Source organism: Boeremia exigua (genome assembly GCF_020726555.1).
Source record: "Boeremia exigua strain MPI-SDFR-AT-0100 chromosome Unknown C7974scaffold_8, whole genome shotgun sequence".
NCBI classification, from domain to species: Eukaryota; Fungi; Ascomycota; class Dothideomycetes; order Pleosporales; family Didymellaceae; genus Boeremia; species Boeremia exigua.
Genome location: NW_025763525.1, coordinates 2,064,585 through 2,117,275, shown reverse-complemented (window position 1 = coordinate 2,117,275; position 52,691 = coordinate 2,064,585). Strand labels below are relative to the sequence as shown.

General features: G+C 44.1%; 12 protein-coding genes across 12 annotated transcripts; 5 read left to right on the top strand and 7 right to left on the bottom strand.

Moving 5' to 3' along the window:
• The first annotated feature begins 26,880 nt into the window (after positions 1-26,880).
• On the top strand, positions 26,881-28,570 carry C7974DRAFT_222780 (uncharacterized protein). Its single transcript, XM_046137199.1, has 3 exons — positions 26,881-27,484; positions 27,539-27,668; positions 27,746-28,570. Exons 1-3 carry the CDS (start codon positions 27,217-27,219, stop codon positions 28,497-28,499), a joined length of 1,152 nt encoding a protein of 383 aa, XP_045995875.1. The 5' UTR covers positions 26,881-27,216; the 3' UTR covers positions 28,500-28,570.
• Positions 28,571-28,938: 368 nt separating this feature from the next.
• C7974DRAFT_398392 (uncharacterized protein) lies at positions 28,939-30,270 on the bottom strand. Its single transcript, XM_046142309.1, has 4 exons — positions 29,889-30,270; positions 29,756-29,833; positions 29,377-29,700; positions 28,939-29,320 (listed from the first exon to the last, which is right to left on the bottom strand). The coding sequence occupies exons 1-4, from the start codon at positions 30,134-30,136 to the stop codon at positions 29,116-29,118; spliced, it is 855 nt and encodes a 284-aa protein (XP_045995874.1). The 5' UTR covers positions 30,137-30,270; the 3' UTR covers positions 28,939-29,115.
• A 306-nt stretch (positions 30,271-30,576) lies between these two features.
• C7974DRAFT_426139 (chaperonin 10-like protein) lies at positions 30,577-31,807 on the bottom strand (the record flags this gene model as incomplete). Its single annotated transcript, XM_046144509.1, has 1 exon — positions 30,577-31,807. The coding sequence occupies exon 1, from the start codon at positions 31,678-31,680 to the stop codon at positions 30,577-30,579; it is 1,104 nt and encodes a 367-aa protein (XP_045995873.1). The 5' UTR covers positions 31,681-31,807.
• A 225-nt stretch (positions 31,808-32,032) lies between these two features.
• Positions 32,033-33,902, bottom strand: C7974DRAFT_435434 (uncharacterized protein; the record flags this gene model as incomplete). Its single annotated transcript, XM_046145061.1, has 2 exons — positions 32,033-32,142; positions 32,369-33,902. The coding sequence occupies 2 exons, from the start codon at positions 33,900-33,902 to the stop codon at positions 32,033-32,035; spliced, it is 1,644 nt and encodes a 547-aa protein (XP_045995872.1).
• Positions 33,903-34,665: 763 nt separating this feature from the next.
• On the bottom strand, positions 34,666-37,202 carry C7974DRAFT_398388 (fungal-specific transcription factor domain-containing protein). Its single transcript, XM_046142308.1, has one exon. It carries the CDS (start codon positions 37,038-37,040, stop codon positions 34,842-34,844), a length of 2,199 nt encoding a protein of 732 aa, XP_045995871.1. The 5' UTR covers positions 37,041-37,202; the 3' UTR covers positions 34,666-34,841.
• A 12-nt stretch (positions 37,203-37,214) lies between these two features.
• Positions 37,215-39,738, bottom strand: C7974DRAFT_457714 (Transketolase, thiamine diphosphate binding domain-containing protein; the record flags this gene model as incomplete). The annotated part of the gene is made up of 2 exons (XM_046146061.1): positions 39,162-39,738; positions 37,215-39,098 (listed from the first exon to the last, which is right to left on the bottom strand). Exons 1-2 carry the CDS (start codon positions 39,369-39,371, stop codon positions 37,215-37,217), a joined length of 2,094 nt encoding a protein of 697 aa, XP_045995870.1. The 5' UTR covers positions 39,372-39,738.
• C7974DRAFT_222757 (succinate-semialdehyde dehydrogenase) lies at positions 39,739-41,447 on the top strand. The gene has a single exon (XM_046137198.1). It carries the CDS (start codon positions 39,857-39,859, stop codon positions 41,333-41,335), a length of 1,479 nt encoding a protein of 492 aa, XP_045995869.1. The 5' UTR covers positions 39,739-39,856; the 3' UTR covers positions 41,336-41,447.
• A 1,059-nt stretch (positions 41,448-42,506) lies between these two features.
• C7974DRAFT_464729 (major facilitator superfamily domain-containing protein) lies at positions 42,507-44,095 on the top strand (the record flags this gene model as incomplete). Its single annotated transcript, XM_046146277.1, has 2 exons — positions 42,507-42,632; positions 42,690-44,095. The coding sequence occupies 2 exons, from the start codon at positions 42,507-42,509 to the stop codon at positions 44,001-44,003; spliced, it is 1,440 nt and encodes a 479-aa protein (XP_045995868.1). The 3' UTR covers positions 44,004-44,095.
• Positions 44,096-46,348: 2,253 nt separating this feature from the next.
• Positions 46,349-47,494, bottom strand: C7974DRAFT_315119 (putative alcohol dehydrogenase; the record flags this gene model as incomplete). The annotated part of the gene is made up of 3 exons (XM_046138493.1): positions 46,349-46,989; positions 47,089-47,383; positions 47,429-47,494. The coding sequence occupies 3 exons, from the start codon at positions 47,492-47,494 to the stop codon at positions 46,349-46,351; spliced, it is 1,002 nt and encodes a 333-aa protein (XP_045995867.1).
• A 3,238-nt stretch (positions 47,495-50,732) lies between these two features.
• On the top strand, positions 50,733-51,506 carry C7974DRAFT_398378 (uncharacterized protein). The gene has a single exon (XM_046142307.1). The coding sequence runs from the start codon at positions 51,123-51,125 to the stop codon at positions 51,465-51,467; it is 345 nt and encodes a 114-aa protein (XP_045995865.1). The 5' UTR covers positions 50,733-51,122; the 3' UTR covers positions 51,468-51,506.
• Positions 50,741-51,059, top strand: C7974DRAFT_415130 (uncharacterized protein; the record flags this gene model as incomplete). The annotated part of the gene is made up of 2 exons (XM_046143864.1): positions 50,741-50,753; positions 50,800-51,059. The coding sequence occupies 2 exons, from the start codon at positions 50,741-50,743 to the stop codon at positions 51,057-51,059; spliced, it is 273 nt and encodes a 90-aa protein (XP_045995866.1).
• A 290-nt stretch (positions 51,507-51,796) lies between the features above and the next one.
• C7974DRAFT_473751 (uncharacterized protein) lies at positions 51,797-52,352 on the bottom strand (the record flags this gene model as incomplete). The annotated part of the gene is made up of 3 exons (XM_046146576.1): positions 52,288-52,352; positions 52,041-52,192; positions 51,797-52,005 (listed from the first exon to the last, which is right to left on the bottom strand). The coding sequence occupies exons 2-3, from the start codon at positions 52,069-52,071 to the stop codon at positions 51,797-51,799; spliced, it is 240 nt and encodes a 79-aa protein (XP_045995864.1). The 5' UTR covers positions 52,072-52,192; positions 52,288-52,352.
• Positions 52,353-52,691: the final 339 nt, after the last annotated feature.

Sequence of the window (52,691 nt, the reverse complement as noted above, 5' to 3'; positions counted from 1 at the left end):
CTAACCCTAACCCTAACCCTAAACCCTAACCCTAACCCATAACCCTAACCCTAACCCTAACCCTAACCCTAACCCTAACCCTAACCCTAACCCTAACCCTAACCCTAACCCAAACCCATCGACGGGTTGCCCTTCGGGCACCCTCCTTTTCCTTCTTACGGGCCCACCCCCCACCCCTTTTAATACCCTCCTGTTTAATACCTTATTATAGTTTTGCTGCGCTTTTTCTTTTCTTTCTGTTTTAATCTTTAATTCTTCTACTACTTAATCTTTTTTTACTCCTAACCCTATACTCTAATAACTTTACCTTTATTTCCCTTCTTTTTAAAAAAACTCTCTATCCTATTTTAATCTTTACCTATTTCTACTGTTTTACTTTCTGTTCTACCTTACTTTATTTTATTTTTTTCTAATTTTATTTTATTTCTCTACTCTATTTTTTTCTTTTTTTCTCTCTTCTCTTTTCTCTCTTTTCTCTCTTTTCTCTCTTTTCTTTTCCCTTCTTCTTTTCTCTCTTTTTTTTCTTTTCTTTTTTTCTCCTTTTCCTCCTTTCTTTCTCTACTTTATTTATTCTTATTCATTCTATTAAAATACTTTACTATATCTTTTGTATTTATACACTCTACAAATCTATTTACTATTTTATATACCTTTCTTCTATCTTCTCTATTCTCTTGTATTGTTTTTTATACTTACTACTTATTTCTTTTTTTAATACTTATTACCTTTTTTTTTCTTTATACCTACTACCTACTTTTTTTTATAACTACTACCTACTCTTCTTTTTTTCTCACTTATAATATATTATTATAGCTTAGCCTTCTACTATATTCTACTATATTCTACTATATTCTACTATGCTTTACTATACTTTACTATGCTATACCTTACTATACTCTACTATACCTTACTATACTCTACTATACCTTACTATACTCTACTATACCTTACTATACTCTACTATACCTTACTATACTCTACTATACATTACTATATCCTGCTATATTTTACTATACTCTGCTACACTCTACTATACTCTACTTCTTACTATGCTTTGCTATACCTTACTATACCTTACTCTACCCTACTATACCTTACTACACCCTGCTATACTCTACTATATCTTGCTATACTTTACTATACCTTACTATACTCTACTATACCCTGCTACACCCTATAATACTCGACTTTTTACTACGCTCTGCAATATCTTACTACACCCTACTACACTCTACTATATCTTGCTATACCTTGCTATACTCTGCTATACCTTGCTACACTCTGCTATGCTCTTCTCTCTTTCCCTTTGCTGCTCTACTTCTTGTAACACCTAAAGCGCCTACTATCTACCCTTCTACTTCTCTCCTATATACTTCCTTCTCTCTCCTATATACTTCCTTCGCTCTCCTATATACTTCCTTCTCTCTCCTATATACTTCCTTCTCTCTCCTATATACTTCCTTTTCTCTCCTATATACTTCCTTCTCTCTCCTATATACTTCCTTTTCTCTCCTATATACTTCCTTCTCTCTCCTATATACTTCCTTCTCTCTCCTATATACTTCCTTTTCTCTCCTATATACTTCCTTCTCTCTCCTATATACTTCCTTCTCTCTCCTATATACTTCCTTCTCTCTCCTATATACTTCCTTCTCTCTCCTATATACTTCCTTCTCTCTCCTATATACTTCCTTCTCTCTCCTATATACTTCCTTCTCTCTCCTATATACTTCCTTCTCTCTCCTCCTATAACTTGCCTGCTTCCTCTTCTTCTGCTGCTTACTGCTCCTGTTCTCCTTTCTTGCCTGCACCTCTATTGCTCTTGCTTCTCTACACAACTTTATTTGCTTCCTACTTTACCCTATCCTATCCTACTCTACTACCCTACTCTACCGCCTTCCTCTTCTCTTCTCTAGCCCTCTACTACCACCCTTTTTTTCTATCAACTTCATCTATTCTAACTTATTCCAATAAACTACTTTACTATACTTCTTTAGTCTATATACTCTACTAACTTGTTTACCACTCCATGTACTCTTCTTCTCTCTCTTGAGTTCTTCTAATTTTCTTTTATATTTACTACCTACTTTTTTTATTATACCTACTAGCTATTTTTTTCTATACTTAATAACTATCTTTTTTTCTTTACCTACTACCTATTCTTTTTTTTCTACTACCTACTTTTTTCTTTACACCTACTACCTATTTTTTTCTTACTACCTACTACCTACTCTCCTCTTCTCTTAACTTGTAATATTTTATTATAGCTTAGCCTTCTACCACACCCTGCTATACCTTACCACGCCCTGCTACACCCTGCTATACCTTACTACACTCTGCTATACCTTACTACACCCTGCTATACCTTGCTACACCCTGCTATACCTTGCTACACCTTGCTACACCTTGCTATGCTCTTCTCTCTTTCCCTTTGCTGCTCCACTCCTTGTGACACCTGAACGGCCCACCACCCACCCCCCCTTCTTCTCCCACTCACCCCAACCGCTCCGCTGCTTGTGACACCTGACGGGCCCACCACCCACCCCCCCTTCTTCTGCCCCGGACGGGCCCACCACCCACCCCCCTGTTACTCTCTTGCCAATACCTTATCACGGCTTTGCTGCGCATATACACCCATTGCTTCATCCATTCCCCTGCTTGCTACTCTACTCTGCTACCCTCCTCTTCCTCTCCCTCTCGTCCCCACCCCTCCAACACTAGCCTAATCGCCATCGCCATTGCGTTGCTAAACATCTGTCCCCAAATCTCCGACCTGTGCGGCTTTCCCAGCCACCCAGCGTACGCCTCGTCTCCCGTCTCTGCAAACCCCAGCTCTCCCATCGCCCGGATCCCACCCCTTGTCAACCGCGATGCAAACGCCAGCGGCACCACCACGTTCGGCCACTGACACCGCTTGTCCATCCCTTCCCCCGTCGCGCAGTACTTCTGACTCACCCAGCACCGTCGACAGTTGTTCCTCACCGTGCGGTCCCGCATCTTCACCCGAAACTGATCTGCCTGCATCCCTGTTCCTCTACTCCATGCCGTGCACTGCATCGCCTTGTGATCTCTCCACTGCTCTTCCCTCGCCGTCTTGAACTGCTGCCCTACCACCCAGCATATCGCGCACCCCTCTCGCAGCTCCCCAAACGCCTCCTCCACCACCCCCCACTCCTGCGACCACTTTTCCTGCTCCTCTATCCATACCTCCTCTCCCTCTCCGCATCGATCGCACCCCGCTGCCCCAATCTGCCCGCAGCTCTGCCCCCGCTCGTCCAGATACGAGCTCATCAGCTCTCGTCGACACCCGCTGCCGATCAGAAACTGCCCCATCGCGAGCACGTCCATCTTCTCTCTCTCTCGCTCCATCACCTGCTCCACCTCCCCGTGCCCCACCAGCACCACCACATCGTATTGCTCTCCTCCTCGTCCCCCGCGTCCGCTTGCCTGAGCAAAGTCGCTCATGCTCCACGGTGTGCCTACGTGCAAGATGTACACGATGCCAGCAAAGTCCACTCCCGTCCCCAGCGCCGACGTCGCCACCATCATTCCGCCCCCCTCCACCCACTCCTGTAGCCGGTCTGCGCGATCTACCACCCCTGCGTGATAGTGTCCGCAGCCCAGCTCCGTCGCGAGTCGCTCGCACTGCACCTTGCTCTTGCAGTACACCACCCCCTTCTGTCTACTCCGCCGCAGCTTCTCTGCCCACCGCTTGCACATGAACAGCGCTGTCTCCTCAAGCTTGTTGCGCTGACACCATGACACAAAGTACCGCGCGTTCGGCCGCACCGTGCTTGCCCTTATGTACGTTGCGTGACGCACAAGCATGCTCGCCTCAAACTCTCCCTCCTGCAGCGGCGGCAGCGTTGCTGTCAGCATCACCATCGGACTACCCAGCAGCCGCAAGTTCTTCATCGCCAGCAGCTTCTCTCGCCAATTCCTCGCCGTGAACACCAGATGACACTCGTCAATCACCACCCTATGCAGCAGCCCCTTTCCTTTCAGCATCCGCGCGTAGCCAAGAAAGTTGCCAGTGCTTGTTATGTCGCCAGCTACGTCTGCACTGACCACCACCACAGATGCCGGGTTGTTCTCGCCGTGCTTCCACTCCATGCACTCGACGCCGCACTGCTGAATCCTCCTGACTAGATCTTCAATCAGCGCCCGGTACGGCACAACGACCACCGTTACCCCCCGGCTCCTCCACGCAAGCCGGCAGCGTGAACAGCAAGCTCTTGCCTCCGCCCGTCGGAAGCACGACGATGAGCGGCGTCTGCTTCTCCAGCACCGCGTGCAAAGCCTGCTCCTGCTCCACCGATCGAAAGCCAACATCTTGCTTGCCTAGCACCTGCTGCAGCCCCCTGTGTATCGCGTCGGCTCGCGGGTCTGCAAACCGCACTTCTTTCTCTTTCGGCAGCCCAACAAGCGCCGACGACGTGCTGTTGCTCATCCGTCGCTTTGTCGTCCTGCTCGGCTCTACGGGCTTCGCTGCGCTCCCATCCACCCCTAAGAAGCGGTGCCATGCTGCGCTAAGCGGCCGGAACGCATCAACGGACCGCACGCTGAGATGCTTCACGATATCCATCGGCACGCTGTAGTTGCCTACCCCCATTGCGGTTGTGCGTGAGTTCTGCAGCTCAAGAACGTCTTCGCCATCATCGTCCACTTCCGCCTCTTCTGTCTCGCCAACGTCGTCCTGATAGCCCCTGCTGAACGACTCTCCCACCTTGACTCGCCCGATACCTACTGCCGTGTGCCGGTAGTCGAGCGTGTGCAGCACCACGCCCAGCCTCTTCCCTGTCTCGCGCTTCAGCACCCTCGTGAGCCGGCTGGTGTCCCACGCGCCCTGCGCGTCGTGCCACACGTAGTCGCTGTAGCTACCGCCCAGCACCTGCAGCGTCAGATACTCGCGGAACGGCTGTACGTAGACCAAGTACAACCGCCATCACCTGCCCCAGCTGCGGCGGCAAGAAGCGCGGCACGATCTTCGGCTTGTCCCACTGCGACTGCGACTTGTGATAGCGGACCACTGTCATCACCTGCCCGTCCACGACGAAGATGTTGCGGTCCTGCAGTACGCCGTTGCGGTGCCGAATCGTCGTGATCTCCGATCCCCTCCCCGGCTGCCCTGACGTGACGTGCACGCTGCAGAGCAGCAGTTCCAAGAAGCGATCCATCTGTCGCATGTACTGCCGCACCGCCTTGACGCTCCACTGCCCGTCCGCACGCGTTAATCGCAGCCCGCCCGCTGTAGTCATCGCTCTCCTAAGCATCCAAGCCAGCCCGCCTTGCAGTTTGTTGCCTGGAGCGTCGACAAACGACGTGCGTCGTTTTGTGAACGTGACGTCGTCGACTACCTGCTTCAAATCAACGGTAACCCGCTCTTCCTCGCCGTCCACCCAGCAAAGCTCCCACAGCATCTGCTCTGTTTCAGCCAACAAGTCCTGCGCCATCTTGCAGAAGCGGCGGATGACGATCGGTCGGCCGTTCAGATAGAACGTCTGCTTGTCCTCTGACCAGTAAGCGTTGCCTGAGTTGCCGGCCGTGAGTCCAATGTGTTTGCCGTACGCCAGCATGCTGATCATCTCGCTCATCGGGCTGAACGTGCCGTCTGCTAGCTGCTTGTGCCGCGTTGCCAGAAAACTGTCGCGGTCTTCTTCTGTCTGCGTGTCGCGCTGCCCTCCTGGGAGCAGCTTCTCCAGAGCGAGCACCCGCACGCAGTACACCATCCCCGCCAGCATGTACGAGTAGTTCTTTGCGGTCCGCAAGCGGCCCGTGTCTACATCAATCCCAAGCACTGCGAGAAACTGAATCAAACCAGTAGACAACGCCACGGGATGATACGTCGTGAAGATGAACGAGCTGATAGACGCAAGAAGCGCCTCCGTCTGAGCGCCTCTGTCGTCGCCATCTAGCGCGTCCCACAGCCTGATCGCATACAACTTCTGCTCAGCTGTCCACGTGAAGAGCTCGCGCGTGTCCTTCATCATGTCTGGTGCCTGTTGACTGCGTGTCCTGCGCCGGGGCCGCGGGCTGTCGTCGTCAGCCTCACTGCCTTCCGCTTCGTCTTCGCTGTCTTCGTCGCTGCTCAACGCCGCACTGCTTTCGGATCGAGCAGCTGTGTCGCGCTGCTGTCGGAAACGCATAATCCGCTGCTCTTCATCTCCTAGCACGCGTAGATAGAAGCAGACAAACCTCACTATATAGCTTGCGTACACAGCCTGACTCTCTGGGTTCTGCAGTCGCCCCAACGGCCGCACGTCGATCTCGCTCTGCTTTGCGCTCCGCAGCCAGCGCCTGAGTTCTTGCGGAAGCGTAGCCAATCCCTTAACGCTTCTCTCAATCAGTCCCTCTGCCAGCTGAGCAGCTCGCTTGAGCTTGTGTTCGCTCCGATCGGGAGCCCGGGCTTGATGGGCCAGATGAACAAGATTTCGATCCTTGAAGAACGCCAACCAGCCTGTCCGCTTGAACCAGCCTGTCTTGTCTGTTTTCGCGGCCTCTTCTAGCGTTTGCAGCTCTTCCTCGACTCCTTGTTGTGTCAGTTTATACTCAGCAAGCTGCCTCTGAACTGCAACCTCGACGTTGTCGTTTAGAGCATTTTCGGCTACCGCTGAATCAACAACAAAGTATCGCTGTAAACCCCCTGTGCGGAAAAAGCTCTGTACTTTGACAGTGTGATAGAGCGCGCCTCTTTCTCCTAGCCAAGCTTGCTGGTGATCTTTCTTACAGTGCATGCGCATTGTGTCCTTGTTGATAGTGATAAAGCTGCATGTCTTGCACTGCAGCCCGTCTAGCGGTTTCCCAAGCTCTTCTATCGGTCGCGCCGGCTCATCTGGAAGCTCAACGTCTGCTGCATCAACTAGCGCGAATTGATTGAAGCGTTCAACAACTTGTTTTCGAGTTGCAGCGGGCACACTGTGATGCTGCAAGAGATGCGTGTTAAGATTAACAACAGCAGTGTAATGCTCCCTGCATACTAAAACACCAAACTCTTGCAAAAAGCAAAGAATCTTATCGCAATTGTCAAGCGATACTTGCAAGCCTCTTTTACGGCGTTGTGCGCTGCTGCTTGTTGTGTTAACTCGCTCTTGCGGTGTTGACAGACGGCTGTCCCACACTAGCTCCATCGTGAGCCCTAAGTTAACCCCAAGTTAACCCTAACCCTGCTGTATCAGTAGATCTGTAATTTGTTGAAAACAACAATACCGGCGCAATATTCAGACGCGTACAAGACGACTTTGTATGAGCGAAATTGCTGTGCAGTGCTTTGTTTCTGATGAGTTGGGTACATGAAGTTTGACGAGTCGCCTCCTTAATTTTAGTGCGAAACCCTAACGCTAAGCGATATTAAGCTAATTTTGCTGCGAGAAGGGCCTCTCTCGTCACCTCATATTGGATAGGGCCTCTCTCGTCACCTCATATTGGATAGGGCCTCTCTCGTCACCTCATAGTGGATAGGGCCTCTCTCGTCACCTCATATTGGATAGGGCCTCTCTCGTCACCTCATATTGGATAGGGCCTCTCTCGTCACCTCATAGTGGATAGGGCCTCTCTCGTCACCTCATATTGGATAGGGCCTCTCTCGTCACCTCATATTGGATAGGGCCTCTCTCGTCACCTCATAGTGGATAGGTAGTAGCTAGCAGCTTTAAAGAAGTTTAGAGTATATAGTAATAGAAAGAAAGTAAAAAAGTAGGTATATACTTAAGAAAGTAAGCTAAGCTAAAAGTACTATAGAAGGTATAATTAGACTAGATATAATATATAAATATATAAGATTAATATAAAAAAAGTCTCTAAATAATATTATATACTATAGTCTACTATAAAGTGCTAAAGTATAGTATTATAAACTATAATAAGTTAGGTTTTAGTAGAGGCTTAGTAAAAGTAAGTAACTTATCTATTAAGTAACTTACCTATAAAGTATATTACTCTTCTTTTCTAGAGTAGTAATTAGGGCTAGTATATATAAGAAGTTTTTAATCTATCTTTAGTAAAATTTTATAAAACCTATAAATAACTTAATATTAGTAATATTTCTTAGTATTTACTATTCTATAATTCTCTTAATTTTTATAGAGTCTATTTTAACTTCTTTAGTTCTAATAATAAATCTAAAGTATATAACTTCTAACTTAAAGAACTTATATTTAAATAGTTTAGTATATAGCTAATTTTTTTATAGTATCTATAGTACTACTCTTATATACTATTATTAAGCTATTAGAACTATACTCTAGTAATCTATAAGATAGATTACTAATTCTATATAACTTAAGATAGAAGAACTATTTATATAAAGAGAATAATTAAGTAAGCCTATAACCTATATATAGGTTACTTATTAGAGCTAGTTTCTTTAGTTCTAAGTTCTAAAGTATATATCTTCTAGCTATACTAAAGTTTAAGCACTATATATATAAGCTATATACTTAATTCTATAATAACTATTTATATTTCTTTTATATTCTACTATAAATTAGAATATTATCTAGATATACTTAGTAGAATAAGTTAATATATAGGTATAGAATATTATTTATAAAGTATTACTATATAGTAGAAGTAGTAGTAAAACTAAAGAGTATTACTAGTAACTTAAAATATTCTAGCTTTATTTAGAAAGTAGTTAGATATTTAAGGCCTTTCTTAATTCTAATATTATTAAATACTACTATAATAGTAATTTTTAAAAAATATTTTATACTCTTTAAGCTATTTAGTATCTTCTTAGTTAGTAGTAATATATATTAATTCTTTTTAGATATACTCTTTAAGCTATAATAGTTTATATATAGATAGAGGCTATTATCTAGCTTTAGTATAAATAATATAAGTAATAAGGTAAAAGAGAAGCTTAAATAGATAAAACCTTTATAGAAGTTTTCTTTAAGCTATTTCTTTAGTATTATAAGTTAAGCTTAAAATATAGGATATAGAAGTCTCTATAGGAGTATTTAACTATCTTTAAGCTTAATATTATAGTTATATAGTTAGTAGAGTAGTAGCTTCTTAGCTTCTTTTAGGCTAAATATATTACTTTAGTTTTTTGGTTTAATAAGAAGCTAGATAGTTTTTTTTTTATTCTCTTCTATATTTCTTAAAGTATTATTTACTTATTTAAGTAATACTTAGTATATAGTTAAGCTATAGTAGGTATATATACTTATAGCTTTAAGTAAGACTAGCCTAATATCTAGTACTATTAGTTTAGATTTAGTAATTTAATAGATAATATTTTTAAAGTAGTTTTTTATAAAGATATTAAGAATAGTATATAACGTAAAGCATCAGCGAGCCGGCCACACCAGCGAGCCGGCCACTTTTCCTTGGCACTGCAACTTCTCCGTACAATACAACATGCAACAACAACACAAGCAGAAATTAACTCAACAAGAAGGTAGACTTACTCTTGCCCTTCAGGCGTACACTAAGGGACAGTTTCAAAGCGTGCGACGCGCTGCTGCAGCCTACAACGTACGTCATCAACGGCTCTCTGACCGGCTCCACAAAATCACATTTCGACAAGAAGCACTACCAAACAGCCAGAAGCTCTCTGTAACTGAAGAGCAAACAATCGTACAATATATACTCGAGCTTGACTCGCGCGGATTTGCCCCTAGGCTCTCTGAGGTGGCAGATATTGCAGATAAACTTCTCGCTGTACGTGGTGGGACACCTGTTGGCAAGAACTGGGCAGAGCGATTCGTCCGGCGAACAGAGAAGCTTAAAATGGCCTTCAATCGAGCAAAGGATCGTCAGAGAATACTCCAGGAGGAGCCAGGAGTTATCAACGCCTGGTTTAAGCTCGTACAGGACACAAAAGACAAGTATGGGGTTCAGGATGCGGACATCCACAACTTTGATGAGACCGGCTTCCAGATGGGAATTATTGGCTCAATGAAGGTTGTTACAGGTTCAGAGAGACGTACAAGACCAAACCTTATCCAGCCAGGTGATCGGGAGTGGGTTACAGCTATACAGAGCATCTGTGCTGCTGGGTATGCTATCCCACCCTTTATTATCTACAAAGGGCGTGTACACATCTCTGCCTGGTATGAGGAGACCAACATACCGTACGACTGGAAGCTCTCTGTCTCTGAGAACGGATGGACAAACAATCAGCTTGGCCTAGAGTGGTTGAAGCACTTTGACCAGCATACAAAGGCGCGTCAAAAGGGCTTGTATAGGCTGCTTATTTTGGACGGCCATGAGAGCCACCTTAACCAAGAGTTTAAGGATTACTGCCTGGAAAACATGATCCTTACCCTTTGTATGCCTGCTCACTCATCACACATCCTCCAGCCACTTGATGTGGTGTGTTTCTCACCGTTGAAACTAAAGTACTCTCAACGCGTACGAGCCTTGGCATCTAAACGCGTCTACCACATTAACAAAGAAGGCTTCCTTCCAGCCTTTAGAGACGCATTTTTCGACGTGTTTACGTACGAGAACTGCAAGAACGCCTTTGAGGCTTCAGGGCTTGTGCCTATTAACGCGCAGCGTGTCTTGGATCGCCTGGATGTTCAGATTCGTACGCCACCACCAGCACCCCTACCAGAAACACCATGGCAATCCCAAACACCAAGCAATTCACATGAATTTGGGTCACAGGCAAGGCTTGTAAGGCAAGCTATTGTACAATCACCAGAAGTAGCAAGAGAGGGGTTTGCACAGCTTGTAAAAGGTGGTGAGCTTATGCTACATGAGAATGTTGTACAAGCAGCTCGCATTCGTGAGCTTGAAGAGCAATTAGCAGTACTTACTAAGCGCAAAACCCGGAAAAGAAAGCAGATCCAGCATGGTGGTACAGTAGAGTATGGTGAAGCAGCAGCTTCTATAGCTGAAAGCGCAGCTGCAGCTCGTACAGTGTTAAAAAGAGCGCGTGTTAGGAGTGGTCATGAAAGAGCCCAACCAGGTCAACGGCACTGTGGCAACTGTGGGAAGACTGGGCACAACGCGCGTACGTGCCAGGAAGATGCAGAAGAAGATTCTGCATCTGATGAAAGTGCGTCGTACGCAGGTTCTGCAAAGGGTAGTGAGTAATTGCTTATCCTGTATGTAGTGTTCGCAGTGCCAAGGAAAAGTGGCCGGCTCGCTGGTGTGGCCGGCTCGCTGATGCTTTACGTTATATATAATAGTTTTACTAGTATATTATAGCGCTATTAGTAGTATTTACTATTAAATAGTATTATTTTCTTTCTAAATTTTAGTTTAGAGTTATATAGCTTTAGCTATAGAATTTCTAGAATAATTAGGTAGTAAGATAAGTTAGTAATAAATAAGAAAGTATTTTTCTCTAGGTAGTTATTTATTCTTAGGTTAGTAACTAGAAAGTATATAATAGTAGTAGAATTCTTTCTTTCTCTATTAAAGTAAAGTAAGAGTATTAGAGTTTTTATTAACTCTAGTCTAAAGCCTTTTAATATAGCCTAGGTTTTATTAATAAAGGCTACTTCTTTAGTACTAGAGCTAGTTAAAGTATAGGTTAGAATAGTATAATCTTCTAATTTAAGTAAGGCCTTCTATACTATTAGTTAGGTATAGTTTCTTTTTTTCTTTTCTAGGTTTTTATTTAAGAAAGTCTTATATAGCTCTATAGTAGTATTAGTAGTAGTAAAGTACTAGTTTAGCTCTTAGTTATAACTTAGATTAAGGCTATACCTTTTACTAAGCTATTTAATAAGGTTAGTAATAGAAAGTAGTAGCCTCTTTAAGATTAAGAGCTATAGCTATAAATAGGGCTAGTTAAGTAGCCTTCTCTTAGCTAGGCTATCTTTATTAGAGTAGATAATAAGTAGGTAGTAATAAAGTATTCTTTCTCTCTATATTAAAAATACTCTTCTTTCTCTTTTTATTCTTAAGAGTTAAATATAGTATAACTCTTATATACTAAGCTAAGGTCTATTAGTTTACTATTTATAGATAAGGTTTAAGTAGATAGAGTATTATTATTAGTATAGTTAGATAGATATTATTTTAGTTTTAAGATATCTATTACTAATATTATTAGTATCTATTATCTAGAGTCTATAAACAGTTTATATAGGTAGTATACTTAGAAGATAGAGTAAAGTTATATAGGAGTATATCTTATAACTTTTAAGAGATTCTCTAAAATAGTAGTAGTACTAGAGTACTATCTAGTATCTCTATCTCTAGAGCTAGATATTAGAATTTAGTATAGTAGGTACTAAAGTCTAGGTACTTTTAGTATAGTTAGAATAATTTATTCTAAGCATTCTAGGTATAGTTAGAGTTTTTAAAAGCTCTCTCTAGATATTTAAGTATTTTAAGATAATTAATAAACTAAGGTATTTTATATTTAATCTTAGAGAGTATTAGAGTATAAGCTTTTCTAGTTAGGTACCTAGCTATATAAGTTATATAACTAGTAGCTATAGAGAAATAGTTAGTATTAGTATTTATCTTACTATAAACTTATTAGATAAACTAGAGAAAGTCTTAGTAAGATCTATTATATTTCTTTAGATTAAGTATCTTTTTACTAAGGCTAGTAGTTTAGAAAAGTAAAGTAGTAGTAAGTATAGTTAGTCTAGTTAGGCTATCTATATATACTTTAGTAGTAGTAGTAAGAGTTAGAGTAGTAGTAGGTTAGAAGAGCTATATAGTAGGTAAGGTAGTAGTAGCTAGTTAGGCCTTCTTAACTTCTAATTAGGTAATCTATTATTAATACTTCTAAAGCTAATCTTTTTAATAGTAAATAACTTTATCTTTTTTAATTATAATAGTCTAGAATAGTTATTTTTAGGTATACTTTTCTTAGTATTTAGATTCTAGATATTATATATACTAGTTACTATTATATAGATATATAAGCTATTTACTAGAGTACTTATTAATACTAGTATAAAGGTCTTTTATTATCTCTAGAGTTATAGGTAGAATTAGGTACTTTATAGTAAGTAGTAGTAAGTAGCTAGTTCTTAGAAAAAAGCTATATAGTATTATAAAGTAGGTTAGGTATTATACTAGTATAGATATAATAGAGTAGAAGAAAAGTAGCTATTAAAGTATTATATTAGTTTAATATAGCTATCTATAATAGATAGTAACTAGGTAGATATTAGGACCCCCTTAGATATAGACTAAGAGAAAAGTTATAGTATAATAGAATAATAGAGTTATTAGCTATAAGGTCTATTTATAGACTATAGACTATTTACTACTAAGTAGTAATAGCTATAGGTAGAGTATATATACTAGTTCTACTCTATAGCACTCTATACCTATTAGTACTAGAGCTAAATAACTAGCTAGGCTAATATTATTCTCTTTCTTAGGTTAAATACTCTATTTAAATAGGTAAGATCTTTAACTATAGTAGAGAGGAACTTACTAGCTAGAATTATTATAAAATAAGCTACTCTACTATATTATAAGCTATTCTAGAGGCTTCTATAACTACTATTAATTTTAAAAGATTTATAAGTAAAAGACTTACTTTTACTTTATTTACTCTCTCTCTCTTACCTTTACTTTAGTATAGGTAGTAGCTATATAGTAGGCCTATAGGTCCCTATATAGTATATAAGAGGTTACCCTCTACTATTCTAGGCCTTTTCTACTATACTCTACTACCTTCTTAGTAAGTTTTTTCTTTTTTTTAGCTTTTTAATATTTATACCTATATAGCCTAGAAAGGTATCTTATAGGCTATTCTAGCCTATTTATACTTAGAAGGGTTTCTTTTAGTAAGTTATTTCTAGAATAATTGCTAACTATTCTAGAAGTAGATTTTATACTCTATAGTCCCCTATTCTAGGCCCTTTTAAGCTCTTCTTATCTATTCTTACTTATTATAGATAAAGATAATGCCTTAAATATCTATATAGACTCTAGCTAGTACTTCTACTATAACTATACTTACTATATTAACTACTATACTTATAATAGTAATAGTAGTTACTTTAATAGTAAAAGAAGCTATTACTTCTCTATTCTTACTACTATAACCTACCTTATCTTTAAGCTCTAGAAAGGTACCTATAAAACTATTACCTAGTAGTATCTAAAGTATAAGTAATACTTCTTTAATAATAATAAGTACTATATAGTATATAACTTTATTTTAGGCTAGAATACTCTAGTTATACCTCTTCTAACCTATTCTAGTGCTCTAATAGCTATAATAATAAGCTTAATACTATAGAGACTTAGTTTACTATTCTTAAGTTTAATACTTCTACTCTTTAGAAGAATACTAATACTACTACTACTTTAAGCATAACTATATACTTTATAGCTAGGAATATTAGCTTATAAGTTATTTAAGCTTATTTTAGGGTATTCTAAAGCATTACTAACTTTTCTAGTAGTTTTTTACTCTTTACTAAGAAGTTATTTCTCTACTCTAGTACTATTAGTATTAATTTTAAGCCTACTACTAGCCTAAGGCCTAAAGTTAAGAGCTATAATACTACTACTACTATTACTAGAGCTAAAAGTAATAAGTATAAGTTAAAGGCTACTATAGCTACTTAGACTAATTCTCTCTATAAGAAAGTAAGTTTAATATATTTTAACTTATTCTACTCTATTCTAGGCTATTCTAACCTCTTTATAAGAAACTATACTTATTAGTACTAAGAAGTATAAAGCTTAAGCTATTATTAATAGGTTAATTACTAAAAAAACTACTCTTAAAAGTACTAGAGCTCCTTTAACTAGTAGGGCCTATAGTACTATTACTAAGTCTATTAAAGCTAAGAATACTAATATTATAGCTACTTAAGCTACTTTAGCTACTCTTAATACTTTTAGAAGTTAGAATAAGAAGTTCTAGGTAGTAATAGGTTATTCTAGGGGGTTCTAAGGTATTATATATAGTTTAGAGTTCTTATAGTTTTTTTTTAATACCTACTCTCTTATAAAGCTTATAGGTTATTCTTAGAGTTTAAAATAGATAATAAATTACTATAATATACTTTTTTTCTCTATTCTAAGGTATTCTAGGCCTAAGTACTATAAAATACTTAAAAAAAAACTCTATAGAAAAAATAATAAAGGTAACTATAGGTTTCTAGGCATATAAATTTTAAGTAAATTTCTTTAAGTCTATTAAGTTCTTTAATTATTTTTCTCTTCTTTTAGTAGTTACTCTAGCTACCTCTTAGCTACTAATAGCTTATTCTTTCTTCTAGAGTAGAGATTCTCTTTTTTCTAGAACTTTTTAAATATATTTACTAAAATATTAACTTCTAGTTTCTAGAAGTTCTTTTTTTTTAAGAAATTTTTATATTTTGCTAGATAAAGCTATTAGCCTTTCTTCTCTTATTTTCTTTTAATAATTCTTTCTATATTCTATATATTATTACTATATATATATAGTATATCTATAATTAGTATATTAAGGTATAGTATTAAGCCTTTTAAGTTAAAAGGTTCTAGTAAAGATATATAAAATACTAGGTAGATATTTCTTACTCTAGAAAGGTCTACTTTAAATAATAATAGGCCCTTAAAGGCTATAATATACCTAGGTTCTATATATTTCTAGTTAAGCTTTCTTTTTAGCCTTATTAACTTTATATATCTTACTAATACTATAACCTAGTCTCTAATACTAAATAGTATAAGTAATTAGCTTTTATTTTAGTATACTTCTTAGTAGGTGTTAGTAGCCTTAATTTTAAGTTTATACTTTTTTTATAAGGCTAACACCTATATAGCTACTTACTTTCTAAGAGGTAATTCTTCTTACCTAAAGAGTATATTAAGCTACTCTACCTCTCTTAGGTTCTTTTATAGTTTACTAAGAAAAGAGTAGTTTTTATATTTATATATATACTATTATTATATATAAACTCTATAATAGAGATTTATAAGGTCTAATTATCTTATTCTAAAGAATAGTAGTATCTTAGGTACTACTCTAATATTTAATTCTACCTTTCTATCTATCTATCTATTTTAGAGTAGTAAGCTAAGAAGAGAACTCTTTTAGAGTTTAAATAGTACTAAAAAGTCTTCTAGTATACTATATTTATAAGTAGTTCTCTATCTAAGATAATTTTTTTTAAAACCTTCTAAAGTTATATAATTTCTCTTATCTAGAATTATACTAGGTTAGTACTATTTTAATTACTCTATACTAGAATATAATAGGCTATTTTAGTTAATTAGTATACTATAACTAGTATAGTATTATATACTACTTTACTAAGTTTACTTAGTAGAAGTTCTATAATAAAGTCTATTATAACTTTTTTCTATACTCTTTCTAGTAGGCTTAGTAAAGCTAGAAGCTTATATAGCTTATGTCTTATAGAAGTAGATCTTCTATAAAAAATATAATCTTTATAGTATTACTCTATATTACCTCTTATCCTCTTCTATTAATAATAGTGCTAGAGTTTTTCTAATATTCTTCTAGCGCTAAAATATCTAGCTATAGAATTATTATAGCACTCTTCTAGTATAACTACTTTCTTCTCTATTATAAGGAGTTCTTTTTAGTTATCTAGACTAGTTTATACCTATTTTAAAGTATTCTAGTCTAATATTAGGCTTAACTCTTTAGATATACTTATTCTACTTAAGTCTATTTCTTTTATATCCTTAATAGCTTAAAGCTCTATAATAATTACTTATTTCTACTAGAGGAAGTCTTATAGCACTTTACTAGTATTCTTTAGTAGTTCTATTAGCCTTATTAACCTTATTAATATAGTAGATACTACTAAGAAGCTATCTCTTCTTTTAAATAGTAGATTCTTTAGTAGTTATATAAAAGCTTTATTATACTTCTATATAGGTCTCTATACTTTAGCTATATAGTCTAGTCTTCTTAATAGACTATTAGCTAGGTTTTTACTCTCTAGCTTATAAAAGAGAATAAAATTATATTAGCTTAATACTAGATATAACGTAAAGCATCAGCGAGCCGGCCACACCAGCGAGCCGGCCACTTTTCCTTGGCACTGCGAACACTACATACAGGATAAGCAATTACTTACTACCCTTTGCAGAACCTGCGTACGACGCACTTTCATCAGATGCAGAATCTTCTTCTGCATCTTCCTGGCACGTACGCGCGTTGTGCCCAGTCTTCCCACAGTTGCCACAGTGCCGTTGACCTGGTTGGGCTCTTTCATGACCACTCCTAACACGCGCTCTTTTTAACACTGTACGAGCTGCAGCTGCGCTTTCAGCTATAGAAGCTGCTGCTTCACCATACTCTACTGTACCACCATGCTGGATCTGCTTTCTTTTCCGGGTTTTGCGCTTAGTAAGTACTGCTAATTGCTCTTCAAGCTCACGAATGCGAGCTGCTTGTACAACATTCTCATGTAGCATAAGCTCACCACCTTTTACAAGCTATGCAAACCCCTCTCTTGCTACTTCTAGTAATTGTACAATAGCTTGCCTTACAAGCCTTGCCTGTGACCCAAATTCATATAAATTGCTTGGTGTTTGGGATTGCCATGGTGTTTCTGGTAGGGGTGCTGGTGGTGGCGTACGAATCTGAACATCCAGGCGATCCAAGACACGCTGCGCGTTAATAGGCACAAGCCCTAAAGCCTTAAAGGCGTTCTTGCAGTTCTCGTACGTAAACACGTCGAAAAATGCGTCTCTAAAGGCTAGAAGGAAGCCTTCTTTATTAATGTGGTAGACGCGTTTAGATGCCAAGGCTCATACGCGTTGAGAGTACTTTAGTTTCAACGGTAAGAAACACACCACATCAAGTAGCTGGAGGATGTGTGATGAGTGAGCAGGCATACAAAGGGTAAGGATCATGTTTTCCAGGCAGTAATCCTTAAACTCTTGGTTAAGGTGGCTCTCATGGCCGTCCAAAATAAGCAGCCTATACAAGCCCTTTTGACGCGCCTTTGTATGCTGGTCAAAGTGCTTCAACCACTCTAGGCCAAGCTGATTGTTTGTCCATCCGTTCTCAGAGACAGAGAGCTTCCAGTCGTACGGTATGTTGGTCTCCTCATACCAGGCAGAGATGTGTACACGCCCTTTGTAGATAATAAAGGGTAGGATAGCATACCCAGCAGCACAGATGCTCTATATAGCTGTAACCCACTCCCAATCACCTGGCTGGATAAGGTTTGGTCTTGTACGTCTCTCTAAACCTGTAACAACCTTTATTGAGCCAATAATTCCCATCTGGAAGCCAGTCTCATCAAAGTTGTGGATGTCCGCATCCTGAACCCCATACTTGTCTTTTGTGTCCTGTACGAGCTTAAACCAGGCGTTAATAACTCCTGGCTCCTCCTGGAGTATTCTCTGACGATCCTTTGCTCGATTAAAGGCCATTTTAAGCTTCTCTGTTCGCCGGACGAATCGCTCTGCCCAGTTCTTGCCAACAGGTGTCCCACCACGTACAGCAAGAAGTTTATCTGCAATATCTGCCACCTCAGAGAGCCTAGGGGCAAATCCGCGCGAGTCAAGCTCAAGTATATATTGTATAATTGTTTGCTCTTCAGTTACAGAGAGCTTCTGGCTGTTTAGTAGTGCTTCTTGTCGAAATGTGATTTTGTGGAGCCGGTCAGAGAGCCGTTGATGACGTACGTTGTAGGCTGCAGCAGCGCGTCGCACGCTTTGAAACTGTCCCTTAGTGTACGCCTGAAGGGCAAGAGTAAGTCTACCTTCTTGTTAAGTTAATTTCTGCTTGTGTTGTTGTTGCATATTGTATTGTACGGAGAAGTTGCAGTGCCAAGGAAAAGTGGCCGGCTCGCTGGTGTGGCCGGCTCGCTGATGCTTTACGTTAATTAAACCTACCTATAGGTTAGAGCCCTAGTTTCTATAAACTATTTTAAGTTTATATAATTAGTAAGAACCTTAAAATAAATCTCTTAGAGGTAATACCTCTAGTATTTTAAGCTCTAGATAATTACTAATAGCTCTTAGTTATTAAGTATTATTATTAGGTTTTATCTTATATAACTTAGGATAGAATAATAATATATACTATACTAAGCAAGGGCTTACTTATTAGAGTAAGTTATAATACCTTTTAGAGGGTTGCCTAGCTTAGTAGCTTAGTACTAAGGCCTAACAATTAACTTACTCTAATACCTAAAGCAAGGGGCATAGGTTTAAGCTATACCTATAAGCCTCTAAGCTCTTACTCTGCACTTAGGTCTAGGTTTTAGCTAAAAGCTAGCACAGGTAACATACGCGTTAACCTTAGTGCTAAGGCACGCTACACAGGTTAGAGGATCCTAGACTAGGCTAGCGTGCCCTAGACTATAGCGTTAAGGCTCGTAGCTAGTTATAGATTTACTACGGGTGCTAAGAGCTGCTAGAAGGTCTAGTATCACGAGCGTGGCTGCGGCGCGCGGCATGCCCTAGGGCGTAGCACCTTAAGAAGGGGGATATTGTCAGGTTTCATCTCATGTGACTTGGGATGGAACAACAATATATACTATACTAAGCAAGGGCTTACTTATTAGAGTAAGTCGTAATACCTTTTAGAGGGTTGCCTAGCTTAGTAGCTTAGTACTAAGGCCTAATAATTATAATTATACTCTACCTAGATAAGCTTATATAAATAGAAGTTAATTAGTCTTTATTAATTTTTTATCTCTAGCTATAGGCTATACTAGCTTAGAATACCTAATATTACCTCTTTTAAAGTATTAACTTCTACTCTTATATCTTTATTTCTTTTAAAATAAGCTAGAATTAAAACTTCTAGAAAGGCTTTCTTTAAATTTTTAAAGGCTTACTATAATTTTTCTAGTAGATTAAGGAGTTAACTTTTATTCTTCCTTATAGCATAGCTACCTCTAGCCTACTCTAGCTTTTTCTTTATTAGTAATATAAGTAGAAGTATAATTTAACTAAATTCTATAATAAACTATTTATAATAGTTTATAAATTTAATAAAAATATATATATTATATATATTAGTTAGTATTAGCTACTTCTAGATTATTCTAACCTATTCTAGGTTAATACTAACCTCTTTAAGTAATATAACATAACTAAGATATTCTATATATCTTATATACTATTTATACTTTAAAGTCTTTATAAAGAGCTTTGCCTATTTTAGTCTTTAAAGTACTTTTCTAATATACTTAATATAATTATCTTTATTATTAAAGAAGATTAAGATATTATTTAAGTATATAATATAAGTAATATTAACTAGGCCTACTAAAGCCTTATTAATATAGGCTTAGAATTATGCTAGTATATTTATAAGGCTAAATAGTATTATTATATACTTATAATAGCTATATCTTATATAGAAAGTAGTTTTCTACTTATCTTTTTCCTTAATTCTAATCCTATAGTAAGTATCTCTAATATTAAGCTTAATATATATCTTTACTTAAGCTAGTCTATCTAGAGATTTTAAAATTAAAGATAAAAAGTAGTAGTTCTTAACTATTACCTTATTAAGGCCTCTAAAATCTATATATAGCTTTAAAGTACTATCCTTTTTCTTTATAAAGAAGATTAAAGCACCTACTAGAGATTTAGACTAATATATCTACTCTCTAGCTATATATTTAGCTAGGTATTTCTAGAGAACTACTAACTTAGCTTTACTTAACTTATAGAGTAGTTAGAATAGTATAATACTCTTTTTAACTAGGTTAATAGCTAGGTTACCTAATCTATAATTAGGTAACTTATTAAACTCTTTTTCTAATATAATATCTATATACTTAGAGTATTATAAGAGTAAGTTACTAATAATAACTTATTTCTACCTCTTTTAGCTTATAAAGCTAATAAGATATATCTAAATATCTATACTAAGGTCTTTTATACTATACTTAAATTCTTTAGTATCTTTTATAGCTATTTTTTTATATCTAGGCCTTCTCTTAGCCTTAATACTTTTAAATAGCATATATTACTTTATAAAGTCTAGTTTTAGTTAATAATAGTTAATCTATAGTATTCTAAAGTATATTTTATACCTATAAAGATTTATAATAATAAATAGAATCTTATAGACTTATTTCTTATCTTTTAAGTTCTTTATTATTATTACTATTATTATAGTACTATATATATAGATACTATATCTATTTACCTCTTTAGCTAAAACCTATAGTAATAGATCTATCTATAGTCTATATTTTTTTACTATTACTATATAAAGTAGATTTAGCTATAAGCCTAGGTCTACTAAAGCTTCTATTATATTAGTACTAACTACTAATACTCTTACTATAAGTAGTTAGGTAGGCTTTAGATATAAGGCTATATATAGTATATCTAGATTTTTACTCTCCTTAAAGTAAGTAATATAGGTAAGAAGGGATAGATCTATACTTTCTATCTCTTATCTTTTCCTAAGTTCTGCCTATCTATAGGCTTTTTAGACTTCTTAGGGTATAGATAGTTCTATTAGATATATCTAACTTTTTTATATCTATAGTAGGTAATATTAGTCTAACTACTCTTAAGGGCCTTACCTTTAAGCTATTTTAGACTCTTATACCTTAGAGGCCTCTCTTTATAGTACTTTAGAGTCCCCTTAAGTCCTCTCTTACCTTTTAAGCTATTTTTCTACTTACTTTACTTCTCTTAAGATTTCTCCTCCTTAGAGGCCTTTAGCTAGCTCCTCTAACGCTAGATTAAGTTTATAGTCTCTTCTACCTAGGTAAGTATTATATAATACTCTTCTAGATATATAAAAAGTTACTTCTATATATCTTTAAGTAATATATAGATATAGCCTATTATCTAGAGCTTAGGTTTATAAGTATTACTTAGTTCTTTTTAGAAAGGCCTTATATAATCTAATAGATCTATTAAGTTTCTTTAAGAGAGTATATAAGCCTTATAAATTACTTTATCTACTCTTTATCTCCTTTCTAAGATAGTGCTTAAGAAGCCTAGTATAACTACTTTTAGGGCTACCTAGGTAGGTTCTTATAATAGAAGAATATAATATTAGTTAGCATAATAAAACTACTAGAGGCTCTTTATAGTCTCTAAGAGGTATTATATACTAAAGTTAACTTTCTAAACTTTCTATAGAAAGTTAGTAGGTAATCTCTAGAAATATCTCTTATAATTATATTTCTAGTAGTTATAGTCTATCTAGCTATACTTTATAAAGATATATAGTAGTTCTAGGTATAGTAGGCTTATAGTAAGAATAATAGAAGCTATAATTATTAGCTAGAGACTATTATATATTATTTAGAGGGTAGTTATATTACCTATAAGGTATCTTACCTAGACTTCTTATAGTATAGCTACCTTTTATAGTTTAGTAGCTCTTTTTTACCTTACTTCTAACTCTTATAATTCTTAGTCTACTTTATCTAATACTAGGCTATTCTAGCCTAGTAAGGGTAAGTAAAGCTTATTAGGCATAGCTATAGTCTATACCTACTAGCTCTAAGTTCTATTAATTATATTACTAGAAAGAGTATATTAAGTGCTACTTAGGTTAGAAGTAAGAGCCTCTATAACTCTTACTATAAAAGAGTTATTCTAAGTCTTAGGAGGTTATACCTTCTAGAGTTTAGAAGTAAGTTTCTCTACTAAAGGACTAGAGTAGGTACTTATAATCTATTTCTATAATATTTTACCTTAGTAAGAGAGTAAATAGAATATTAGAACCTCCTTTAGTATAAACTAAGGGAAAAGTTATAATATAATAAGATAATAGAGTTATTAGCTATAAAGTCTATTTATAGACTATAGACTATTTACTACTAAGTAGTAATAGCTATAAGTAGAGTATATATACTAGTTCTACTCTATAGCGCCTTATACCTATTAGCACTAGAACTAAGTAACTAGCTAAGCTAATAGTAGGTAGGTTTTATAATAGAATATAGCTTAAAGAGCTATATAGTAGTAGATTATAGTAAGAAGAAAGACTTAGTTAGGAATAGTTTAAAAGCTTAGTAGTCTTAGCTAATTAAGAGCTACTAGGTTATACTTAATAGCTTCTAATTAGCTGCAACTATAGTTATACTATAATAAGGTAAGAATACTATATCTATATAACTACTAGTTCTATAAGCCTATAACTTAGATATTTTATATTTATATATATAATAGTATTCTATAAAGCTTTTAAAGTTTATAAGTATAGTTTACCTATAGTTTACTAGAATTAGATAGACCTAAAATAGCTTATATAGAGACTTTAATAGCTTATCTTATATAGCTCTAAGGCTTATATTACTCTAATATATTCTATAGAATATATATAAATATTCTTAAAATAATTTTAAAAGGAAAGTAGCAAGAGACTAGAGAGATAATTAGAGAATACTAGATTTTTAGTAAAAGTAATTAGCTTACCTATTAATTAGCTTACTTATAGAGTATATTAGTTCTTAGAGATAAATATAGTAATAAAAAGCTAAAAAAGTTAGGTTATAGTAAAGTATAATATTATAACTAGTTACTCTTTATATATATATATAACTTATAACTCCTCTAATATACTAGATAGATAAGTTATCTAAATAGGTAAGTTACCTACTCTACTAAGACCCTACTAAAACTTATCTCTCTTATATAATACTATAATAATAATATAAATTAGAACCTTTAAAGAAAGCTAGAATATAGCTTATACTTTAGGCTATTAAATAAGATATAATACTCTCTCTATAATATACTATAGCTCTCTATAATATGCTATATAGAATACTATATAATTAATATACTAGATAACCTATATAAGTAGATTATATGCTTAAATTAAAGAACCTAGATAAGAATAAGAAGAAGGTAATTATTTAGTATATACTTAATCTAGATATAAGAGAGTTTACTTTCTAGCTAGCTATAGTAGCTAATATAGCTAATTCTTTATATAAAAAGTATAATCTAGGCTATATTAGTATAAAATAGCCTAATATATTTATTAAGTACTACTCTAAGCTCTAAGTAAGGTTTAATTATAAGTATAACTATAAGTAAGCTCTCTATAAGAATCTAGAGATTATATAAGGCTAGTTCTACCTTATATAGAATACTAAAGCTAAGTATAGTATCTAGAACTAAAATATATATAACTTTAATATAACTAGGTTTATAATAGGCTAGATATTAATAGTAGTAGTTATTATAGGCTTAGAGTGTTAAAGGTAGCTAAAGGCAGTTTAACAGAGTAATTAGGAGTAGATAATAGCTATCTAGAGTATAAATAGTATAGGATAGGCTATTCTACTCTTTATTATCTTCTAAGGTTATAACTACCTTTCTACCTAGTATAAAGAGAATATAATACCTTATAACTAGGTTATTATAGTCTCTAAGAATAGTTAGACTATAAATAAGCTTAGATTCTAGTAGCTATAGTACTTTAAAGCCTATATAGAGAGGTATGCTGTTAGAGAGTACTAACTACTAATTATTAATAGCTATAAGAGCTATAACTCTCTCTAATTCTAATAATACTATAAGAAGAGAAAGATTGTTATACTCTATATGCCTCTATACTTATTATACTTCTAATAGCTACTTAATATAAGTTATTTTTTACTATTAAAGAAGGTATATAGGCACTAAGCTAAAGATCTTATATATAACTAGATTACCTATATCTTAAAACTTAAGTTTCTGCTATACTTTAAATATATATATAATATAGTAATAACTCTAAGTAATATCTAGGGAGAGTTTGGAGGTACTAGATTAATTCTATTTAACCTAGAATAGGTTATAATAGGCCTTAATATTTTACTATGCACTCTATTACTACTTCCTATCTTTAATAAGCTCTAGTAGTTATTATAATTACCCTTTTATAACTAACTAGATGCTAATACCTAGTAAATACTAACACGCTTAGTATAATATTATATAGGCTATCCTATATAGTATAGTTTTATTATAAGTTATATAATAAGCTTACCTCTTAGTAGTTAAGCCTAAAGTAGGTCTTATATAGAGCTTATGCAGCTTATATTAAGCTTAGTAAGCCTAGCTTATATAGCTTATATTAAGCCTAGTAAGCTACTATACTCTCTATAGTATATAGCAAGTAAGAATATAACTCTTATAGTTTATATTTAACCTAAGTATTAATCTATAATATTAGATCTTAACTTAACCTTTAAGCTAGATAGTCTACTCTATACTACTTATTATTACTTCTTGCCCTTAAGATAGATAGATTATATCTATACTCCTTAGTGCAAGACCCCTTTAGTTTCCCTAATAGTATTTATCCCTAAGAACTAATTAAATAGTGCTTATAAGCTTTACTTAAAGTATAATCTTAATAGTAGTTCTATATACTCTAGAATACTCTAGAATTTAGGTCTTAATTAAAGCTAATTTAATAGAGAATTTAAAAGTATATAGATAGCTTACCTTCCTCTATTATAAATGCGCTAGAAAAGCTCTCTAAAGGTGCTAAGATAATAGCGCATTTGCTAGTATTAGTGTATAAGTAGGTTTCTAAGCTTTAAGATACTAATAAGGCTATAATATAATATAAATTATATAAAAGAAAGCATTTATAGTAGGAGGGGACTCTAATAGTTAAAGAGAGTATATAATTAACTACTCTAGAGGAGTTTACTATATATAGTAATAGAAAATATATAAAGAAGATAGTATATACTAATAAAGATTAATAGACTATAAGACGCTATAAGTAGTACTAGGAGATAGAGTATAAGTTATATATATATTAAAAGAGATTATAGATAGCTCTTCTATACTATAACATATTAAATTACTATTTATAGGCCTATAACAAGGTGTTATAGGCTAAAATAGGGTTAAGTTTTAGTAGGGTCTTAGTAGAGTAGGCAACTTACCTATCTAGGCGACTTACTTATCTAGTATATTAGTACTTTTTTAGAAGCTTTTAGTATATTACTTTATACCTTCTAAGTTTTCTTTATTTATAACTATAACTTCTCTTTTTTATTTACTAGCTATAGTTAGGTCACGTTATCTAAGCTTCTTTTAACGTGTCTAAATAGTGTTGTTGTAAAGATATTAGTATATAAAAGGTAGTCTAGTAGGCGCTTAGCAAGAGTGTTTTACTCGTTTAGTGTTCCATTCGTCTGTGGGGTGCGTTATGGAATTTCATCTTTGTCTTTAAAAGTATCACACTCTGCAAGGGCTTCTTCTAAACCTATGGCGTTGCGGTGTGGTGGAGATGGGGTGAAAGGGGTGTTTTGGTGGTCCGGCGCATCACACGCGCACGGACACGGTAGCGGTAGGAAGGGCGGGGAAGCTCGCATGACGGCCAACCTTTCAGCCATGCTCAGACCTGGGAGTCATCTGGGCGATCTGAAGCTCGCAACAGAGATTTGTGTTGCTAGCGATCCGAATCTTAGAGACGCACTGGGTCCTCCAATCTGGGAACACCAGATCCATGTACGGTATTTGCGGTACCCCTCATCTAGGCGACCGGAGATCACCCTTACTTGCAGCTGTCAACAGCAGCCACGCCTTAGCAGTTTCTATTGTCAGGCCTCAAAAATTCACAGATGCAGAATGTGCTCATTACAGTTACGGTCCATGCTAAAGCCTGGGTCTCTGGCGCCTGACAAACTCGCCCACCGTAAACTTCATGATCTCTACAGTAAGTCCATCGGCTGCTATGATTGATATGCTGAAGATATGAAGGGTCTATCATGCAGCCTGCGTACCTTTGCTATCAATGACGAAGCATTCGGCTCTCGAGTTCACCGAGTAGCGGTCATTCGTGCATAGTTCGGCATATAGCCGGATTTGCCTGAGCACAGGGGAGTATGCTGACAATTTCTTAGTTGATGACATGTTAATGTACCTTTAGAAGCCCATGGAAAGACAGAGACGCAGTTAAACGACAATTCGGAATGCAACTTGCTGGACTATTTTGAGTGCATCGTCCCCTTTTGGGACACATAGCAACAACACGCTTGGTCACTTCAGCACCGTCGCCTGTACAAATCAAGAAGATCACCTGTCGAGAGGTGCGCCAGTCGCAGTTCTGGAAGAGATGCCGTGTCAACACGCGGTTTCTGCTGGTTTTGGCCCGGTCACTTCGGGTTCTTGGCTATAGTAGTCTCGCCATCCGCCGGGCTTGTTTTGGAAAATCAACCAGACCCAATAGGGGACTCTTCCGAATCGATTCCCCGACTGCCTGCTAAAATGCGAACAATACGTCATCTCTTCGTTCCCTGGGCTCTCAGTCAATATAACCATGCTCTCACCACATGTGAAATTTGCCTTACTTCAATCAGCTGACTACGCTTTTACATAGTCTCGAAACCAACAGCTGCATCTCAACACGCCATCATGTCCCACGCCTTAGTTTTGGGAGCCTCTGGAATATCTGGCTGGGCGCTGCTCAACCAGCTCACGCGATATCCTGACCCTACAACATTTTCGCGAATCACTGGTCTCTCAAATAGACCGCTCACCCTTGAGCAAGCCCAGCTTCAAGCGGATCCGAGGCTCAACCTCGTCAACGGTATCGATTTGACGAAATCGGTCTCTGAAGTCTCGCAATTATTAAAGGAGAAGGTAGAAGATGCAGCAAGTATCACGCATGTTTTCTTCACCGGTACGATCTTCTCACGAGCACGACTAAGCACATAGGCTAAACTATAGTCTGCAGCATACATACAGACTGGGGACTTCGAAAGCCTGAAGAAAATCAACACTGACCTGCTAAGAGTGGCCGTTGAAGCCATTGAAAGGGTCTCCAAAAAACTCAAAACAATCATTCTCCAGACTGGCGGCAAAGGGTAAGCTACCTCACTTTGTTCCCCTTCTCCGAACCCTCTGTATCGGCTATGGAAACGTCTGCTGACAGCTTTCGAAGGTATGGTTTAGAATTCCCCAAAGAGGTGGGTGTCCACCCACCCCTCCGCGAGGACATGCCACGCATCCCCGAGCCGTACGCAAGCAAGATCTTCTACTACACCCAATACGATCTCCTCACCGAACTGTCTAAGGGCAAGTCATGGACCTTCTCAGAAATCCGTCCTGATGGCATTGTCGGGTTCACACCTACATCAAACGCGATGAACATGTCACAAGGCATTGGCTTATATCTTTCCATATACCGAGAGGTACATGGCGAGGGTGCCGTTGTGCCGTTCCCTGGAGAAGAGCATGGTTACCAATCTACCCACTCCGACACCTTCCAGGATGTGCTTGCGAAAATGGAAATCTATGCTGCAACGCACATTGAGATGTGCGGCAACGGCGGCGTTTTCAATGTCGCAGACGGACAGACAGTTACATGGGCGCAAGTATGGCCTAAGCTCGCTGCGCACTTTGGTCTCAAGGGCGAAGGCCCTAGATCGAACACCACCCCGATGGAGCAGTTCGTCAAGGACAACCAGGAGACGTGGAAGGCACTTGCGGATAAGTACGGTCTCAAGACCAGGGTGACGGAAGAGCAAAACTGGGGTCACGTACACTTCATGCTTGTGCAGTTTGACTTTGACAGGCAGTATGATTTGAGCCGGGGTCGAGAGGTCGGATTTAAGGAGGAGATTGACACAGCACAAGGTTACTTCCTCTCTTGGGAGAGAATGAGGTCTGCACAAATTCTGCCGCCCTTGCAGTAGACGTCTAGTTTCTCGACAGAAAAGAAGACATGACAGCTTCCAGCTTGCACCAATCGCGTCAGCTAGGACCAATCAGATATGTCCTTGCTCGTAGCTTCTCCTTGTAACGTCGGTGATGCAATAATGTAAGCCGACCATATTATGAGACAACTTCTACAAACTAGGATGTAGCCTAGGTCGATGCTGTTGGTCAGCTTTGAGGAATTATGGGGCATCTTGCGTTCAATGCGTTCTCACTGACGTCTGCGCTCTATAGTGGCATCTTTCTTAGAGCATCATGCTCATATGATATCTAAACCGCAAATCTCTTAACCGCCCTTGCGTAATCTAGTAATGGAGACCAATCCTATGTCAGTCAATGAAGCTGGTCTTCAATCACGGTAGATGATGAACCCTGCAGGCGCACAAGCGCTGCTTGTGAGAAAGCTCTTCCGGGTGTGGCATATGCAGATGCAATGACGAAGTATCTGGCTATTGAACGAATCACCGACTTCAATAACCCACAGCCAACTGTGTCAATGGCAACACTGAGTCGCAAAACTTCCGTTTACATTTACGAAGATCTTACATTGTCGATATTGGGCAGATTCTTCTAAGATACCTTTGCTTGCATCCACTAAACCCTGCCCGCATGCAGCCCTCCGGTGATCAGAACATCAGTGGCGGTCGTGTATGCACTCGCACCGCTCAGCAAGTAAACCAGCGCGCCCTTCAAGTCTGCCCTGTCACCCATCCTCTTCATGGGCGGCTCCGTCTGGAAGATGTGAAACAGCTCAGGTCGCGAATCCGCTATTGAGAGCGTCATGTCTGTTGCTGTGTAGCTATATCTGGCCTCAGCAGGGATCGACTACAACCACCGTTTATGTGAGTAACGTACCCTGGAGAGATGCTGTTCACTCGGATATTCATTGGCGCAAGCTCAACTCCCAATCCCTTTGCCAACGCAACGACGGCTCCTTTACTTGCGCAGTAGTCGCTCAAGAATTGGGCTTTGCTGGCCATGTACGCACAAATAGACCCAATCATGACCACCGAACCGCCACGAGGTGAATGCTGACCTTGATCCTGCTTCTCGATCTGTTTCGTGAACAGCTGAGCGGTAAAGTATGTTCCCAGAACGTTGATGTCGAGGCACTTTCGCACAGAGGCCGGGTCGCGTTTCGTGAAGGGCTGGTCAGGGCAGATGCCGGCCGCGGTTACGCTTTGTTTGCGTCAGAAAGCCCGTTTTGCAGCATCCTCTCCAGAATTTTACCTACAGGCCATCTACTCGACCAAAGTCTTTAACGATGTTGTTGAAGGTCTCTTCCAGAAGTTCGTAACTGGTCACGTCGGTTCTATGAATTCTGTCAGAACTCTGTGTCGTGCAGTCCGGAATACGAGGTACTTGACTGGTAAAGCTTGACTTTCACGCCGTAATCATTCTGTAATCTGGTGAAGTCGTTGTGTGGTGTGCTGCTCACATCCAAGACTGCCACGTGACTTCCCATCTCAGCACACGCGACTGCGAATGCGAGACCGATTCCTCGCGCGCCGCCTGTGATAACAGTGACTCGATCCTTCAAGGAGAATAGATCTATCACCGACCGCTTCAGGTACTGGTCGCACTCACGATCAGGGGCTGAGGGATTGCAACTCATAGTGACGTTGGTCTGGGATTTGGTGGTTTGCTACTGTGCTAAATAGAGCTTGCAAGATGTTGACAATGGATAATTATTATGCGGGTTTTCTGAGGACCAAAAGGTAGACTTTATTGTAATGGCTCGTCTATTTGTCATCGCTAATCACTCAGGGCAAATTCACGTATCGTGGGGAGCATTTGTAGAGGTCGGTAACGCCAACCCTGTCCGCAAGAGCTTGCATCACTGGGTATGCAACGGGCGGGGAATCGGGACTAGCTTCGGCCTCTTGGGGATCATCCCGGCAGTCCACGCGGTTGTATGGTTAGAGGGTCAGAATACCCGGCACACTGGCTTGGCACAATCAGCCATGCCACCGTTAGCGACGCGAAATCAAGACGCGCACGCGGCTGCAGTCAGTTGAAAGAAGATTTTCAACCAAGAAGTCTGACTTGATCTAGCTATTTCGAAGTAACAACGCATTTGATGAGGTTTGCCGGTCTGGACAGCGAGAACTCCAGCGCATCTACTACCTTCTCCACGTCAAACGTGTGCGTGATCATAGGCTTGACATCCACTATGCCGGCAGCGATCAAATCAATCGCCGGCTGGAACGTGTTTGTGTACCTCCAGATGGGCAGAATCTCAATCTCCCTGACTAGCGCCAAGCCCAGATTCAGCTCCTGTCGCGGCGCACCCATCCCCACGACCACAATCTTCGCCCCCGCACCCACGGACCCGATGCAGATGTTCAAGCACGACTCGATGCCCGTGCACTCGAGCGCCAGATCGGCTTCTCCGGCGTGCTCGTTGCGCACGTTGTCCGTCATGCGCGCAATGAAGTCGCCGGCCGACTCGCCCTCCTGCGTGTTGAAAGGAATCTGCACGGTTGCGTTGGCAAGCCCGTGCTCCCTTGCGAATCGTAGCCTGTCGGCGTCGACGTCGACCATGGTGACGGACACGGCCCCGGATATCCTGGCCATGCGCGCGCACAGCAAGCCCACGGCGCCCGCTCCCGTGATCAAGACCGTCTGGCCGGCGTCGAGGCGGCCCTTGCGGACCGAGTGCAGCGCCACGGACAAGGGCTCAACGAGTGCACCTTCATTGAAGCTCAGCTTGTCTGGCAGATGGTAGACCAGAGAAGCCGGGTGGTTCAGCGCTCGCTGCAGCGAGCCCTGAACGGGAGGGTCTGCGCTTGCCGAGCCGTTGAATCGCATCGATTTGCACAGGTTGTAGCGTCCTGAGCGGCACTTCTGGCACTCCTGGCAGGCCAGCTGGGGCTCGAGAACAACGCGGTCGCCAATCTTGAAGTCGGTTACGCCGGAGCCGACGGCGACGATCTCCCCAGAGGCTTCATGTCCAAGCACAAGGGGCTCCTTCACTGTGTAGATGCCATTGCGACCGTTCTGGTAGTAATGAAGATCCGTTCCACAAAGGCCAGTTGCGCGAGGTGCGATGGACACTTCGTGTGGCTGGAGGGTTGGTGTCTCTATTTGTTCAAATGCGAGCGCCTTGGCACCGCGCAGCACGGCTGCACGGTGTGTCGAAGGCTGAGCTTGTGCCATTGTGGTAACGCTGAGGGTTTAGGGGTCTTTTTGATCGAAAATAGCAATGATTGCTGTCCTTCGTCGTTGACAAGCATCCCAGACGATTGACTCTTTCTTTATACCGGCCATCCGGACTTTTGATCGATTAGACCCAAGTTCCATACGTAGCCCCATGTGGTCAATTAGTCGTTCAGCCGCTTCAATGTTGCTAAGTTGTGCATGCAACTTCGCTTATGCCGTCTTCATCTGCGGTGTTTCACTCCGGTTATCCGGCTATAGAATCGGCCAGGGAGAAAGCGACGCACACGTTCAGTGGCATTAATGTAGCGCGTCTTGGTAGCGTGTCTTTCTTCTCTACGTGAGACAAGATTCAATCGTTCTCGCCGATCGTCTGAAAGCCCCGAGTGTGTATGCCTTTGATCAAGCGTTCAGAAGGGACCACGTTCGCCGACGCAATGATTCCACTGAAGATATATACGTCTGTCGTTCACATGCATCGATCCGACCACAGAACATCTGTCACAATTCGAGAGAGAGAGATGACTTGTGCGATGATGAGATTAGGGATTGCGATTAAGGATTGAGAACTATTCAATGCTCTGCAGCTATCTAGACTGTGGCAATGTGTTCATCAGGTACGCTCCAGAGGACCGCGAGCTCTGTACGGCAAGCGCCGCCGTCACCGTGATGCCAACAGTCCACATACTAAGCTTCGTCCATGGTGCCCACGGCAAGGCCTTGTTGCCTCCACTTAGCTCAAAGTCCTTCCACACAGGCCAATACAAATCCCACCAGAACTGAGCTGTTGGTCCGTGATAGTTGGTAGTGTTGCGGCCGTGCGCGTCGAGGTTCCAGTTGGCGCAGCCCTCATTCCACACCATGTTCTTGAGACCAGCTTGCACCTGATTGACGTTGCTATCTTCAGCTGCCTGCTTGACGTTGAGAACCTCGAAGTTGCCGCGCAGTACGGGGTTGATGAGGGTCTTGAGAATGAATTCGACCTGTGTCTCGTTGCTGAAGATGACGGAATTGTGCGCTGGAAACGAATTGGGGCCAAAGACAATGCCAAAGTTGGGAAAGCCATGGACGAAAGTGGCTTTGTAGGCTTGGGCGCCGCGTGTATCTTTCCAGTGCTCGTTGAGAGACTGACCGTTTGCGCCCACGATCTTGATCGGCGAGAGAAATTCCTGGATCTTGAACCCGGTGGATAGCACCACGGCGTCAAAATCCATGGTCCGCTTGGAGGTTCGGAGGCCAGTTTCGGTGAAGCTGACAATGCGTTCGGTAGTCAATTCCACGTTCGGCTTGTGAAGGCACTCGAGATAACCGGGGTCGAAAACGCGACGCTTGCAACCCAGAGGGAACTTGGGCATCAACATATCGAGATAGGCTTTTGGCGCGATGCTTGTCATGTACTCTTCAGCTTCTCTCTGCGCAACTGCGCGTTGTTTTTCGAGCGACTCGGAGCCGGTAATGTAAAGGCTGTGGAGTACGTCTGTAGATCGCCAGAGATAGAAGCGGTAGAGCTTGTTCCAGAATGGAATGTAGCGGAAGCACCATTTCTGGAAGCTCGAAAAGGATGGATTAGGGCGTTCGTTGATCCACTGAGGCGAGCGTTGGAACTGGACCACTTTGGAGGCCTTTTCAGCCACAAAAGGCATCAGCTGTGCCCCGGAGCATCCATTACCGACCACGGCGATCTTCTTGCCCTGCATGTCGAACTTGTGGTTCCACCGTGCAGAGTGGAAAATAGCTCCTTTGTAAGACTCGCTGCTAGGAATGTCACACTCCTTAGGGATGGATATGGTTCCCACGCAGGAGACGAGCATCTCTGCCTCTCGGCGGAATGCATGGCCCGTAATCGTGTCGCGAAGGTTCACGCTCCAGACCTTGTTTGCCACGTCCCATTCTGCTGCTACGACTTCCGTGCGAAGCTGCACGTGAGGTCGCACGCCAAACTTGTCGACTGTACTGTGCATGTATTGCAGGATTTCGGCTTGGTCGGCAAAACGTCGTGACCAGTCGGGGTTGGGATTGAACGAGAACGAGTAGAGATGAGAGTCGACATCGCAGCCGACGCCTGGGTATGTGTTGAGGTACCAAGTGCCGCCGATGCTAGGCTCGCGCTCGTAGATGGTGAAGTTTTGGTAGCCGTACTGGCTACGAAGTCGGCAGGCCAAAGCAATTCCGGCAACGCCGCTGCCAATGATGATAAGGCGCGGTTCTGAAGTTCGTGCCATTCTGTGTTGAGAGGGGGTGGAAGATAGGAGATGTTGGAAGGAACCCAGACGTTTATGGGCGTTGTGAGAAGTTCTCCCATTCGGTGCGAAACATCGACCCGGTGCGTTCGAAGATCCTAGCTATCAAAGTTGTGCCACCAATGGACCACCATACGGTTCGCAAGTCTTGGCATGTAGGCCGGCTATATGGAGATCCGCGAGAGTCGTGGCTCGATCTCTTCAGGAGTTCAAGAAAGCGGCTACACTGGTCCTGAAGTTGATGTGCCGAAGCATGGTCTAACGTTCGGGTCGGAGCGAACTTCCGAATTGCGGGGTGTGAACACAGGGATATCCAGTTCGGTAGGGCTACCCCGCCGCTCTCGGTGTTTACCTGGGCATTGCGTGTACCTCTACACCATATAGCCGCGTCTTCGATACCCTCAGTAGCTTCGTCTACCATTGCCAAGACACATTTAGTGCGCCCCTACTATATATCACACGACACTGCTAGGTACGTGGCGTACATGTGTGTATGCAGCCAATGACTCGCACTGCCTAGGCCATGACCAGCTCGTTCGACAGGTGTATGTGCTGCTTTCGCGATTGCTGCGCATCAGCCGGTCTACGAAGTCAAACCAACGGCGCCACTGTTCAGAGTTAATAGGCTGCATCCGAAGCCTATGTACACGCTAAACCTGGTCTTTGGGGGGGGTGGTGTTATGGCATATAACTTAACAACAGCTCGTGTCAACGACACGTTCGTATGCTTGTAGTGTGTTTGTCACAGGCTTAATCAAGATCGGAAGGCGTATCTTGTACATGGAGAGCACGATTACCATTGCATTACATATATCAATCACACACTTGCCTCACTGCCAAGTCCAATCGCGCACAGCGCTACGTGGTGATGGAGTTCTGCTGCGATCTGAAGAGGAGACGTTATAGCCCCACCGTATCGCCTTAGCCCGATCCTTGGTCAAAAGTGGGAGCCATGTGGATGAATGATGAAGCGTCTAAAGAAATGTCGAAGAAATTGCCCTGGACAGCCCATCCTCCGTAGCTTGGGATAGAGTAGCCGTCCAGATCGAAAGCAGCGAAGTCGTTGGGAGCCATGTCGGCTTCGGCGCTGATACTGCCGACGTCTTCTCCCGCTGCTGGACGGTGTGTGACCAAGCACAGGCTAAGGGCCTTGTCGAATAGTTGCGAGATCCACGGGCTTGCATCCCAAGTATCACGAACAGCATGTAGAGCCATCTTACAATTGGTCAGGCCAGACATGCCGGATCGGGCAACCATTGGGTCGCGGCTATTGGTCTGCATGTAGAACACCACGGCTGCGACAAATAGGCCGTGGAAAAGCTCATGCGGAGGGAGAAGACCATCGGGGGTAATGACGACATCGCAGGAAGCGGAAGCAATCTGCTGGGCAGCATCGCTCATGACCTCTTCTCGTATCGACCTTGGCGAACAGGGTCCGTCCAAGACGCCGGGGTCTGGGTCCATGGAGCCATTGACGTGTGCTAATATCACGTTGTGGTTGTACAAGATGCGTAGAGTGGACACGAAGACGTTGAGTGGGCTCTTGATGCGATCGGGCCATGCCATTTCTGCGGGCAGCTCGTTGCGCCAGGCCGTCATCATTTCTTGCAACAAGGACGAAGCCGAAGTGTTTTGGTGTTGTGGGTGGAAGCGGGCGGCGATGATGTGGCGGAGAATGAGTGACAGCTTGGTTGCGTGGATCTGGTAGAGACCGGAGAGCTGTACTAGCGGGCTCGTCATGCATTCGAAGTACAGGCTCTGGTCGTAGCAAAAGTCGTCTTCGGTCAAGGGGTCGGCATCGCAGTGGTCGAGGTTTACCCTGAATGGGCGTCCGACTAGCGAGGCGCAAGTGGCATCTCGTATGACGAGAATCCACCACAAGCGCTTGATCAGACTTCTGTCTTGTGGCTCGATGGTCGCTCTAGCCATGGACCTATGGAACCCTAGTGTTTCGGCAATGGTGACGCCTGTGCAGATCCAGGTGTAGAAGTTCCAGTAATTGCTGGGGCCGCCACCCCAGAAGCTCATGATGATGGAGACCTGAACGGCTACAATCTTATTCCCTTCGTAGCCAATGTCGAAGAGGGCTTTTGCCTTTTCGTAGAACAGGGATCGGGCTTCGGCGCGGGCATTGAAGCCTGCACGGCGAAGTAGGCGCATGGGGCAGTAGGTGGCGGAGATGAAGCAGAGGGCGTGGAGCAACATCCAGGGAATGCGTCGCGACTTGTGCTGGAGCAGGACTTCGTAGGGGTTCACAATAGGGTATAGAGGAAAGACGCGCTCGAAGAAGATGTTGATGAGGGCATCCACCGTCTCGTCCGAGGGCGCTGTGAAGACGTGCTTTGATTCGAGGAAGGCGAGTTCCTCTGCGCGCATGCCAGGCGGATGGGAAAGACGGGCGTGGTCAGCGGCAGCATCTTGGTCTGCGCAGGGAGGACCGGGATGGTGGAGCAGCGGGCGATTGGCACCGCCTTGAAGATCCTTGAGGACGATGCCAAGGGGAAAGGCCTCGCCTATGTAGGTGATGGAGTGCTTGTTGAGAGTGTCTCCTCCGTTGTGGTAGCGCTCGAGTAGATGGTCAAAGGTGGTCGCCCAGCTGATATCGCGGTACGAGGACAAGGAGGCGTTGCTCGTGCTCTCCACGCTGGAGGGGTCCTTGGGTGCAGGCGGTGGGTGGGGAGGCGTCGCGGTGGGCTGAGTGGCAGCCGCGTCGGCGGCAGCGGCAGCATCAGCATCATCGGCGGCGACAACGACGGCATCTGCTGTGGTTACGTCTCGTTGGATCGTAGTAGATGAGTCGGCAGGCAAGTTGGCGGCGGGCGGGTTGGCGGCGGCGGCGGCGGCGGGGAGTTGCTGGGGCGGTCGGCGTTGCTTGCGGGCGTAGATGCCCCTCCGCGACTGCATCAGTGTGCACTCGGGCTCTCGTCGCTGCTCGCAGCGGGTACAAGGGGTGCCTCGCTCGCTGGCATCGCATTTGACGCGCTTCTGGTGGCAGGTATGACAGGCTTTGGCAGCACGAAAGCGGATGGGGGCGCGTGCATGTGCGTGGACGTGCGCGTGGGCGTGCGCATGGGCGTGAGCGTGAGCGTGAGCCTGTTCGTGCACGGGCGACTGGGTCATGTTTCAAGCGTCGTCGTGAGTGTGAGAGTAGGGTCGCTAGCAGCAGAGAGACACAAGAGTCGCGCGTCGCGCGGGATGTCAACTCGACTAGTCTAGGTAGACGACTAGGCAATAGGTAGTCATGGTAGTATGGTATGCATTCGCACCTAACCCTACTCCAGGTAGTGCCAGAGACTACCGCAACAGCTGCCACCGCCGGCGTGGCCCTGACGTCTTTGCGCCTGCGACTAGCGCCCTGACCTTGCGCACCACCCCCTCGGTGTCAATGCCAAACCGACGCATGTTCTCCCGTCCCGCTCCCGAGTATCCATACGAATCCATGGCCACCGAAGCCGAGCAGAAGCGCGCCCACATGCTCGACACATACGCCTCAACCGATACAACGTGTTTGCTCTCCGACAGCACCGAGTCCTGGTACGCTTCGGGCTGCTCCTCGAACAGCCGGATGCACGGCATGCTGACCACGCGCGTGCGGATCCCCCCCGCGTTCAGCTCCTTGCTCGCCGCAACGGCAAACTCTAGCTCGGAACCACACGACACAAGCGTCACTTCTGCCTCGCCTGTTTCTTCCACCACATAGCCGCCACGCAGAACCCGGTGTCGGTCCGTGCCAGAGATCAGCGAGAGCCCTGGGTCTCGAGCCAGCGAGATGATGCTGGGCGCATGCTCCACCACAATCGCCGCCATCCACGCCCCGATGACCTCTTCACTGTCGGCTGGTCGAATGTATTGCAGCTTGGGCATCGCTCGGAAGAGCGAGTCCAGCTCCACCGGCTGATGCGTAGGTCCGTTTTGGCCCTCGCCAATCGAGTCGTGCGTCGCAATGTGGATCACCTTGAGGTCGCTCAATGCCCCCATCCGCACGCCCGCTGCAGCGTACAGATAGAACATGAAGAACGTTGCCGTCACAGGCAGGAAGCACCCCGGCGAGTACGCAGCGAGCCCGTTGGAGATGGACGCCATGGCATGCTCTCGAATACCATAACGCACCACACGTCCCTCCGGATGCGCTCCATCGAAGATGCGCTCCGACTGATCCCCCATTTGGTTCGAGTTCCACAAGTCTGCGCCGCCCGCGAATAGATTGGGTATCGACTCCATGAGTTTACCAAACACCACCCCGTTGAATTGTCGCGTCGCAGTCGCCGTCCTCGGAATTTCAAGAGACCCCAAAATCGCTTCCACGTCGATCTTGCCCTCGATACGTTGCTGCAGCTGCGCCGCCAATTCCGGGTACGCGGCCGTATACCGGTCAAGCTTTTGTTTCCACTCTTCTTCCTTTCGTCGGCCCTGCTCGCCCGCCTGTTGCCAATACCTTCGAGTAGCCTCGGATAGTGTATGGCTTGTCTCGACTCCAGCTGTAGCGTACTTGGCAGCGTCTTCGTCGCTATAGGTCCCGTGGTGCGACTTGAAAGTTCCCGCTGTCGAGGTACCGTGGCCAATGGTTGTGCGAATGTTGATGAATGTCGGCTTGCCTTTGTATTCTTTCGCATCAGCCAGAGCTTGGACAATGCTACCAACCGAAGAATCGCCATCCATAACATCGATGACGTTCCAGCCCATACTCGCTACTTTTGCATTGGTATCTTCAGATACAATCCAGTCTAGCGGCCCGTCGCACGTCACTTGGTTGTTGTCGTAAAGCAGGACCAGGTTATCTAGCCTCAAATGGCCAGCGATAGCGATAGCCTCGTTGGCAACACCCTCTTGGAGGCATCCGTCTCCTGTTACACAGTAGATACGAGAGGAGATGAGCTCCACGTCGGGTTTGTTGAAGGATGCAGCCAGGTTCTTGGACGCAATGGCAAGCCCCACTGCGTTTGCGACGCCCTGTCCAAGTGGACCTGTCGTGACTTCGACTCCTGGCACCTCGATTTCTGGATGACCATGGCAAATGGTGGCAAGCCATTTTCCAGTCTCCGGATCAACAGTCTTTGCACTGCCATAGAGCTTCAGCTCATCAGCAACGACGTGTGGGTAGCCAGACACGTGAAGCATCGTGTACAGCAGCATAGCTGCATGACCGTTGGACAAGACGAAACGATCTCGGTCGAACCACTACGTCACCTCCGTCAGCGCGCGAGCTCAAGTGAAGCCTTCGAAATCGCAAATACAACGTACTTCAGAGTTCTGCGGGTTGTAGCGCATCGTGTGCTTCCAGAGAGCAACAGCTAACGGTGCCATGCCAATTGCAGAGCCACCGTGCCCTCCGCCGTTCTGACGACAGATGTCGATGACAAGTTTCCTTATTTCTCGTACGGCCTGATTGTCTGCATCCTGCCCACTAGCAAGTGACGCCGTAGTCGGCTGAGTTTCATTGTGTGAAATCATGACTGAAGGAGAGAGATGAAGCTCTTACGGCTTGGATTGCGAACCACGCACGCACTTATCTTTATCTGAATGAACATGGACAGCATTACCTCTAGGGCTGAGACCATGTGTTCATCGGGGCCGGGATCCTGGCCTCGGTTGTGGTGGCGGAGCCAAGACTCAGCAGGATAGCCATATAGCCGGCCGGCGGAAGTGTCAGATTCGCACTAATCTCACAACCGTCTTCTGTCGTTGTTACGACAGAAAGCATACACAGCGGGCATCTGATGCGGCCCTACTTACACAAAGACAAGAGCGGCCGAGAGATGGGTTCTGTGCCGAAGACCATATAAGCGTCATGCGGGGGGCAATACCACGCCGGAGAAGAAATGCTCTTCACGCTAAGCTTTGTTCTCCGTCTGCGTTTGCTCTTGCATTAAGAGCCTCGACATTTTGTAGCCACCTTCAGGCATCGATCCATCCACGTAATACCAATTGAATCAAACATGGTCAGCGCCGTTCAGTCCACAACCTTGCGAGCAGCCTTGTCAAACAAGGCTCTCGTCATCGAATCAGGGTTAATTGGTGGCACAAGGACTTCTGGAGACAAGAAATTCCCAGTGTACAATCCGGCCACCGACAAGGTCATCGCAGAAGTCGATGATCACGGCGTTGGTCACTTCAAAGAAGCAATCGATCACGCCCGCGAATGCTTTCAAGAGTTCCGGAGAACCACTGAGCACGAGAGGTCAAGACTACTACATCGATTCGCCGCTCTCGTTCGACAGAATGCAGACGATCTCGCAATACTGTTGACCTCGGAAAACGGAAAGACGCTGGCAGAAGCAAAGGGAGAAGTCGAGTATGGTGCCAGCTTCCTCTCCTGGTTTGCTGAGGAAGCCATTCGCTCGTACGGCGACATTGTTCCCTCGATGAACGCCGGGAACACAAACTTCATTGTCCGGCAACCCATTGGCGTGTGTGCCATTATTGCGCCCTGGAATTTTCCCATCGCCATGATCACTCGAAAGCTTGGCCCGGCGTTGGCTGCAGGCTGCACAGTCGTTATTAAGCCGCCCAGCGAGACGCCCTTGTGCACACTTGCACTTACTCACCTCGCGCAGGAGGCAGGACTGCCAGCGAATGCAATTCAAGTCGTGCCTAGTCGCGACCGCGCAGCTGTCGCGGAGCTATACACAAACCCTATCATCAAGAAGGTCAGCTTCACTGGCTCGACTAAGGTCGGCAAGTTGATCACTGAGAAGGCTGCTGGGACAATGAAGAAGGTGTCTATGGAGCTTGGCGGCAACGCACCCTTCATTGTCTTCGACGATGCCGATATTGCGAAAGCTATCGAGGGCGTTGTTGCTTGCAAATTTCGGTGCTCGGGACAAACATGCGTCTGCGCGAATCGTCTCTTCGTACAGCGCGGTGTTCACGATCAGTTCGTCAACGCACTCATCGAGCGTGCTCAGCAATTCAAAGTTGGGTCCGGCATGGACCCTACTGTAACACACGGTCCTTTGGTTAACGAAGCGGCTGTAGTCAAGGTCAAGAGCCACATCGACGACGCCGTAGCCAAGGGCGCCAAGTTGCTCCACGGAGGAAAGGTTCGTCGGGACCTGGGCAAATGCTACATTGAGCCCGCCATCATGACAGACGTCACTTCAGACATGCTGGTAGCTCGTGAGGAAACATTCGGTCCATTGGCACCGATATTCGTCTTCGACACGGCCGACGAAGTCATTCAAATGGCAAACGACACCGAGTTCGGACTCGCTGGGTACTTCTTCTCGGCGAACCTCAACACCATCTGGCAGGTAGCGCAGGAGCTCGAGGTCGGCATGGTCGGTGTCAACACAGGAAAGATTAGTGCACCAGAGGCACCGTTTGGCGGCATCAAGGAGTCGGGTATGGGGAAGGAAGGCAGTAAGTATGGCCTGGCCGAGTTTCAGATCCTCAAGAATATCACCATCTCTATGTAGAACAGGGTCAATTAACTGTTATTGTTAGTTTACACGCAAAACAAAGACTATAATTTGCAGAACAACGATTGTAACTTGCTGTCTAAGATCCGCAAGACGTAACCTTACGCAGGACAGATGGTGGAGTCAATCTAATATGAGAAACATTCCCTCAAAACTGTACAATCTGGATACAGATCTCTATCGACATTTAGAGCAGCGCCCCAGTGCTAGTCTTTGCCTTTTCAACATGTGCACCAAAAAGCAGGCAACCGGGCTGTGTCACGAAACAAGTGGGAGAATGCTAGAAGTCTGCACCCGAGTAGACCGTGCAAAGGGATGGGAAGGGTCGCTCTGGAAGCGCCCGAAGTGTTAACGACACCACCCGCGCGTGACACTAAAATCATCCTGAGTCACGTCGGCGATCGATTCTCGGCTCATGCTTTCGTCACGAGTCGAGAGTAGCCGGGAGGATCGCCACATGGTGACGTTTTTGGTCATTTGTCTGACTTTCTTAGTCTTTGCTCTAGAGCGCCGGCTACGCTCTCGGTTCAGTATTCTGAGGCGGCTCCAGGCTTTTCTGCGCTGCTTGCGGTAATGATGGAGGCGAGACTCGGGACCACAAGAAAACTCTAGAATGGGATCTTCAGCAGACTATAATTGGGAGCATGCGATGAGTGGGGAACGGGGCTAGCAGAGTCGATCGTATGCAGCGTTGCCGCGTTTGAGTTCTGCACAGAGAGAAAGACTGAGAGCATGTAAGTTTTTCGCAGAGGTCGATGTGATACGTACCTCATGAAGGTGGACTCTGAGCAAGTGGCACAACTAGGAGCCGCATAATCAGAACAGAATCACACCAAGTTTCGGCGACTACATGGGCACGAAAGTGCGTTTGTTTGTTCGCCGACTCTGTGATGTTCGGCTTCTTCACGTTTCACGCTGCACCCCGGACTCTATCCCCAGCTTCAGCCCCCCCCCACCGCCACGACATTGGATTGGGGCAACCCCATGTTTTTCAGCTGCCAAGTTCGGCATTTCCCCAGACTGCGGGGTTACTAGCACGTCGTTCTTTTCGGACGTTCCGTTAGCACTAGTTTCGTGACTCGCAAATGGTCTATATTACGAGCTCATCTGTTACACATCCAGACCGCAATCAGCTCACTCAAGCACTTCATCATCCACTTGCTTCACCATGGGCAAATTTTTCAAGAAGAATGCGCTCAAGAACAGCGATAGCGCTAGGACTCGGGCTGCAGAGTTGACGCTGCGCCAATCGCTGCTTCCCCTGTGTCTCGTCACTGTTCTGTTCTTCCTATGGGTAAGCTTCCAACGATGCCGCGCTGAGTGCGTTCTATGCATGACTAACGTATGACAGGGCTTCTCCTATGGTCTCATCGATACTCTCAACAAGCATTTCCAGGAGACGCTCGGCATCACCAAATCTCGTTCCTCTGGACTCCAGGCTGCCTACTTTGGCGCCTATCCTTTTGCTGCGCTTGGCCACGCCAACTGGCTCTTGCGCCATTACGGCTACAAGGCCGTCTTTATCTGGGGTCTAGTTCTGTTTGGCATTGGCTCCCTGGTCGCATGGCCATGCATTGTGTACCGTTCTTTCGGAGGCTTCTGCGCCGCAATCTTCGTCATCGGTAACGGACTTGGATCTCTCGAAACTGCTGCGAACCCCTATCTCACAGTCTGCGGGCCTCCAAAGTACGCAGAAATTAGGATCAACCTCGCCCAGGCTTTCAATGGTGTTGGTACCGTCGTAGCTCCTGTCTTGGGATCATACGTCTTTTTCAAGGACACCGGCGACAGTGCTGAGTCTTTGAGGAACGTGCAGTGGACCTACCTCGCCACTGCTGTTTTCGTCTTCCTTCTGGCCATTGTGTTTTACTTCGCCCCCATTCCTGAAGTGACTGATGCCGACATGGCATTCCAGGCTGAGGAGACTCGTGCTGGCACTGACGACAAGCCTTTCAGAAGACAATACCGTTTGTTCCATGCCACCTTTGCCCAGTTCTGCTATGTCGGAGGTCAGGTGGCCATCGCCGGTGCATTCATCAACTATGTCACTGAAGTCAAGGGAACCAGCTCTGCCACGGGTGCACGCTACCTCGCCGGTGCGCAAGGCACTTTTGCACTGGGTCGGTTCGCTGGTTCAGCCATGATGAAATTCATGAAGCCGCGTTGGATTTTCCTAGTCTACATGACTCTGAGTGTCATATTCCTTGTTCCCACCATCACAGAACGCGGCAACCCAGGCCTAATTGTGCTTTACCTGGTGTTTTTTTTTGAATCCATCATCTTCCCTACCATCGTCGCTCTCGGTATGCGCGGTCTAGGCCGCCATTCCAAGCGCGGATCCGGGTTTATCGTCGGAGGTGTCTGTGGCGGCGCAGTCGTTCCCCCCCTACTGTTTGTTGCTTCTGACTCTCAGAATCACAAGTCTTCCGCCCCTACCGCCGTTGCTATGGCAGTGCCTCTGGCATTCTACATCGCAGCCTGGTCCTACACTCTATGTGTCAACTTTGTGCCGGCGTACAGAAATGTCGCCGACAGCTTCAGCGAGACCAATATTGGGCTGGACCCTCACCGTGCTGCTGACGAAGAGACTCAGAGCAAAAATAACGATGTTTTTCGCAACGCACCTAAAGATGTTCCTGTGCATGCAGAGAAGGCTATTCTTTAAGAGAACTAGCAAGTACAATCAATGCACCCTACGGGCGAAAGAATCAATAGGCAGGACAAGATCCTACTGGAAGGCACCCTATTATAGTCTACAACAGCCTCCTTCGGCGCTGTATAGCATAAAACCACCTGGAGTTGTATTTGGAGGCTACCTATACCTCTTGCATACATATTTGTGTATTATATCTAGTCTCGCTATACTATCTACAGTGATTATCAGATAGCTTATCTGATCAATAGCGCTGGCCACGCCACTTTGCTTGTCTTTGTGAAGCCAGGAGCGCCTTCCAAGCACGCTAATAGAGCCTACTTCCACGAAACACTCACGATTAAGGGCCCGACTCGTGTTATTCCCACTGTTCGGCCTGCTCTCGTTTCTACTTTGGCCTAAGCCCGGTTTCTACCCCCTTTACCCCCCGTTTAAGCTTACTTAAATACCGTAGCGGAACTGATGGATGTGCTTAAGAACTACCCCTGCAGCGGCAATGCTGCCTTCTGACTGTCTTCGCATGCATCTGCGAGCCTTTGGGCGGGTAGCTATACCTGTACTAGACCGCCTGCTCTGCCAGGTCTGGAAAACCTGTTCCTACCAGTCCCCGATGGGACCGTCTATACAACTGATCCAGCGAAGAGCCCGCCTCTTAAAAGCGCGCCCCCGTCTTGCTCTTGGACTATTTATATCAAGAATTCAGTAGAGAAACAGGAAGAAGTGTGGCCTCGCTAAAATAGAGCCTGTCCCACTTATCGCCATTGCTAACAATTTATAGCCAACTAGGCAAGAGCTCCCAAGCATTATCTCTCATCTCACGCAGTTCGAGCACTTTATGTGAAGCCCATGCATAAGCATCGTGTCGTGTAAGACTCTCTATCATCATTTCCGCTATTATCACAATGTCCGTCACGCGTTTTGCGAGGCCGCCGTCTCTAAATACAAGAACGTGTCTGCGTCCCAAACCAACGCAGATGTCACATCTCTCCCAGCTGGGACAGCTCCATTGAAGTGCCTGCCGTTACCAGAGTCGGGATACCTCTGCCCACACTGTAATTACAAAACTGTCAATTGGGACTCGCTCCTGCACCACTTCCGAAAGACACAGTGTGACGGATAGCTTAGGACCCGCAACAATCTTTCATGCTTCCTTGAAAGGTGGGTATCCATTCGATCTAACGTTGGGAGAGCGTGGCCCGGGGCTACCACCATACCTTTCACGCAGCGTGAGGGGGATGTTGCGCTCAGTCACGACCAGTCCGTTGTCGATGGTCCTGCCACCATCGCTCTTCTGCAGACGGAGGCTGAGGAGGAAACTAGATTCCTGCAAGGGAAGCAAGAATCCATGACTCTAAGCAGCGAACTCGAGCATGACAAGAAGACTAACTGGCTGCATAGCTATAGCTGACCGCGCTAGTCTGCCTACAAACTGCTCCATCTGATTGTTGCAACTGCGCGGCTGCCGCCTCCACTAGTTAAGGCGTTCGCCTTAGTGCGTAGAATTGCATCAAATAGATCCACGGCACTTCTGCTGAGACAAGACTTTTAGAGGCTACTAGGGGTGCTCACTCTCATGCTAGATTAATGCGAGGAGATGTTTCAACAGAAGCTGCAGGTTCTACGCTGCTGTATGCAGAGCTAGGGCTTACATTTCTACGCTTGTCTATTAGAATAGCCGCAGCAGCAGGCTACACAAGCTAGATACTAATCCTACTACAACCGCTTTTTGTGCTATGTACTTTGAGCTTGGCAAGTCTGCAAGGCCCTTAGCCAGAGCCTAGGCGAAATATACGGTCTCAGACTGTCCGAGATTCAGGTGCAAACGATGAAATCCATTTGGGCGGGCCTTACCGTTGGGGGTCCTGACAGCTTGACGCCATCTTCTTCAACCTGTATATCAGCGACTGCTTATGATGTTTGGACAGATTTGACAACCGACGGCCTGTTTGAGGGCGAAGCCATTATCCGCTTCTCCGGAGTGCTGGTCATTTACCGTTGCGAGCTAGCATATCTGACAGCACATAACTGCACTCTGTACCTAGCTGCACTTATATAAATCAGTAGGCTCATTATCCTTAAGTACGCACTGACGAGTTTTACAAGCAAGTATTCAGGTCATTCTTTAAGCAAAGCTCGTAAGCACGATTCGATTGGGTGGAGGTATGGTCGCTATTGTCGGTATTTGAAGAGGAAGAAGGTGGAAAAGCAGAGGAGGCAAAATGAGAAGAGAGAAAAGAGGGAGGGGAAGTCGTGCTGAAGGGACAGCAGGTAGACAAGCCGGGTGTGTATGATATTGTTGCACACTACCGAGCTTTTCGAAGTTCCCTAAAGACGTTGCGTCGTCTGATTCGATGCTTCTAGATCTTTGAGATACTGAAATGCGTCTGCTTAGGCCTGTTCCCACTTCCATACCCATCCAACACCTCATTCACCTTCGCCACATCCAGTCCACTCACACTCACATACTCCAACGCCTGAAGCTCACCCTGGACAAGCCAATCGGTAACAATCTTCCAGAAGGGCACGGTAGCATCAGGATTCAAAGGCGATGCACCCATGACGTTCTTTAATTCATACTCGCTCTGTTTCGGCAGAACCAGGTGTTCCTGCACACTTCCCTGCAGGGACAACAAGCGCGCCAACTTGCCCGTCCTGGAATTGGACAAAGCATTGATGGCGAGATGCTGTTCGCCAGGTAGGCTCACAGCGTCAAAAGCAAGGGTGAGATCGTCGTCGACGATGTCGCGGACACGCTTCGTCACGACTTCGTGGCCGCCATGGCGATCAACGACATGTGTGGCGCCGTAGGATTTCAGTTCAGCTTCGCGACCACCGACAACGACGATGCGGGTGAAGCCGGAGAGGCGGGCGAGCTGAACTGCGAAGCGGCCGCAATTGGATCCGCCACCGATGATGAGGATGGTGTCTTCGGTGGTAGTCTTGTTGGTCCAGGGGGCGGGAATGGCGAGGTTGGAGGGGGCGAAGAAGCCGATTACAACTGTGGGAGGAGTTATTAGGATGGATTCTTAACCTGAAGATGGCGGCTTGTAGATGATAGGTGTGTAAGAAAAGAGGGTACGAGGAACTCCAATCTCACCAGCAATAATGTTTGTCGGCAACGTTGCTGCTTCGTCATCACTGAATCCTTCTGGCACCTTCGCAGCGTAATCCTCATCCAGCACCGCATACTCCTGCAACCCCCTGGATTTCTTCCCACTCGCCTGTGCGAAGATACGATCCCCAACCTTGAATCGATTCGCGCTCTCGCCAAGCGCAGTTACCACGCCAACGACGTCGTTAGCCAAGAGATTCGGCAGATCGTCTCCAATGAAGAGTCCAAAGTCGCGAGCGTACTGATCGTGGGGATTCAATCCCCCGACTGTGACGCGGACCTGGACTTGCTTGGGTCCAGGGGAAGGAACAGGCCAGTTTGAGACCAAGATCATGGGCTTACCGATGTCCTTGACTACGATGGCGCTTTGAGTCGTTGGGATTTTCGCCATGTTTGTAGTACGGCGACGTAGTATAAGTGCAAAAAGCAGGAAGAGGAAGGAGACGAACGAGACTCTGGTTAAGAATGAAATTTTGAGAATCGGTTGTGGATCGAGGATATGTATGTAGATGTTGATGCCTGAGAAGTGACTAGGCCTCCCTCGCATGTATGCTCAGTTTAAATACCCAGGTTTGGATTATCGTTTAGCTAGTACTTCCTAGCCTGCATATGGCACAACTTGGCGGAGTGTATTACAAATGCACGAAAGAGATGAACAGTTGGTGGTGCAGGGGAGCCCATGAATGCACCGGTTGTCGGTCGCATTACTACTACGCCATGCAAAAAAGATTAGTATGAGTTTTGCAGTTGCACAGCGACAAGGCTTGTGTAAGACGCGACGCCGGGTGGTGTGGTGGGTGGGTTGGGTGAAAGATGAGTAATCCCGAGAATTCCATGTCGGAAGCATCCCTTCAACACCTCGTGAATCGTCTATGCGCTCAAACTGCGATACGTTGCCTTAACTCTATTCCCATGACCTCCTGGGCCTTCATTGAGCCCTGAATATCTCTGCACCTTCGCGACAGCGTAGTCTGTAATACAGTGTACTCAGCTTACAGTTTCTGTACAAGAAATCATTGCCTGATTCACACGATTTCGCTCCTGCAATCGATTACTATTCGGACACGTATTGGTGGAGTTATGGTGTGTTGAAGATGGCGTAAGTTTCGTGTTGTGATGTTCGGGCGGATCACAAATGTGTGCAGATCGCCAAACGCTTTGTTAGGGCGTGTGCCAAGGCTCAGATATGATATATGCGCGCAGTTCACGTTCCACCGTTCACTAAACACTTTCTCGGTTGGTCAGCATTCGCACACTCCCTACTCAGGTATGCCGACAGGACACACGGTACTAAATTTTAATATCTAAGTTTATTAACTAAGTTTAACGTAGGTGTACAGCGAGCGGGCCAGTACACTGAGCGGGCCACTTTTGCCAAGACCACACCAAAACACCATCACCATCTAAATGCCCCCCTACCAACCCCATTTTAACGCGTTAAAAGAGTGTCAGATCCAGCTTGCGCTTCAAGCTCTTAAACAAGACGCAAAACTCCCAGTGCAACGTGCTGCAGCTATCTACAGAGTCTCTCGAACTACACTAGACCATCAACGCGCAGGACAACCTTCACGCGTTGATACTATGGCTAACTCACGTAATCTAACCAGCGCTAAGGAGCAGGTGATTGTTATGCGCATACTTGAGCTAGTTATGCAAGGAGAGTCCCCTCAGCTTACAATTGTAGCTGATATGGCCAATTCTCTGCAAAAAGAGCGCGGTTTGGCCCCTGTTGGCCCAAGGTGGGCCAGCAGGTTTGTTTCGCGTCAGGAGGAGCTCAAAACAGTCTTTAATCGCAAGTACGACTACAAGCGAGCCCTCTGCGAGGATCCTGCGGTGATCTAGGGCTGGTTTGGCCTAGTAGCCAATATCAAAGCCAAGTATGGTATCCTGGACAATGACACGTACAACTTCGACGAGACAGGCTTCATGATGGGCCAGATATCTACTAGAGTCGTTGTCACAGATGCAGAGAAGCCAGGACGAGCAAAGCAGGTCCAGCCGGGCAACCGGGAGTGGGTAACAGTCATTGAGGGCATCAATGCCACAGGATGGGCCATTCCGCCCTACATCATCTTCAAAGCCCGCCAACACCTGTCTAACTGGTACAAGGACGACAACCTGCCCCAAGATTGGACTATTGCTATCTCTGAAAACGGCTGGACTACCAACGAGCTTGGTTTTAACTGGTTGAAGCACTTTAACAGGCATACAAAGACATGTACTGTTGGCACCTACCGTTTGCTGATTATTGATGGTTACGGGAGCCACAACTCTGCAGAATTCAAGCAATACTGCAAGGATCACAAGATTGTGACCCTATGCATGCCTGCGCACTCGTCGCATCTCCTGCAGCCCCTTAACGTGGCTTGTTTTGGCCCTCTGAAGAAGGCGTATGGGGATGAGGTTAATAAGCTTATGCGCAACCAGATCAACCACATTATAAAGCAGGAGTTCCTGCTATGCTTCAAAGCAGCTCATAAGAAAGCCATTACCCCTAGCAACATCCAGGGAGGGTTCCGAGGCGCAGGACTAGTCCCTTATGACCCAGAACGGGTCATATTAACCCTTGATATGAAGCTGCGCACTCTATCACCACCACTCCCTATAAACAACGAGCCCTAGCAGTCGCAAACCCCAAGCAATACCCTGGAACTTGGGTCACAATCGACGCTTGTGAAGACAAGGATTCAGAGGCATATAGACAGCTCTCCCACATTAATGGTTGAGGCGTTTGAGAAGGTGTCAAAGGGGGCAGCAATTATTGCGCACAAGCTGGTTTTGGCACAACAGGAAATCAGCGAGCTTTAAGCGGCTAATGAGGCTGCTACACGACAAAAATCACACAAAAGAAGGCGTATTCACGCTAAGGGAAGCCTTGCAGTTGAAGAAGGCCAGTGGTTGACTGCTTTGCAGGAGTTTAGGGCGCGTAGTGATGGTAAGAGGGTAAAGAAGCGGGTGCGCGCTGAAGGAGGTGAACCATCCCAACAATGCTGTGGACGGTGTGGAGAGGGTGGGCACAACGCGCGAACGTGCAAGAATAGAGCAGATGAGGTTCCTAAGTAATACTACAGCTTGTTTTCCCTTATACAGCGCCAATTTGTGGTATTTTGGGCCATAATGGGTTGGGTTTTGGTGTGGTCTTGGCAAAAGTGGCCCGCTCGGTGTACTGGCCCGCTCGCTGTACACCTACGTTAAGATTTTCTAGTTTACTAGTTTAAAAAAAAAGTACCTTAAATAATAGAAATTTTAGAAAAGATTCTACTATAAAGTTATAAAGAATTCAAATTAACCTATAGTAAGTCTAAGAAAGTATATTAGTTTCTTAAGTAGATAAATAGATATTTAGCTCTAAAGTTCTAAGATTTTGTTAATTTTCCTAGTAAATCTAGCGCATTGACTGAATCCGCGCATTGAGTGCACGGACACGGTAGTGTGGTCTTAACAAAAGTGAGCGACTCGCCCGTGGGGTACGTTATCTGCGAACACAGTGTTCAGGATTAGTCAGCACCAGTCACAACTGGGAGCGTCCGAAAATGAGATAAGGGAACGGCAGCGTACTAGCTCGATGTAGGCGTGCTTACTGGTTAAATAAGAGAGAGGACTGCCGCGCATACGGACTCAAAACTTGACTTTCATCATGTCAGAAAAAGGTGGAAGATCATTAAGCACTCTAAGGCGCACACTGACTGTTAACAGCTCCTGAAAACGTGAAGGGCCGTCTCAAAGATGCGTACGATGCCATAGCAGATACCTATAATTCTGTGTTCACCAAGCCTGACGACCCCGTCCGACTTCACTACCTCGACCTACTGCTTTCTCGTCTTAGGAATCGAGCTGGAAATACAGCCGCTGTACTTGAGGTCGGCTGTGGGTCTGGGGTGCCAGCTACGAAGCGCCTCCTCGACACTGAAAAGCCTGTGATACACGTCACGGGTAACGACCTATCTACATCTTAGCTGGATATCGCTCGCAAGAACTTGGCTGGCTACGAAAATTGTCTCAGTCTTCTGGAAGGAGATATGATGACCCTGTCTTTCCGTGACCAATCATTCGACGCGGTCACGGGCTTTTACAGTATCATTCATCTACCTCGTGAGGAGCAAACTCAGCTCGTCAACCAGATCGTTAGATGGCTAAAGCCTGGTGGCCTCTTTCTTGCCAACTTCGCGGCTGAGCAAAGTGAATCTACTGTTTTAGAGAACTGGTTGAATGAGGACAAAGGTTGGATGTATTGGAGTAGTTGGGGCGAAGCAGGTAGTGTCAAAATGCTCGAGGATGCGGGACTGGGGGTTTTGTTTAGAGAGACGAAGCAAGTTACGAGAGATGCGAACTTTGTTTGGTTGCTAGCCGAAAAGAAAACGTAGCATAAGCGATAAGATAGGTCTATGCACGAGTGAAAACAACTTTTCAAGATATCATGTCGTTTGCAGAATTATGTTAAGAGAGCTGAGATTACGAGAATGTTCTCCAAGAACTGAAGCGTTCGCTGTGATCATGAACGGGTTACTATACGTAAAAAGTCTGGCAGTTTCCATGTGTTCTTGTAGTCTGTACCGAAGAAACGCATCAGCATTTGTGGCACATTCAAGAAGGCCATCGACCCTGCTATGGCTTGGAAAATTCATACGCCCCGCGCAGTCTGAGGGTTCGCGAGCTGCATACCCTGGGTCCATCCTTTTTGATTTTTCTCTACCTATGGGCGGAACAGGTCTTCGTACTTCTGCAATACGTTTGGAATTTGATTATTGGATGTGATCTTGGACAGCTTGCTAGCTATGCAATATGCGCTGGTTATTGCCAAGCTTGTGCCAATATCTATGGTGGCAAAGGCCGCATCTCCTAGAGTCACGCAGTGATCTTTGGCGTATTCTGGCGTAATGACTTGGCACGAGTTCACTTTAGCTATGACAAATTGTTTAAACGTGCGTTTAACTTACCAATGTGACATGCAGAAATCTTCGATCGCATCAAGACTGTTAAGGAAGCGTGAACTCTGCCAGCCGACTTTCTGAAACCACTGGCGAAGATGTCTTTTTTGTGTAGCAGGATCTGCACAGAGATATCTTCCAGCTCTAGTATATATGACTGCCTGGAGTTGCAGATAGTTAGGTAGACGCCTATTGTTTTGTTGTTGCAATGCGGTCTGAGGTGCATGCCTAAGCCCTGCCTTTTCTTAGTACGTACTAGAGAGGTGTTATAGTGTCGCACAGTCGAGTGCGGGGTTTATAGGCATAGGATGTTAAGAAGAGTATATATATCTTGTATTATTTTAGCATCATAGCTTAGCTTATATCTAGGTCCTTGCGCAGCACAATTAGTAATATAGTTTAGGTTCACAACAGCGCTTAGCCTATAATATATAGTAATGTCCGTCCCTTAGGCTAGGAAAACCCCCTGCACAGGAAAATACGCATAGTACTCCTACTTTAAGCATAGATTGCTCTACGCAGGCAATAGGGTTTAATAAAGCAAAGATAGGGTGCATATAGGAGGTTCTTAACAGTAGATCTAATTAATTATTAGTAATTAATTATACCTACACGGCTGTTAATACGCTAGCAATAGTAAGTAGCTGCTTAAGTAGCTAT

Excerpts from the sequence above, each read along its gene's own strand:
- C7974DRAFT_222780 (XM_046137199.1), top strand. The coding sequence starts at position 27,217 with ATGTCCCACGCCTTAGTTTTGGGAGCCTCTGGAATATCTGGCTGGGCG. Across the intron at positions 27,485-27,538 it reads CACGCATGTTTTCTTCACCG|CATACATACAGACTGGGGAC; the intron begins GTACGATCTTCT and ends TATAGTCTGCAG. Across the intron at positions 27,669-27,745 it reads CTCCAGACTGGCGGCAAAGG|GTATGGTTTAGAATTCCCCA; the intron begins GTAAGCTACCTC and ends CAGCTTTCGAAG.
- C7974DRAFT_398392 (XM_046142309.1), bottom strand. The coding sequence starts at position 30,136 with ATGAGTTGCAATCCCTCAGCCCCTGATCGTGAGTGCGACCAGTACCTG. Across the intron at positions 29,701-29,755 it reads TTTGGTCGAGTAGATGGCCT|CGTAACCGCGGCCGGCATCT; the intron begins GTAGGTAAAATT and ends ACGCAAACAAAG. Across the intron at positions 29,321-29,376 it reads GTGAACAGCATCTCTCCAGG|CTACACAGCAACAGACATGA; the intron begins GTACGTTACTCA and ends GGCCAGATATAG.
- C7974DRAFT_398388 (XM_046142308.1), bottom strand. The coding sequence starts at position 37,040 with ATGACCCAGTCGCCCGTGCACGAACAGGCTCACGCTCACGCTCACGCC.
- C7974DRAFT_222757 (XM_046137198.1), top strand. The coding sequence starts at position 39,857 with ATGGTCAGCGCCGTTCAGTCCACAACCTTGCGAGCAGCCTTGTCAAAC.
- C7974DRAFT_398378 (XM_046142307.1), top strand. The coding sequence starts at position 51,123 with ATGATGACCCTGTCTTTCCGTGACCAATCATTCGACGCGGTCACGGGC.